The sequence below is a fragment of the Brassica napus genome, chromosome A8, assembly GCF_020379485.1.
Source record: "Brassica napus cultivar Da-Ae chromosome A8, Da-Ae, whole genome shotgun sequence".
Lineage (NCBI taxonomy): Eukaryota > Viridiplantae > Streptophyta > Magnoliopsida > Brassicales > Brassicaceae > Brassica > Brassica napus.
The window spans coordinates 8,278,852-8,334,125 of record NC_063441.1 but is presented as its reverse complement, the minus strand read 5'-3'; the positions used below and the strand labels follow the sequence as shown (position 1 = coordinate 8,334,125).

Here is a 55,274-nt window from a genome sequence, read left to right as displayed (position 1 = left end):
AATTAATAATTATTTAAGTATTTTTGGAATTTTGAGTATATTTTAATTATTTATGATATTTACGTTTGATTATTTGTATATATTTTCAAGCATTTAAGTGAACTTAAAAGTTTACATCATATATATAAGTATTTAAGCGAACTTAGAAGTTTACATCATTTAAGCTAGGAACTTAAAAGTTTACATCATATATTTAAGTATTTACGTTTGATTATTTGTATATATTTATATCATATATATTCTGGATATTTTTATATATATTAAATCTAAAAATAATTAATATATATAAGTATATAAATCTATTTTGGATACCCAAAATACTTCGGTTCGGATCGGATTAGATTTCAGTTCTTCAAATATCAAAATTTTGAATAATTCGGATATTTAATCAATTCCGGTTCAAATTTAGTACTACTTATTAGGATTGGGATCGGTTCAATTCTTCGAATTCGAGTTTTTTGACCAACCCTAAATAGTGACATAAAAATTAAATAGCATCATATTTTTTAAAAAAATAGACCCGCACGGGCGTGCGGGTCAAAATCTAGTATAAAGTTAAAACTGATGTCAAAAAAAAAAAATATATATATATATAAAGTTAAAACAACTTCTTTTTTCTTCTAAAAAGTATCATTCAAAATATAAACTAAAAAATAAGCCAGTCCTGTCATTTTAAGATTTTTTCAAAAAATAATAATACAATCATTTATTCTGAAATGTTACTGAATACACGAGTAATCATATGGAGTAACTTTTAATAAATTTAAAATATTACATTTTAAATATTAAAATATTACATTTCAAATTAAAAAAATATCATATATTTTTAAATGGAGGGAATAATTAACACATGGATGTTATTCATACTTACTCTATTTCAAATTACTTGGTTTTAAAGTTTCCACACAAAATAAATTGTTAACTTTTATTTATTTTTATTTTTTTTGTATCAACTAAAGCTAATTCAACCAATAGAAAATCATATAATATAATATAAATGGTCAAAAACATTAGATAACATTAACATTTTTATATAAAAATTGAAAACATCATTTATTTTTTTCTAAAAAAATTGTTAAACTAAATTGAAATAGAGGAGTATAACACATTTATACGAAATATATACAGTAATGATGGGCGACGAGTAATACCGTGTAGATCCACCAATCTCCAAAGATAACATATCTACCAAACTGTAATCATTATAGAGTAATTAAGGAGGCTTTTTTCCCTTCCAAAAGAAGATACATTAACATTAACAAAACAATCATTTGACTGTCGTTAGTTGTTGTTACGTGGTACAAATAGTCCAGAAAACCTTACTTTGCGACCAAATCAAGGCATACTTAGCACTGATTTGCTTTCTTGTTTGTTTTCATTATGACGTTACACTTACCAATCATTTACAACAATATTGAAACTTTTTTCTTTCAACATGAGACTCTAAAACGATTCGGTTATCTTAATCGGAGTGCTACATGAACAAAAAAATAACATGTGCATTCGAGTATTTCTTTCTACCTTCTCCTGCCTTCTGTTGTTCGTGCTTGAAATCTCTGAATCTTCTCAACGGAGGCAAGTCTAATGGTTCAAATGACATTTTAACGTTTTCGTAGAGTCGAGCACAAAAATTACTTTCTTTTTTTGTTGAAATGTGAAAATTATACATCAACAAAAAAAGAGTTTGGTTACAATGCTGGTTTAAGTTGGTACAATCCAACTAATAAACCAACAAAGCTGAGAAAAGTTGTTTTTTCTCTAAACTCTAACTCATAACCAGAGTACTGCATTTTAAGAGAAAACAGAGGACGGGTTTTAACTCAAGCATAAAGGTGAAAGGCTCAATACTGAAAACTAACTAAAATAATTTAAAATGTGAATTTGGAGAATATGGAACACTACTTTAAAATTTTCAATAGTTATTTTTTCCACCAAACGACAACACATAACCTAATGACTTATGGTTAAATTTATTATAGTTTACCGCATAAACTAATTGTATGAAATCTACATGAATGTTTTTCATATGCAGACTACTTCCTGTACAACGAACAACTCGCCATGGAAACATTTGACACAATTTTGCAGTACTCATACTTTGTATGTGGCGGGTTTTAACCAAGGTAAGGCAACATTGGGTTCAAACAGGGCGGGGTATGAATACAAGTAACTAAAACGTGTGCTTTACGACTAAACAAGATATACATATATATATACACTTACAGGACTAATAGTAACATGAATTTTATATAGTTCTACTGGTAAGGACATCATATGTAAAGCCCTTTCTCAAAAAAAAAAAAGACGTCATATGTAATTTTAGTCAGGCTTTCTGACTAAATACATGTATTTTTTTTAAAAAAACCGGGCCTTTATCTATTAAGAAATAGGGGGACAACAGATTGGGCCCGGGGGGGTCGCACCCCTCGCCCTCCTATCTAAGCCGGCCCTGCACATCAGTCTTGAGAGGAATGTATGTGACAGATTGTGGAGCTACCTCACACCACTCGATGTGCTTCTGGTTCTTGTTATTGCTATGTTCATCCTTCTGCTATCCCCTAGGAATCCCACTGCTCCTAGATTGTTCGATCGTATCTGTACCATGTTCACTTCACACAATAAGTACATTAGTAAATTTTCGGAGTAAAATTATTTCACAATCAAAATTGTGGTCAATACTACAATCTTATACCACAAAGCCTAGCAATGATCTCAGCAAAATTCAGCGTAAAACAGTCTTCTCAACTAGGGTACTTCGGATTTTTTTTAGGGGCCTCTAGATCAGCATAAAACAGTCTTCTCAACTAGTGCTACTTGGAACTCTTTGCGAGAGCGAGAAACTCCCAAATTTTGGTTCAAAGTAGTATGATTTAAGAACACTGTGCAAAACACTCTTTCACATTCTGGGTTGCTAATTATGATAGGCTACCAGTCAATACCATATTTGTTGGAGTAAGCTTGAAGAAAGCTTAGGAGACAAGGCATCCTAATCCTAAAAGAAGTTGGAGAATAAGAAGATAAGGGTTATCTTAGATTAAGAGTTATCTAAATATGTGTTTACTAATAGGATTAGGATAAATATAGAGATATAAAAGAAGAGATCATGAGGTGATCTAAAAGTGTGTGAGTTTATGAGATTTGAGAGCTTGTGGTTTTGAGAGAGTTTCCACAAGATTAATAAGAAGAGTTTTTGAGTTTATACTTTTCATACGTTTGAGAGTTTGATTTCTAGATTTGGTATCAGAGCCAAACAGAGAACATGAGTGACATAATTCCAGCGATCGGGAAAATAAAGGAAGGAGGGGGTTCTTCTTCAATCAAGTGTCCCATGCTTACCTCAACGAATTATACGGTGTGGGCATTACGGATGAAAGTAACGCTACGGGTACATAAGGCCTGGGAAGCAATAGAAGATGAAACCGCGAGTGTTGACAAAAACGATCTAGCTCTTTCTTTAGTGTTTCAATCAATACCTGAATCTCTTATATTGCAAGTAGGGGAACTTAATCAAGCTAAGCAGGTATGGGATGCCATTAAAGCCAGGTACGTGGGGGCTGAACGAGTAAGAGAAGCCAGATTGCAGACGTTAACGAATGAGTTTGATAGACTAAAGATGAAAGATACAGAGACCATCGATGATTTCGGAGGAAAACTGTCCGAGCTTGCCGCAAAATCATCTGCATTAGGCGTGACCATTGAAGATAACAAACTTGTGAAGAAATTTCTCTCGAGTCTACCTCGAAAGAAATACATTCATATGGTCGCCTCGCTTGAACAGATGTTGGATCTTAATACAACAAACTTTGAAGAGATCATTGGGCGGTTGAAAGCATATGAAGAAAGAATCCTTGATGAAGAGGAGGGTGAAGAAGATCAATCAAAACTCATGTATGTAAACGATGGACAAAATAACCAAGCAAACCGGACATCTCAAGATCAATCAAACCGTGGATCACAAGATAACCAATACTACTATGGAGACTCTTATAAAGGAAGAGGTAGAGGTGGACGATCTTTTTACAGAGGACGAGGACGCGGTAGGTTTAATGGAGGAAGAGGATATAACGGAGGAAGAGGTTTCAATGGAGGAAGAACCTATACTGAGAGAGATGCGTCTAAAATAACATGTTTTAGATGCGATAAGGTTGGTCACTTTGTGGCCCAATGTCCAGAGCTTCTTCTCAAGTTACAAGAGACTCATGAATCTGATAACACTGATACACAAGAAGCTGACGAGCTTATGATGCATGAAGTTGTGTTTCTAAACGAGAAGAACGTCCTACATGAGAAGTATGAAGCAAGCACCGAAGGAGAAAATGTATGGTATCTCGATAACGGCGCAAGCAACCATATGACTGGAGATCGACGATATTTCTCAAAGATTGACAATACTATCACCGGAAAGGTAAGGTTTGGAGATAACTCGAGGATAGATATTAAAGGCAAGGGAACAATTGCCTTCACAGATATGAATGGAGATGCGAGGAAGATGACGGACGTCTATTTTATTCCTGACCTTAAGAGTAATATTATAAGTCTAGGTCAAGCAACAGAGGCAGGTTGTGACATAAGGCTGAGAGGAGAAGAGTTAACAATGCATGATCAGCATGGGAAATTACTTGTGAAAGCAGAACGTTCAAGGAACAGATTATATAAAGTCTACATGGGCATAAGGAGTAATGCACGTCTGTATCTATCTACAAGCACCGAGACAAACCGCTGGCACTCTCGTCTAGGTCACATAAATCTTGAGTCTTTAAAGGGCATGATACAGAAGGAGCTGGTGCTTGGACTGCCTAATATAACTATCGAGAAAGAAGTATGCGGGTCATGTTTGCTTGGTAAGCAAGCAAGGCATTCTTTTCCGAAAGCCACCACATACAGAGCAGCAGAGGTCTTGGAATTACTTCATGGAGACTTATGTGGACCTATATCGCCAAGAACAGCCACTGGAAACAGATATATATTTGTGGTTATTGATGATAAAACAAGATACATGTGGACGATACTATTGAAAGAAAAAGGTGAAGCATTCGGAAAGTTTAAGAAACTCAAGGAAGTGATAGAGAAAGAAACAGGGAAGAAGATAGGAACTTTCAGAACCGACAGAGGAGGAGAATTTGTCTCTCAAGAGTTCAATAGTTTCTGTGATCTCTCAGGCATCAGACGGCATTTAACAGCACCGTATACACCGCAACAGAACGGAGTGGTAGAACGTAGAAACAGAACCATGATGGAGATGGCAAGAAGTATTTTGAAGCACATGCATATGCCAAATTATCTGTGGGGCGAAGCCATACGACACTCAACGTATCATCTGAACAGAGTAGCCACTCGAGCTTTAAAGGAAAAGACACCATACGAGGAGTTCAAAGGTAAAAATCCGAGTATTGATCATCTACGCGTGTTCGGAGATGCATAGCTTACGCAAAGATAGATGGGAAGCTTCTGAAAAAGCTAGATGATCGAGCACGTATGTTGGTACATCTAGGGACGGAGCCAGGTTCAAAGGCGTATCGACTACTTAATCCTTTCGGAAGATAGTAGTGAGCAGAGACGTTATTTTTGACGAGTCAAGAGGATGGAACTGGAGCGTAGACAATGTTGAAGAACAGAACACTGGAGAGTTTGTGGTGACAATTGGGAACTTCGGAAATCATGGAATTGATGATCATGTCGAGAAAACAGAACAGTTACGTCTGGAACAAGGCAGTAGCGAGGAGCCTTTGACACGACCACTCGATGATACAGTAGATGATGAAGAGTTGATAGAAGAAGATACACAAGTGTTAAGGAGATCGGAGAGACAACATACAAAGCCCAAATACCTCGACGACTACATACTACTTGCTGAAGAACTCGGAGAAGAAATATTGATGTATCTGAACAATGAGCCACGAAATTTCAGTGAAGCCAAGGATTCAAAGGAATGGAGACGAGCGTGTGAGGAAGAGATACATTCCATAGAAAAGAATAACACTTGGATCCTAGTAGACTTGCCATACGGAGCAAAACCAATCGGGTTAAAGTGGATCTTTAAGATCAAGCATAACTCAGATGGAAGCATTAACAAATACAAATCAAGGTTAGTTGCTAAAGGTTATGTTCAACGTCATGGAATTGATTTCGAAGAAGTTTTTGCACCTGTGGCACGACTTGAAACAATAAGACTCCTCATCAACTTAGCAGCAACAAACGGATGGGAAGTACACCACTTAGACGTTAAAACAGCATTCTTGCACGGAGAGCTTAAAGAAACCGTCTATGTCATGCAACCTGAGGGATACGAGAGGAAAGGAGAAGAAAGAAAGGTGTACAAGCTTAATAAAGCACTTTATGGGTTGAGGCAAGCGCCACGGGCATGGAACAACAAGTTGAACCAGATACTTTGCGAGTTACAGTTTAAGAAATGTGCCAAGGAACCGTCTGTCTATCGCAAGGAGGTAAATGGCGAGCTACTAATAGTCGCAGTCTACGTAGACGACCTGTTTGTGACCGGCACCAACTACATGATCATCAAAGAGTTCAAAGAGAATATGTCTACCAAGTTCGATATGAGTGACTTAGGCAAACTCACCTACTACCTTGGCATAGAAGTAAGTCAACATGAGAATGGAATTACATTGGTGCAAAGAAGCTATGCGAAAAAAATACTAGAAGAAGATGGGATGGATAAATGCAACTCTGTACAAACACCAATGGAGGTAGGTTTAAAGTTATCAAAAGCAGAGCATGAGAAAGAGATTGACGCAACAAGATACAGAAGAAACATAGGTTGTCTACGCTACCTCCTTCACACAAGACCTGATCTATTATATAGCGTGGGAGTCTTGTCACGATACATGCAGAGTCCGAGGGAATCACATGGGAATGCGATGAAACAAGCTTTGAGGTACTTGTGCGGAAGTGTCACTTATGGACTAACGTTTGAGCGATCAACACAGAAGGTTCCGAGACTCATAGGCTATAGTGACAGCAGCTTTGAGTCTGATCTAGATGATGGGAAGAGTACGACGGGCCACATTTTCTATCTTGGAGACAGTCCGATCACATGGTGCTCACAGAAACAGGACACCATCGCGTTATCATCCTGCGAGGCTGAATTCATGGCAGCAACAGAAGCCGCAAGACAAGCCATCTGGTTGCAAGACCTATTGAGTGAAATCATGAATCAGTCATGTGAAAGAGTTACCATTAGAATCGACAATCAATCCACAATCGCACTAACAAGAAATCCAGTCTTTCACGGGAGGAGTAAACATATACACAAGAGATACTATTTGATTCGAGAATGTATGGAAAATGAGCAAGTAGGAGTTGAGCATGTATCAGGAGAGAAACAGAAAGCAGACATCTTGACAAAGGCTTTAGGAAGAACCAAGTTCAAGGAGATGAGAGACTTCATTGGCATGAAAGATTTAGAGAGTGAGAGCTTCAAGCTTAGGAGGGAGAATGTTGGAGTAAGCTTGAAGAAAGCTTAGGAGACAAGGCATCCTAATCCTAAAAGAAGTTGGAGAATAAGAAGATAAGGGTTATCTTAGATTAAGAGTTATCTAAATATGTGTTTACTAATAGGATTAGGATAAATATAGAGATATAAAAGAAGAGATCATGAGGTGATCTAAAAGTGTGTGAGTTTATGAGATTTGAGAGCTTGTGGTTTTGAGAGAGTTTCCACAAGATTAATAAGAAGAGTTTTTGAGTTTATACTTTTCATACGTTTGAGAGTTTGATTTCTAGAATATTGGTTTATATATTGGGGTCCTTGTTCGGAAACTCGCTACGCGTAACGCGTGAGGCTGACCCGGGCCTAGCGATTTATTGAAAAATCGAAAAAAAATCGGGGAGTACTCGGGGCCTAGTTTTTAATAATTTAATATTAATAATATTTATATTTGTGATATATCAAATTAATATGGATCAAATTAATTAAAATAAATTTATGATCGGTTATATAAAATTGCAAATGTCAAGTAACAGAGAAAGTTATTTGGTCTAGTGGTTTAGATATCATGTTCTCGTGCAGCATTACGTCCCCACCCAGGTTCGAAGCTCCATTTTACCCAATATATCGACGTTTTTGTATTAGGTTTAATGAGTATCAAATTACGTTTCTGTCCTCATCTCCTTCCTATTTCTTCTGCAAATCTAAGCAGCCGCCTCTGATTTTTTTTTTCACCATTTTTGTCGATTTATCTTGTTTTCTTGTAGATTACAGATAGATTTGATCGTTTTATAACCCAAAATCAAGTTTTAGAATCTTATAGTTATAAAAACTGGATAAACTGGAGATTTTCAATTTTTAAACCTCATAACCGCATAAAAACATACGCTATAACACGGCCGAGTTTCTTAAACCACGGTCCACGCGGTCAATACGCGGCTGGCCGCATAATGTCACCGCACCGGTGCAATTCGCCACGGTGAGGGTCCGTGGAGCGTTTTTCCGGACGATTAAGCGGCAGTTCGCCCGCGTTTTTGAACAAGGATTGGGGTCTTCAGATTAACTCTTCTTGCACTCTCTGCTATCTACGTGATGAAACCATGGAACACATTTTCTTCCATTGCTCATTTGTGACAGAACTGTGGTCCTTGCTTTTATTAGCTGGCTTTTGGGTACTAACATGTTTACAAAAATAATTTACTCCGAAAATTCTTAGCTCATGCAACAGTTAATCTCATTTGGCGGAAAAAAAAAAAATAACAGGAAACATGAGGTTTCTCCTTCAAATGTGGCAACGGTTATGAAGGAAATTGATAGACTGATCAGGGACGAACCCCTTGCCTGAAGACATAACAAAGGACGTCAGCATCTTTTGTCTATTTGGTTCTCTAATAGCTAACATCTTTTGCTTGTAATAAAACATGGCTTCTCATTGTTGTTTTTTTGCCAAAAAAGCAAGTTTATGGGTGGCGTTCAGGTACCTATTCGAATTTGGTTCAGATCTATTCAGATTTCGGGTTTTAGGGTTTAGAGATTTCAGCCCCATTTTAGTATTTATAAGTTTCGGTTCAGGTTTAGTTTGGTTTCGGATAACCAATTTAATTTTTTTTTTAATTTAAATTCATACATACGTACCTTCAATTTCTCAATATATAAAATAAAATAATATATTACATATAAATTTCAATAATGTATGTCAAAATATCTAAACTTAACATATAAATTGGTTTGGACTAAATATTTGGATAGATAATCAATAGCAATTTTAAGTATTTTTGGTGTTTTGAGTATTTTTTAGCTATTTTAGATATTTACTTTTGATTATATGTATATATGTTCAAGTATTTTGGACAACTTCAAAATATTTTATATATTTTAGATATTTATTTTTATGCTAAATATAAAATTAATTAATGTATTTAAGAATATAAATATATATATATATTATTTCATTAAGGTTATAAAAAATTACTCTTGATTTTTATTCCTAAAAAGCTTTTAATAAAATATCATGCAAGATTCCAATCACATATTTTTGTGTTTTTTCGAAGAATTAGATATTTAATCATTCATCTCATATTTGTTTCTCACTAATACCATATCTAGCCATTATAATATTAAGAATGAGAAATTTGAACTATTATTATAAATTTTATGGCTTATCATTTAATAAATCAAACAATTTTTAATTTATACATAGTTTACATATACTAGAATGGTAAAGTATTATATATTTTTTATCAGTATACTCTTAAGTAACCAAACCTCAAAAGCTTAGGTTAATAAAATAATATTTTATTTGTTGTTGTTCTAGAATTAGATTATTTTTAGACCGAACTGATGAATACATTAAACATACATTTATATTTCGAGTCTGCACTTATATAACAACTTGATATATTAGATTTGAACACTATCCTGTGAATAAAGTTTGCCACTGGTTTTTTTTTCAAAAATTTGATTCTTCGATATATATCTCGAGTGAAACTAACTTTTACAGATGTCCATTTTTTTACATTGACACTTCTGTGATTCACTGAATTCACAGAAGAAATTAAAAAAAAAAAACAAAACTCATATTAGTGAAACAAAAATGAGAACGAAAACACAATTTTATAGAGGTAGAAAATGAAATCACTTATAGAGAGTCAATAGTAAAAAAATTGAGAACATAAAACCTAATCATTTTCGTCATTTTACAATTGATGATGACTATTTGGTTTTGGTGATTTGTGTCAGCCGCAAAGCTTAATTTTTTTGGTGCATATATATGAAGTCTTAAAAATAATTAAAACGAGTTGTAATACGTTGATTCTTCAACAACGATGATACATTTAAAAGACACACATTTGTATTCGTCATTTTACAATCGATAAAGTTTGTAGTGTTGCAAAATGTAAAAACTATTTAATGAACAAACATTAATTTTAAAAACTCACCCCGCGCATGTTCGCATATTATCATCTAGTACAATATTATAATTACTGTCGAGAAGTAAACCAAAACAATACAATATGTATTTATCTTTGATAAGAATAAGTTAATTAGTTGTCTGTAAATTACATGACTCTAAAAAGCCAAATGACATCCACAAAGAGGATCATATGAACCATCTCGTTTTAGCAAAACTGTGAAGTAAATGAAAGGAAAACCCAAATCAGTATCGACAATAATGGGACAAATGTTCCTTTAATCACCGAAGAAGCAGATTGTATGAGATTATCTGCTTCAACTGAGTAAGCAGCTCCTGACCCATCTTTCACTTTGATGCTTGACGAACCTAAGCAAACCCACACAAAAAAACATATTGGTTTCTTTGATCAGTCGTGCTTGTTCTCAGTGTGTTAGATACTTACAGTTGTGGTCTGCCCATCCAATGACCTCATTGTCAAGATCGTATACTACTAACTTGTTCGAGAGCACCAAATCTACATATGAAGAAACCGATTTTGAAGTCGGATACAATCAAGTGTAACACATGCATGGGGGACCATAAGTTAATAATCAATCTTTGCGTTGTTTGGTATGGTTTATATCTAATTTCTACCACCAAACATATGTAACTTTCGTTTTAGGACAAAACGAAAAACAAAAAAAACAAAAAATGATCGTATAAGGATGTCTCATGCTGGAGGAGAGGACATGTGAGTCTATATAGAGAAGCTTCAAGTGCATATGAGAAATATCCGAAAGTATGATAATTTACCTCCCAAAAGGATCACATCGGATCCGTCCTGAGTTGTCATTCCACCAGATTGCCAACCAAAGCAGTACATGTCTTCCTGTTCGGGAGAGCTCAATTTGTGGATGAGACAGACAAAAATGCTTACACAAAACACGAAGGTTCTGTTGGGATATAAACACATCAAAGTAGGAAGGAGTGTATTGACTTACACGAAGTGAGAAAAGATAGTCGTGCGGATAAACAGTCAGTTTGAGTGAGTCCTCGAAATGAAGATTGACTACCGGAAATGCTTTATCTGTGCTGCATGTACAAGGAAAAATATATTTTTAGCACATCCACTGAATAGTAATAATAATTATTTTTTAAACGAGAGGTAATAATCCAGATCTTTAAAGAGAAGCAGAAACAGGAAGCAAGTCATCTTACTTGGAAGTGAAACTGAAACACGCAAAAGTCTCCTGTACCATGTGAAGTTTGACCGGTGTCCGAGTAGTAATCTATATTATTTGCAGATAAATAACATGTCAGGGCTCTGTGGTTATAAACTAGAACAAAGATAGAGAGAAAACAAAGATTTTGGCACCTGTTTAAGTAGTGAATTGTAGAGATCCTGTGGTAAGTAGGCTAAAGTTGTACCACTGTCAATAATGGTTCCTCCATTCCCACCAAAACTAGCTATGCTTGGTGGGAGGTCAAGAGGCTCACCATCCACATCTATTGCCTTTAAAATGACGTTGTAGTGTACCCTAATAAATTGTTGGATCAAATTATTACAACAGAGAGTAGTTAGTTACTTCCTAGATCATAAACTTAGCTCTCTCTCTGTCTCTCTCACTTACTGATTAGGAACTAAAGGAGTTGTTTTGACAACTGGAGACTCCACTTCCCCAACAGCAAAAATTCCACCTCCATTCACATTGTCCAAGCAATGTGAGAAGATTCTCTTCACATTACCCGCGGCAGCTAGTTGAGAAATGACTGAGGTATTGGCTTGTCCAAATCCCATAATGCCATCAAGGGCTGAGTCAGTTTGCCCAAGTTGCCCAGACTGATTGCTTCCACACCCGAAAACCACTTGCTGCGAAAGGGGTGCAGTTCGGAGGTTTCCAGTGACTTGATCCAAGGTAATATTATCCTTGACAAAATCCCCATCACTTGTGCTTCCATCTCCATACACAACATGATAGCTACATGGCTTCGTCTTTGGCTCGCAAGTGTCTGATTGTGAAATGAAGGCACAGAAATCATCTTCACATCCAACTTTGTTCCAAGTCGAGGAAGCTTTTGAGTCGTACAACCTTAGAGGAATCTGCGTACCAATAAAAGGTTGAGAATATGAATGATCAGCGCCGGTCTTTGGCAAAACCGAATGAAACATTGGCTTTAGGCCTCAAATTTTTTGAAGAAAACTATATAAACATAATCCAAAATAAATTTAGGTCCCTAAATTTGTAAAAGAAAAAAATTAGTTGAAATGTTTAATAAATAGCATATGACCCCTTTCCAGAGAAGGATCTGTGAATGATACATCTAAAATTGACTCAAAGTTCAAAAAGAAGCAAGCATACACCAAGATCAGTTTTGACAGGACATTTGGAACATGGTGCACAATTGACCCAAAGTATATCACTTCCTGTATCAACTTGAACATGGTAATCTTTTGGCGGTGATCCAAGCTTGATTTTCGTGAAGTACAAACTGAAATACACACAACAAATCAAAAACAATAATGTAAGTTAGATCAAATATTCTATCTAGATCAGATAGCGCAAATTTGGATGTAGAAGAAGATAACCCAATTGAATCAGCGCGGCTATCCCCGCCAAGAGGGAGATCAATGTTCGCAAGCATTCTAGCGTGACGGAAGCTGTCGTGAGACTTGAGCTCCGACAGCTGCTTATCTTTTCCGGCAAACTTATGCGTCACGTTAAACACGAAATTCCCGCAAGCATATTGGATCAACACCATGAAAACTGCTGGCAATATGCGTAAAGTTAGACTTAGATCCATCGCCGTATGTTAGTGCAAACCAGAGATTATCTCCGCTTCCGAGAAAGAAAAATGAAAAACAGAAAATTTGAAGAATTGACTTTTTCTTTCTGTAAATTTTATTTTAGATTTGGTATCTAAATTTAATGTCAAAACATAAACGAAAGGAATCAAGAGAGGAAGGGAGGGAAGAGAGGGAGATGCAAGAGAAAGTGACGCGTTTTCAACGGTCAATTTTAAGCATATTTTAGGAAACTGTTTTATAAAAGCGTTTTCGCTTTCTTTGTCTCTCCCTCTCTCTTCATTTTTTTTTTGTTCAATGAATCTCTCACTTTCACATCTTCATGTTTTCCTCATTTTCCCAACAACAATATTCTGATGTCTTTTTAACATAATATTTTATTTATTTTTGACATGCTTACGATATATACTAGGTAATAATACTACTCCCTCCATTTCATATTAAAGTGTCGTTGTAGAAAAACTTTTTTGCTACAAAATAAATATCGTTTTCGATTTTCAATGCAAAATTTATTAATTTTATTTAACAATTTATTTTTCTATTGGTTGAAATATGGTTAAGTATATAGGTAATTGTGTTTTTATATAGAAAATATACAAAATATACAAAATTAATTATATTCTTAATCTGTTTGCACAAACTCAAAATGATACTTAAATTGAAATAGGGGGAGTATAATATTTCTGTATAAATAGATTTGATTATTTTATCATAATTATTTTATTACTTTTTAAAATATAAGTACAAAATTTACAATATTTTATTTGTTTTTTTATCAATAACCAAGTAGAAATAGTTAATATATGCTTTGATTTAATTACTTACAATCTGATTAAATTTATATGTTATATAGTGTTTAAAATTTTGATTTCCAAATGCCAATTTATCAATATCACATGATATTTACATATCTCAATAAATATATTTGCTAATTAAAAATGATATGTTTATGATAATGATTTCTAAAATTTCATTGGCTAATATGAACTGAAATAATTCACAATATGGATTATTTGATGTCTAACATGCAAGATTTTGATGTAAATAACCCAATAATTCCGACTAGTAGAGAGCTCAGAGACATTATGATCAACTGTTATTAAAAAAGCTCATATGATTATTCTTAAATTATAATTATAGGGTTTTTTAAGCTAACTCTACATGGTTATTATGAAAATTTAACATTTAGTGACATGTAGTATTAAAGTTAAGTTGCAGTATGATTTGTAATTCGATATAACTTGCAATAAAAACTATGTGGTATAAACTGTAACTTTATGTGGTAAGTTTAAGGTAAAATTAAGAGTTACTATTTTATTAAAACTTATGATTGGTAACTTTTTTTTATGTATAAGTTGCAGTATGAATTTTCAATAATAGAATTGAATATATAAACCTATAAATTGAGAAATATTTTCTAAAAACAAATAAACCATTAAGCTATTTTAAAATTAAATAAAAATAAAAAATAATTTTAAATAAGTATAAACATTTGAAAAGTAATTTTCAACATATATTATTTCTTAATATTATAGTCACTAATAATACTATTTATTATAATATCAATAATAAATTGAATTAAAATAATAGGATGCACTTTAAACTTTTTAAAAATGCTACCAAATTATTTTTATAAATTTTCATAAATAGTTTCAAACAAAAACAAACTTACACATTGCTATAATTTTGGAATTGTAACCATAAATAAAACTAAAATCTTACAAAGCAAAAATAAATAAATCTGCAAACGTAACTTGATCACGGGAGTTTGAAAACTCATTATTTTCATTTTTATTTTTAGACAGAAAATAATAAAATTTGTAACTTAACTTCTAAAACATGGAATTTTGATTGATGTTAGTTTAAGTTTTGAATTAACAAATTTACAAAGGGTCTAAGTCAAAACTGTAACTCAACTACAACACATCTTAAATTAAATTTAAAATTAAAAAATTGAATTTGAGTTATCAGTGATTCAGACTCTAACTCAAAGTAAATCAACAATACCATATGTTACCAATCAAAGCCTAGATAAATACTTGGTTTATTAACATCTTCGTCATCTAAAAATGAGAATTTTATTTATAGTTTCGAAATCCTATAAATAACAAAGTTTATTTCTCGTTTTTAATGTTGAGGATCTATAGAAATTATCCGCTAAATTTTATACTTTCTTCTCATTACTAAATTTTGGCGTATTTACTTTTCTAACATTTAAATGGTGCGGAACAATGTTCCAAAAATGATATATAACTTATAGTATAGACATTTACATAAAAGATGATTTTTATATTTACAATATATTTCCCCTATCAAAGATAAATTTAATTTTTTTTTTCCATTTTACTGCTTCTTATAAGTGGGAAATATTTACATCTTAAAACTTTACATTTAAATATAAAACGAGTATACATTTAATACTATTACATGTAAAATTTTAAATTAAATTATATTCTTTCATAAAACATAAATTTAATTATTTTCTATGATTTCCCTTTTAAATTTTTTTTAAACATATTATCAAATTATATCTATCGAATAAAATATTTTTGAATGATTAATAACTTTATTAATAATTTCTTGGGAAATTTACCAAAAATGACCAAAAAATTGATTTTAAATTCAAAAAATATATATCTCAAGTTTAATCAAATGCAAAAGGAACCCACAATCGTATTAAAATTACAATCATATTCTTATGAAAAAAAAACTATAATCAGTTTTGCAATTATAACCTTGGGAAGTCTTTTCAAGTTAGTGAAGTCTTCTATGAGAAGATTTCCATAGAAGTCTTTTCATTTATTTAATTTTAAAATAAATTTAATTTGTTTTAAAAAAATATTTTGTTGAAAAATAAATTGAAGTCATATAGTTATACAATTCTAAATAATTTAAATTTAGATTTACTAAAATTGAATTTTTTTTTCAACATATATGAGTGAATATATGTTGTAGTATTTTTTGTAGATTTAGGGTTAGATTGTAGAATCTTAATTATTTTTAATTAAATTTTACATATATTTTTTTCGTTTTGTATATATTAAACACTTTATAAGTTGATCTTCTCGTTAATGAAGTGTTCGTTGTTATTTAGTTAGGTATTTGATTTTAGGGTTTAGAATACTTCTTGGAAAGTTTTCTAACATATGATGCATTTGAAGTTCTTGGGAAGTCTTCTGGGAGAAATTGTAAATTTAGGGTTAATTAGATGACTTTTGGGAAGTTTTCAAGTGCTAATGTTAGAAGACTTTCCAAAAATTCTTTTGAACCGAAAATATTTAACCTAATTAGATTTTTTTTCTCTTTATATAAAGAAAATTACGCATTCAATCTATTCCTCTCAAATGGTTGAAACAAAAATGTAAAGTTTCCCACTTTAAAACTCTCCAAACTCTCTCTAATCTCTTTGAACTTGAAGACACCAAACTTTATCAACTTTTCATCTTTTTGTATCATGTATTTCTCGCTACTTTATTTTATTTTTGTAGGTTTTTCATTTCTTGGTAGATCTATAAATTTTGGATATGTATTTTTGTGTTATTTATATGTTAGATTCAAAAAGCTATAGATCAACCTAATGTGATAGTATTATTTATTATTTAAACATAAAAGGTTTTATTTCTAAAGTTTTTCTCTCTTTTGAATATATTTTAACGTTTTGGATATGCATACTTTTCTGATCTGAAGACAATATCAGACTTCGAACTTCATTAGGAGACTTCTGGAAAAATCTGCTCGCACAAGACTTCTAGAGAAGTCTACTATGCAAACTGCAAAATTTGTTAATAATTTTTTTCACCAATTTTGTTTAATAGTTTTTGTGTGTTAAATCCAAATAAAGTTATAGATACTACTTAATGTGATTATGTTGTTATTATTTAGCTTAAAATTGTATTTTTCATGGTTAGATTCAGACAAAATTATATATTAAACTTATTATAATTGTTTCTTCTTATTTAAGCTTAAAAGTATTATTATTATTATTTTTTAAACTCTCTGTTTGAAATCATTTTAACATTTTTAGATATACAGGGTTTCAGACTTCTCAAACAGATTTCTAGGGAGAGTTTTGAAGACTTCACTGCGAATTAAACAAGAAATTAAAATTTAAGAGATAAATAAAAAATTTAAATGAAATTTGACCATGAATTAGAAGATAAGTCTTCTAATGATAGTAGACTTCTCTTGAAATTTTCTAAAGCATGGTCAATTTCACTGAAAATTTTAGTTCCCTCTTAGGATTAGGAGACTCTTTGTCTAATGCTTTGTCATTTCTTCAAGTTATTGTAATTATAAACTATTTTTTTCATTGCAAATCATTTATTATGATTGTGGTTTTGCAACTTAAAGGAAATGCTTATATATTATCCCTATCAATTTTGTGTAATTTGGATGATAATGATGAAGTTATAGTTATTAGACACAGATTTGTAATAAAATAACACTTGACACAAGTTCAACATAACAAACAAGCATATCATACTTTTAACATCACATAAGATCAAACATTACATCAGTTCAGATATTTTACACAACAAATTTATACAACATATTCTTGACTTTATTCTCTTGTTCATAAACAACATAAACATTTTCAAAACAAATCCGATTTTAAGGAACACTGTAAATGGGCTACATAGATTCTAAATGTATGGAATAATCCAAGTAGAATGGTACAAAATAAAAATAAATTCAATATCATCTATCTTATTAAAACTCAAGTACAAAATTGGAGTGTTTGGAGACTTGAATAGGACTTTTAAAAATTTGGAGTGTTTGGTAACATGGATTGCAGTCTTTTAAAAAAAAATATTTTTGTTTGAAAACAAGGATAGTAGTATTAAGAAAAAAAAGTAATGGGCTTATGTTTTTTTAAAAAATTGAAAGTTATCTAGGTCACTTTTAAAATATACCAAAATGGGTCATTCTAATTCCCTAAAAAAAAATTTTCTAAACTAACCATAAAACAAAATTTAAACTTTATATACATATTTCAAATCAAAATAATAATTCAAATTTGATTTATATCAAAAATTGATTCAAAAATATACATATATTCAAAAATGGATTTTTACTAAACTATTTTTCAATAACCATTATAAAAAAATATTGTCAATATATATAAGAAAAATATAATACAAAGCCCAATTTGAAATACCAACTCAAATTATGGTTTTCATATTTCATATTAAGTTTTAAAAATATAATATATGTAATTATTTATATGATGGTATGTATAAAATACTATTAATTATATGATTACTTATATGATGGTACATATAAAATACGATTAATTATATGATGATAAAATACGATATATAATAATGACTAGGGATGGGCTTTTGGATACCCATACGGGTTTAGTTCTGATCGGTTTGTATTTTGAGTTTTCGGGGTCAAAGATTTCAGCCTTATTAAAATGTTTCTAAATTTTTGTTTGAGTTCGATTTGGATCTTTGCGGGTTTGGTTTGGGTTTGGATAACTAATTTAAATTATTTTTAAAGTCTTAAATCATTATATATTTTAAATTTCTCAAAATGTATAAATAAAATAATATATTACGTATAAATTTGAATAACATATGTCATAATATTTAAGCTTAACATATCAATTGGCTTGATTTAAAATTTTGGATACGAAATCAATAATTATTTTAAGTATTTTTGGAGATTTGAGTATACTTTAACTATTTCAGATATTTACTTTTGACTATCTATATATATTTTCAAGTATTTAAACCAATTTAAAAGTATCATTTTTGATGTTTTATATACGTTAAATCTAAAAATAATTAATATATATAAGTATATAAATCTATTTTTAGATAAATTCGGATACCCAAATACTTCGGTTCGGATCAGATTCGGTTCTCTAAATAACAAAATTTTGAATAATTAGAATATTTAATCAATTTATGTTTGAGTTTGGTACTATATCTTTGGATCGGTATCGGTTATGTTCCTCGGATTCATTTTTCCAAATCCTAATAATTACATGAAAAACAAATATCAACATATTTTTCAAAATATACACCCGCGCGCCTGCGCGGGTCAAAATCTAGTCAAACATTATTTTTGGTGTACCGGAAATCTTTTGTTCTCTCTGAAGGATGCAAGAGAGTGAAGAAAGAAAATATTTTATTCATTTCTAATATTTTCTGGTTAAACTCACGTAACGTCTCACGTATGCTATATACATAAGCAAGTAATAAACAAAACAAGTAGACCCTTTCCAAGACTTTCATTCTTAGATCCGCCACAGTCTCCCCGGTGGTTTGGCATCCGCCGAAGAGGCTCTTCTTCCTCTTTCTCTTCTGTATCATGGGGTGTCTTCTTTTCCTCTTCTTTCCTTGTGGCGTTAACGGTTTCGGTGATGCAGTTTCTAATGTTCTTCTAGGAGGTTAGAGCAGTTAAGGTGTCTTGGCTCATTTCCCTGTTTAGTCTCTAGTTGGCTCCAGCCTTATGAATGGTGGTTCTCGTTGGTACTTGGAGTCCATTGAGAGGTCTCTGGTTGTTTCCAATCTAGTTTTGTGTTTCTCTACAGTATTCAGGTTGTGTATTCTCTTGGTGATCCGTCATTCTCCCGTTTGATTCTGAATTTTGAGTTGGACTATTTTTTGGGTTGTTGGTGGTGGTCTCCGCCAACCATGGCTCTCTTCTGCGTTGTATTATTAAGAGCTCCTACAAAGCAATGGTAATATCTTTCTCTTTACAAGTTGGTCTCTGACCTTTGAAGTTTGGCCTTCAGTGTTCAGATAGTGACAATGGCGCTCCATGGGTCTGCCTTCGGATTTCCTTATGTGATGGTTTTGGTGGGGTTGTGGAACTATTTCACTGACCTTGCCGACTTATTTCTTTTGCAACATAAACATAATGACGTCCTTTTCTTGTGTGCCAGCTTAAGTTCTTTGTTGGCATTCATCGATGTTCAAGTCTTGTAGTTGAGTGATTAGGCCTTGCCACTTGTTTCATGATGGTAATCTATGCGTTTATTTGTTGTGTCATATGTTTTCAGACTTCTCCGTATTCAGAAGTTATATGAAGATCAATAGGTCTTAACTTTTGGGAATGTGAAGCCATGGTTTTTTGTGATGGAAGGGTTGTCTGTTTGGAGAGAGGTGGTCTTTCATCACAACGAGAGAGGTTTAAAAGCATCTATGTTGTTCTTGCTTTGAGAGTCTAACTCTATCTCTTTCACTCTCTCTCACGATCTCATGATATTTTTGTGTTTTAAAATTTACTTCTTACCCACATTTTTACGAGATTAGTCTATGGATGCTTACTAGTGTTTTTTTTTTGAGTTTGCTGGTTAGTTTGGTCCAGAATTGTAAGAATACTTTTGATTGAATACCAAACGTTTTTTTTTAAACTAAAAGTCTAAAACACACACAATGTATTTGGTCGGAGCATTACCATATAGTATAAAAGAAAAGAACATGACAAACAAACATATCACATGTGTAAACAAATAGCATAGCTGTATATATACCATACTTCAATTTTCCATCTACCATGCCAACACTAATCCATGATGGAGACACTATTCAAGCACGTCAATTCACAGATTCACTATATTGTATAACTTAACTAAGGTTAGTTAGAAAATTTTCAAATCCATTCTATCTAATCTATTAAAATAGAGTCCTATCTAAAATTGTTGTGGCATGTTTAAAATTTAGACCTATTAAACATGTTGTGACCAAATATAAAAAAAACATGTTACATATATTTCTAATGTCTTCATTATTGACATTTTCGCCATTTTACCACCCTTAACCTAATCATCTAATCAAATATTTGGCTGAAATCAGTCTGTCTACAACGTTAGTCGTCGTCTTTCAGAGATTCGTACAGTTTACAAGGGAAGCTCGAGAGATTCTGATGTCGGTTCCAATGGTGTTTAAGTCTTTTGATATACAATCAAACATAATATTATTTGATGTAACTAAATCTCATCTTCTTGGCAACGAACATAAGAGAAGTGAGTGATGGACACGAAGCAAAGAAGCAAGTGATGGAAAAGGAGACATTACGGTAATGGGTGTTAAATTCAGCTAACTACGTATACTCTGTTAATCATCGGGCAATGGAAAGCTCATAGGAGTTGTGTAGCACGAGGCGGAGTGATAAACCATGGGAGCTCCATAGATCTTACAGGAGTTATTCCCAATGTAATTTGATTAGTTTTTTCAGGTAATTTGCTCGCTTTGTGAGACAGAACAAGACATGAATATGACCTTTTGAATACAAATTTTATTTGTGTAAACATGTTTCTTGATGATGACCATTGTATGTGAAATTTTTCTGTATGTGAGAATTTTTTTTGTTTTTTTCTCTTTTAAAATGGCATAATCATTCTTGACTACAATGCAAAGTGACTTGAATGTGAATTTCCAAGTGGATACCAAGCAAGAATCATACCTCAGCGAAGTGGTGTCCTTAAAATGTAAGCTTTTGGAAGGAGCCTATGCTGAAAAGGCAGCCACAGAATCTAAAAAACCAGAAAATTGTAATGCAAATGATGGGATCTAGGAAGGAGAGCTCCCTAATGATGATGTTAGTTTGTAAACGCATTCTTACTTAGAATTTTATCCAATGCTAAAGAACCCTGGTATTAACAAAATGGTTTTAGTGGGTCTTTGGAGGGAAGCACGTTGAAAAGGTAATAGGTGCTGCAGTGGCTGATGGGACAGTTACTCCAACAGTTCAATCGTTGATCAAACAACTCCTCAAGTATCAGGATCAGCACACTTTCATGCTATTTATTTGATGAGAATTTGCTTGGTTCTTCTAAAGGTTATGATGAAAGTGAAAAGAAATTTGATAGTGTTGATTACATCTTTACTGTGAGTATTTCTGAGCTTGGATTTCTTTTCAGGTTTTGACAGTTGCCTTCTCTTAGTTTTATACGGTGCGCCAGCAAGATTGGGCACAATAACAGCCAGGAAATGAAATCATCTGAAATAAAGATATTGGCATGCATGAATAGTTGTCTTTGTTTCATATAGTTCATTTGGATAAACATTAAGAAGTTTATCTTTTCTTTTGACAAGTCTTTTTCTCTCTCGTGTGATTGATGACACTTTTTGTTGCCGCATGCGTTACTAAGGTTTTGATATTAGACAATGTAACTTCTCCATGGGTTTTGAACTTGCAAAGACGGTGTTGGCATACATTCAGAACCATTGGTAGGAAAAGAAAACCTGGATCAAACTACATACTCATGGTTTGTGAGGTACATATGTTTTGTAATCTATAAGACAAAAGCTTTAAAATCTACAATTTTTGCAACAACTGGTCAGCATATCTAGACAATCAATCTATCATATCTGTCAACACGTGTTGCTTGTAGGGAAAATGTATCTCACGCAGCAAGTCTTAAGGACTGCTAAAAATATTGAGGAGACGCTGCGGAAAAAGCAATAAAAGGACCGATATTAGGCCATCATTATCGCAAGGTTTTAAAGGGGGTTCTTAGGCTTCGAATGGTGACCATCGTCCCGTCCCGCTCCGCTGTTAACAGTAACAAAAATCTCTACATACATTATATATCTATACATTTTTATAACTATTAGAACCGCACCATAGTTGAACCGCTTATCCCGCACCGCTCAAACCGCATTCACCATTCGGAGCCTTAGTGCAATGAGAGGCCCCACCAAAATGTTAAGAATCGGTTTTAGAAAATCCAAAATAAGAATCAAATTTGTATGAGTTTTTGTACTGTTCGCGGATTCCCCCGACACGTGGCAGCCCGCAAATATTTTTTTTTTTAAGAAACTCTTTCACGGTTTCAGGGATAATGATGGCCTTAGTCACCTCACACTAAAAGACACGTCAAGGATAATGGCTTAATGTATTTTATTTAGAATTTAGGCTTCAAATCCAATTATAATTTCATGTCTAATTTTGCTTTTAATGAAATACTAGGTACTAGCCCGTGCGGAATGTGATTATTAGTTTTGTTACTTTTTAATAAAGAGAAATTAAATTTGTTTAAGCTGGATATTGGTTCGGTTTTAGGTTGTTTTTTTAATCTCCTAAAATATAACTATCATTCTAATCAATATTTATTCTGGTTTGTTATCTTAAAATGTTTGATGTTTTTAGTTTTTCCGGTGAACCAAAAATTACTATTATTTATTTGTTTTCATGTTATTTTAGATAGCTCTAATGTTGAACTAATGGTTTTATATTAGGGTTTCTAAACGGATAATAGTTAAAGAAAAGGAAAAGTAAATTATTAAGACAAATCATCACACCACAATTAATTGTTCGATAGTGAAAAGAAAAATTAAGAAAAAAATATTTTAACTTCAAAAAGAATTAGATATTTCAGTTGTTATGAATATTTAGTTAGAAGGTGCTCACATCAATGTGCTATGTATACGTAAAAGTCTATAAAGGTGGTTGATAAATATATAAAGATATTGTTAATTAATATTAAATGACATTTTTGTTCAAAATAACACATGAAAATAAAATTTTTAAAACAAATTTATTAAAAATAAAATAGGCCTATATGTTAGTAAATTCTTTTCATATAAAGAAAATCAAATTGTATCTGTAAATAGATGGGCACATATCAAATATATGGATCAAATATATGGATATTTGGAGGCATTCGTGTTGATTCGATCCTAGCCACCTACATATTCAATGTCTCAAGTATCCAAAAAAAATTAAATTAAATAAAAATTTAAAAATAAATGAAAATATAATAATAATATAAAATAATAATATTTTATTACAAAAATAAAACATTATTTAACTTTTAAAATTCGAATACATAATATAATAAATTTAATACATAAAAATATTGTAAAAATTACATAAACTATAATATATAACTTCTATATATAATTCTTTAATTATATGTATATATATGCATATAACGGATCAAATTGGATATATGTTCCTAAAAATATTGGTATTTGTGATTTACTTCTTTTTATTATGGATATTGCCTTTTAGTATTTGATTTGCTTCATATAGTTACGGATATCTGATTTTTTTGTTACAGTCAAAATGAATAACGAATCAAATCAAAATTTATGAATATTTTGTCCAGCTTTGTCTGTAAAAAATAAAAATAAAAATAATATATATATATATATATATTATTGTCTTTCAATTCGCTATTTGTTTTGATTCGAACTGAAACATCCGGATAATGTGAGTTTTATTAGAATTCTGCATGTGTTTTTTATATTAAAAAACGTAAAATACATAGTGTGAACACATTTATGTAGAGTTTGGCTGAGGATCTCTCTACACATTACAATATTTCTCGTTTAATATATAAGGGATACGAAAAAGTTTCCCACCGTTAGATTTCAGATATTGTTTTCGTGTGCCAACAAAAAACAATTTAAAAGCCAATTTTTTTAATCCATCTACAAATCATTATGGCATAGTAGCAACTTATTTTTAGTTTTAAAATTTACAATTTCTACGGGTGACCAGCAAAAGGAAATTGTAATGAATAGAAAATAATTAATTATGAAAAACAATAATTTTTGAGAAATAAAAAAATAACACCATGTACATCACACATAATATAAACCATTAAAATGAAATTTAACCGTGCATGACCAGAAAATGTAACCGAAAATATAACTATCTAAATCATAATCAAAATCAAGAATTTCATATTCCTATCCAGATCCACGAGTTCAAATTGAACTCGAAATTTTATCTGATTTCTAACATTGTTATTTAAACAAAACCAAAATAAACTAGAAATTTTATCGGATGTCTAACATTACTATTTGAACCAACCAAAAATAACAAAACTCAATCCAAATCCTAATTCATAAATAACCTAAATATTTATATACTTCATGAACTGACAACCAAAATTTACAATTGAACCGGAACCAAACCAAAAACAATAAATACAGTATTCATGTGAACTAGAGTGCATAAAATATTATCAATCATAAAACTGTAGTTTAAAACATAAATTATAAATAATCTCGCGCAACTGCGCAGGTTAGAATCTAGTTTTTAATTTAAAATAAAGTTTGGAGTAATCTTCTTCCAATCTATTTCACTTTCCATTTTATAAATAAATTAAAAAAAATTGTATATTTCAGTAACGGTTAAATAAAAAATTTATTTTATTTTATTTCTTTTTCTATTTATTATAAAATGAGTTGGAAGGAAACTCAACTTTAACATGTACTTATTCCATTTCAAAGAAACAACAAATCAAATAATACATTGGAAATGCTTTTAGACAATAAATGTACATAGACATATATAACATTTTATAGCCCAATGTTTGTGCTGATGTTATCGTTTATGTCATTATTCAAATTGACATAATATATACTATTGACTACAGAAAGAACTCTTATGATATATAACATTTTATAGCCCAATGTTTGTGCTGATGTTCTTTACTCGTTTAGGAGAAAAGATAAAAACAAAAAATTCTCACACATGATAAGACCTAAAACAAGACAAAACGATGATACAAATAGTATACACAGTATTAAAATTTAAAAAAAAAAATGAAAAGAGAAGAGAACCCACAAGGCCACGAGAAAGCAAACGGTGATGCGACCGTTCCCTTGGCCTGTCAAATATATCGTAACTATAACCCGACCCGGTTTCAGCTGTCTTCATCCAATCACTAACTACCGCGTAATCTACTTCCAGCACACGTAAGCAATCTCCGTCACCGTGTAGACAACATTGGGCCCTCGCTGCCGTCTCTTAACTAGACCAATTTTCATGTCACCGTTAAAAAACTCACGGTGTTTTCTTGTTTCTTTTATCTGTTAACGCCGTTAAAAACTTGTCTCTCCTCCACGTATAAATACCCAGAGATGCTCTTGTCTCCACTCTTGCTCTTGGTCATAATTTATAGTGAGAGTAGAGATCAAAATGTCGGAGCTCCGTTTCAGTTCTCGTTTGATTCATTAACCCGAATTCTCCGCCCGTTTTTGTTTGATATTGGAGGAGGCTGGAAGTGGTTTGGTTTGGAGTTTGTCTTGTTCAGTGTGAGTTCGTGAGAGCGGAGATTTGATTCGACTTCGCTGCGAAGAAGACATTTCAGGTCAGTAACAAGCTGTTCTGAGATATCATCATCTTTACTGTTTTTCTCGAGAAAAGAAAATCAAAGATTCTTTGCTTGTTTTATTTTTGAAATTTCTCTTCTGTAGAAGCGGTTAAGAAATAATCAGGGTTCAAAAAACAAAAGAAATAGAGATTTTTTTGCAACTGTTTTTAACGATCGATCTTTTCAAACTATTTTTTTGGTAAATAAAAAAAGGATTTTTGATGCCTTTACCTGCTGCATATTTTCTAAAAATTTCTCCAGTTTCAGATTTCTAGGCATCCATACAGATTTTTTTTTCTATAGCTTTCCAGGAAAATTTGTATATATGTTCTTCACTTAAAAAGTTTCGCGGGTATTAATTGTTCCCTAATAACTTTTTACTTGAAAGAAAAAAGAATACCGCCAATTTTTTTCTCTGCCATTGTTAAGCTAAATTCATCATCATCAATTGATTTTGTTTCTTTCACATTTACTACGATGAACTCTCTGGAACGCTACTACTCTTCTGCAGCTATCTATAGGCTTAGGCACAGAACACACCCCACTCGTGCCGGCTATCAAAATAAGACCAAATCTTAAAAGCGGAAACAAAAGCAGAGCTACTATAATCAAATTAAGATCCGATAACAAAGGTCAGTAAAACCCATATCCCCATTCAAAACAAATTTAATGCCTTTCGAAAAATCAAATTGAATGCCTGAAAAAAAAATCTTGTTTTAATTTTTTTTTTTAATTTGCTTTTGATGTCAAGAACACATTCTCATTGGAACGAAAAACTTTGTTAAAATGGAAAAAGTATTTTAAGTGTTTGAAGAGAAAGTGTTTTGTGTGAAGAAGAAACTTTTTATAACTTAGAAAATGATTTTTTATTACTTCGATCTTTTGTTACAAACTTGGATTTTTTTTTGATCATTCAAAATGAAAAGAGAGGGATGTATTTATAGCTTCCGAAGTACAAAAGATCTTATATATTTTCCTTAATTATCTAGAATTTTCTATAAAAATATCTAGACTTTAAACTTAAGGAGTAGAAGATTATTCTAGAATTTGGGTTAATATTGGACTAAACATGATTAGTGATTTGTTAGCCCAATAATGTGATCCAAATCAAGTTTACTTCTCAACATCCCTCAAACTTGATTTGGTTACTCAAAGTAAGCTTCTCATTTTGATGAAGTCTTCTCGCTTGAGTAGCTTGGTGAAAATATCATCTACTTGATCATATTTGTCTTCACATACTACAATTGTACATCCATCTTAGTAACACATTTTCGAATGTAGTGATAACGAGTGTTGATGTGCTTACTTCGATCAGGGATGACTGGATTTTTTGCCAATGTTATTACCGACTTGTTATCCACAAAGATCTTCATTGGCTCCTATTGTGGTAGGTTCAACTCTTTAGCAAGTTTCGTAGCCAAATAGCATGGCAAACACATGAAGTAGCTGCCACATACTCCATTTCACAAGTAGAAAGAGCGACAATTGGTTGCTTCTTTGACATCCATGTGAAATCGGTTTCTCTAATGAAAAACATAAAGCCACTTGTGCTTTTCCGGTCATCTACATCTCCACCTCAATAGCTATCGCTATATCCAACAAGCTTGTAATCTTCAAAGATAGAGTAGTACAAACCAAAGTTGATTGTACCTTTGATAGAGCGTAGGATCCTCTTAGTTGCCTTGAAGTGATTTGTTGTTCGATGCTCCATGTATCGACTTACTACTCCAATTGCGTGCATGATGTCAGGTCTTGTGCACGTTAGATATCTTAAGCTTCCAACCAAACTCTTAAAGAGCGTTAGATCAACACTCTCTCTTTCTTCTCCCTTTGATAACTTGACTCGACATTCCATTGGCATGCAAACTGAATTTGAGTCATCCATCTTGAACTTCTTAAGCACCTCTTTAGCATAACCTTCTTGAGTAATGAAAATTCCATTTTCTTCTTGCTTTACTTCAATGCCAAGGTAGTATGACATCAGTCCAATATATGTCATCTCGAACTCCTTTGTCATCTCAATCTTGAAATTTTCAAACATAATCAGATTGTTGCCGATGAATATCAAGTCATCCTTATACAAGTATGCAATCAGAATATCATTGTTTTGAGTTTTGATATAAAGTGCATGCTCATATGGACACTTGTTGAAGCCTTTCTCCTTGAAGTACTTATCAATCCTAGTGTTTCATGCTCTTGGTGTTTGCTTTAATCCATAAATCGCCTTCTTCAGCCTTAAGACTTTGTCTTCTTCTCCTTTGACTGTGTAGCTTTTTGGTTGCTCAATGTAGACTTCATCCTCAAGGTCTCCATTTAAGATGGTTGATTTGACATCCATTTGATGTATCCTCCAACTATTTTGGGCTGCCAATGAAATGATTAATCTAACCGTTTCTAAGAGAGGAACTGGAGCAAATACCTCATCATAGTCGATCCCGGCTCTTTGACTATAGCCTTTTGTCACCAATCTTGCCATGTATCTTTCAACTTCTCCTTTAGAGTTCTTCTGTGCCTTGTACACCCACTTCACACTGATTGCTTTATGCCCATTTGGAAGTGAAGTTAACTCCCATGTATCATTTTTTTTTATCGATTTGATTTCTTCATCCATTTCACTTCTCCATGACTTCTTTTCTTGAGCTTCTTCAAATTTCATAGGCTCGCAATCTGCAAATAGTCAAAATAAGGTAAGATTGTCTTGATTTTCGGTTACCTCGTAGATGTCTTGTAGACTTCTTAAACATGGAGTCTTTTCACTTGAACTTTCATCTCCTTGAGAACTTGTTGTTGGTTACTTGGTGGTGTAGCTGGCTCTTCTCTCGGTTGCTCCACATTCTCTTCTTCAAAGGATGGAAGGAAGTTGTAGTCTTCATTATTTGATCTCTAATCCCATTCTCCTTCTTCATCAAAGATGACATTCTGACTAATAATTGTCTTCTTTGTTTCAGGATTGTAGAGCTTGTAGCCTTTGGAGTTAGCATCATACCCAATGAAGATGTACTTCTCACTTTTATCATCTAGTTTGCTATGCTTCTCGTCTGGAACATGAGCGTGAACAATGCTTCCAAAGACTCTTAGGTGTGAGACTCCATGCTTCCTTCCGCTCCAAGATTCTTGTGGTGAATTTCTAGAATAATCTTTGTTGGAGAACGGTTTGATATATAAACCACACAAGAAACTGCTTCTGCCCACAACTCCTTTGGTAGCTTCTTACTTTTGAGCATGCTTCTTACCATCTCAAGTATTGTCCTATTCTTTTTTTCCGCTACTCCATTTTGTTGAGGGGTTTTCGGCACCGTAAGTTTTCTTCGGATGCCATTATTTTCACAATACTTCAGAAACTCCTTAGACATGAATTCACCTGCTCGATCCGACATCATGGATTTGATCTTAAGACCACTTTCCTTTTCAACATGGGCTTTAAACTTTTTGAAATTTTCAAACACTTTTGATTTTTGTTTCAAAAAGTAAACCCATGTTTTTCTTGAAAAGTCATCAATAAAGAGAAGGAAGTAGTTACTCTTACCAAGTAAACTTGGTTAGACGGTCCACATACATCTGTATGTATGAGTTCTAGTGAATTTCTTGCTTTTGTCTCCGACTCCTTTGGAAAACTCATCTTGAATTGCTTTCCAAGTAAGCAATCTTCACACACTTGATTTGGATGATTGATGCAAGGTAATCCTTTCACCATTTCTTTCTTGGAAAGTAGTTCTAAACTTCCAAAGTTGAGATGCTCAAATCGAAGATGCCAAAGCCAAGACTCTTCCTTGTAGCACATCTTCAGACACCTTGCGATGTCATGTTGAATGTTTAGGAAAAGCATTCTATTACTTGACATCGGCACCTTTGTGATGAGATTATTTTCTTTATCTCTTAAAGAAAGACTATTATCCTTTAGTCGAATGTCATAACCTTTCTCTAAGAGTTGTCCTAGGCTCAAGATGTTGGTCTTCATGCTTGGAATGTAGTAAACGTTGAAAATGAATTGATGATCTCCATTCTTCAAGTGGATGAAAATATTTCTTTTACATGTCACTTCCATCTTCAATTCATCTCCCAAAGCCACATTGGTTTTCACCGATTCATCAAGCTCCACAAACATGCTCTTATTCCCACACATGTGATTTCCTGCGCCACTATCAAGGTACCACTTGTGAACCTCATTTGGTTCATTCTTCTTGTAAGCCATCAATAGCATATCTTTTTTCTTTACTCCTTTCTTCAACATAGTTCGACTTCTCTTCAACTCTATTGTTGTTTGGAGTCTTGCATTCAGAAGCATAATGTCCAAACTTCCCGCAACTATAGTATTTGATGCTTGATTTATCGTACCTTGATTTTGTATTTCCTCTTCCACGATCTCTTGATGAATTATCTCCTCTTTGGTTCAATTTTTCTTCACATGGTCTCCAACCTCGTCCATTTGCACCACGACCTCGTCCTCGAAAATGACTACCACCACGTCTCGGACGATTTTGGCCACTTTCTTCCTTTTGATCAATTCTCATTTTGAGAATTTGCTCCACACTATCTTATTTCTTCTTCTTCTTCTTTTTTCTTCATAAGATTGCAGTGATCCAAGAACTTGTTCCATCGTCATAGTCTCCAAGTCCTTTGTCTCTTCAATCACGGCGACAATATGCTCAAATTTTGAATCCAACGATCTAAGAATTTTCTCCATGATTCTCACCTCATCTAACTTTTCACCATTTTTCTTTAGATTATTAGTAACCGTCAAGACTCTTGAAAAGTAATCTGAGATGAGTACTCCTTTCTTCATTTGTTATGCTTCAAATTCTCCTCTTAGAGTTTGAAGTCGTAACTTCTTAACTTGTTATGCTCCCTTGTAAGATGTCTGAAGCTTCTCCCATACTTCCTTGGACGTTCTTACACCAGCAACCTTCTCAAATGTATCTTCATCTACTCCTTGATAGATTAGACAGAGAGCATTCTTGTCTCTCTTCTTTGAATCTCTCAAACCATTATTTTGTGTTTGAGATAAGCCACCATCATTCTCCGGTTCAACGAAGCCTTTCTCGACTATTTTCACACATCATGTGTTCTTAGGATAGCCATCATCCTAAGATAAACAGTTGCTCTTTGTGAGCAATGGAACTTGAAAAGGAATACCACTATCTGCCATCTTTAAAAGGAACTTGTATTTCTGATACTATTTGTTGGAATGAAAAACTTTGTTACAATGGAGAAATTTTTTAAAGTGTTTGAAGAGAAAGTATTTTGTGTGAAGAAGAAATTTTTTTATAACTTTGAAAAAGATTACTTGGATTCTTTCTTGATCATTTAAAATGAGAAAAAAGGATAGGTATTTATAGCCTCCAAAATAAAAAATATCTTCTACTTAAATATCTAAGATTATTTTTCCTTACTTATCTAGAATTTTTTATGAAAATATCTAGATTTTTAATTTAAGGAAGTGGAAGATTATTCTAGAATTTGGGTTAAGATTTGACTAAACATGATTAGTGATTTGTTAATCCAATAATTGACCCAAATCAAGTTTTCTTCTCAACAATTCTTCCTAATTCGTGATTGCTGAAAAAAAAAATTCTGAGTATGGTAGAATACAGTCATTATCTGTAGCTTTCATCTCTCGACACGCTTTAGATTGGTCCCTCAACACACAAAGGAACCCTAAATATAGAAACTAAACTCTTTTTCTTTTTGTTTTTTTTCTTTTTCTTTTTCCATACACGTGACTGTCAAGATTCCGTTTTCTTGATTATTTTCTTTTCCAGTGGTTCCAATGGTGTTCATATTTTTTTTTTTTGTTTTCTTGTCTTGAATGGTGCTAAACACGAGGAGAATCTGAACCATATTATTTGATTCTATTCTCTCGAATAATATAATCTTATTTTAAAATGTGATCATTTTCAGGCCGGCTACTGCAAAAATGCTTTATTCTACCAACTTTTGATATGTTTGCAGCGATGGGCTCTTTGCTGCAAACACAAGCATTTCTTTCAAACCATTTTTAATTAAAAAAAGAATACACGAAAAATCTTAAACCCCCCCCCCCCCCCCCCCCCCCCCCCCCCCCCCCCCCCCCCCCTCCCCCCCAAAAAAAAAGCAAAAAAAAAAGCATTTGATCTGAACCATATTATTTGATTCTATTCTCTCGAATAATATATCTAACATTTTTGGTGCTTCGACTTGCAAAATTTTGTTGACAAAAAAAGGACTTGCAAAATTTTAAAGTTATTTTTCAGGGTTAACAAAAAAAATCACAATTAAAAAATTATTCCCTCACTGGGGTCCTATCCTCTGATCCCCAAGTTCTCTCTCTTTTCTAGTTCCAACATCTTTCTTTAAAAAAGGGAAAACTGATTAATTTGTAGTTTTAACTATATTTCAACACTTTTGTCTCAATCAAGATCACTCCATAGCTTTTTTTTTTTATTCCTGTGAGGTAACACTCACGTCCAACCATGGTGGAATGTTTTTTCCATTTTTATTTCTTAAATGCATTCTGTCAAGTCTCTGTTTTCTTTGGAGTAGTTGTTTTCTAACCAGAAGAGAGATGCGTCACAACTTTGTCCTTTTGTCTTGTGCTGTTCGTTAGAGAAAAACGACAATTGGCATCCAAATTCCACTTCTATGTTCTAACTTCTAACTAATGTTTTACATTTGTGTGCTACTATTCATTTTCTAGGACCATTTATCTTTTTTAATTACATTCTATAAGAAACCTTAACTTTTAACAAAAATAAATGTCTACTATGATTACATAATCTATATATCTACCGTGTTATATGTCGGATTGTGGGTCCCTTTATTGCTTAGCTCTCTAATTTAAACAACTTGTAATTTATTTTGGTTTGTTGTACTATTCATTGAGGTTTGGTTGCGTGATGTTTATTTTTAAGTAGACTCTGTTTTATACAAAATCTTATAGGGCTGTAAAGGCAAAGAGAACACATAGGAAAAAAGAGGCAAAGATGTTTACTTGCATAGCTTGTACGAAAGCAGACGGTGGTGAAGAACTCGGAGCGCGTGGAGGCACCACTCCCAATACTAAAGAATCCGTCAAAAGCCTAACCACACAGGTCTCTCTTCTTTCTTAGTTTATCCTTCGATTTTTTCTTCACTTTTTTGTTGCTTTTCCCTAATTGCCTTTCCAGTGAAACTAACCGAAGACACAGATGGGGGTCCAATTAACTTATCTCACTGAAGATTAAAAAATTAATCTTTTAATCTATAAGGAGACGTACGTTCCATAGATTTTACTGATATTGGTTTGTTTATCTTTGAGAATTTGTTGTGAAATACCTATAGATATAGTTTGGTCACTGTTGTTTAGACAGAAATGCAACCTCACTTGCTTGGAATCTTTCACCAATCTCTCTTTTAATAGGTTATGTCAGTGTTTGTTTCCCATCTATCTGACTAGACATGAAAGTCAAACAGCTACTGAAACAATTCAATCCCAGATTCAAAAAACTTTAGTTTATGTATCTAGTTCAATATTTGTTAGGAGTATATTGGCTGATTAAAGCTTATGAGTATTGCTAATGAAGACTGATCAAATTATACTTTTCTCAAATAGGCTTTACTGAATTCTTACCTAGATAAGAAAAAAAAGTAAAGGGAATTCTTTAGTAAATCAAATAAGAAAAAATAAAAGGAAGAGATGGCCGTTCTGATTTTTTTTTTATATCCATCCTTTTAATTATGTTAGACTAACTAGATGTTAGATCTCATATCTTTATTGATGTTTTTTAAGAATTTTCACAGTATACCTCCTTTTAATTCCTTTGGGACTAAAAATAAACTTCTCTTGATGCTTAAAGCCCTGAGAGTTTTTCCTACAAGGTTAGTGAAATGTTTGTATTCAACATGATTGCGTTATAAAATGCGTTTTTGGGCACCAATGTTATGCAGATTAAAGATATGGCTATGAAATTCTCTGGTGCTTATAAACAATGCAAGCCATGCACTGGTTCCCCTCGCAGCCCCATGAAGAAAGGACATAGACCGTTCTCGGATTTTGACAATGCTTCTGAAGGTGTTCCCTACCCTTACATGGGTGGAAGTGCCGGTTCAACACCTGCTTGGGACTTCATAAACTCCTCTCACCATCCAGCAGGGGCAAAGTTCACTTCAATCTATGGAAACGACCGGGAATCTGTCTCTGCTCAGTCTTGTGATGTGGTACTAGATGATGAAGGGCCTAAAGAGTGGATGGCTCAAGTAGAACCAGGCGTGCATATCACATTTGCTTCTCTCCCCAGTGGAGGCAATGATCTTAAACGGATCCGCTTTAGGTACTCATACCCCTCTGTGTGATCTTTGAGTTTTCTAGAAGAGAGCCCGCATGTTGTGTTTCGATATGTATGATGGTTTGGTTGCAGACTTGGAGTACTCTGCTAGATTTGATGTCCCAAAGTGATTCAGATGTTTTCACTACAAGACATTGGAAGCTAAAACAAACCATTAATTGTGTCTTGTTTTTGACAGCCGGGAGACATTCGACAAGTGGCAGGCTCAACGGTGGTGGGGTGAAAACTATGAAAAAATCGTTGAGCTTTACAACGTACAGAGATTTAATCGCCAAGCTCTTCAAACCCCGGCAAAATCCGATGACCAGGTAATTAAAAAAACACATATTGATATGCAATGTTACTTTGGTCTTCTTCAGACAAGAACGTTTAGTGAATCTTTGTCTTGATTGGTTTTTTTTTTTTCAGTCAGAGAAAGATTCAACTTACTCCAAGATAGAATCAGCGAGAGAGAGCAAAGACTGGACTCCAAGACACAACTTCAGACCTCCAGGAGTTAATGTCCCTCATCACTTCTATGGTCGCTCTAGCAACTATGATCATCATGGAGGACCTACAATGGATGCAGCACAAACAACCACCTCTTCAAGAGATGAACCACCGTCAGTGAGCAACGCTAGTGAAATGCAGGCCGAGTGGATCGAAGAGGATGAGACTGGCGTTTACATTACCATCAGACAACTAGCAGACGGGACTAGAGAGCTACGTCGGGTCAGATTCAGGTATAACAAACATCGAAAAGACTTTACAGTTGGGGTGAATCGTTTAGTGCTTAAAGCCTCTGATTACTCTGGTTACCGGTTTAGGATACCGGTTTAAAATGTCGGTTAACAAAGAGATGACGTGATACATCTTGTAACTCAACATCAGACCGTAACTAACCCGATTTTTATTGTTTAATCAACAGCCGGGAACGGTTTGGGGAAGTGCATGCAAAGACGTGGTGGGAGCAGAACAGGGAGAGAATACAAACTCAATACCTCTAGCAATATAGAAATACGAGTCTCTTCAAAATCTTTAGTTAATTAACCTGTTCAACACATCAACTCATATATATACACATTTTGCTAATGTTAACGGTTGATGATGGTTAATATGTAATCAGCTTAATCATCGACGATGAATCAAAGCACTTCGATTTATGTATAGATCTTAAGCTACAGAAAATTTCTTTTTTGAACATTAGTTAAGTGCTCTTAAAAACATTGGTTGCTTAAGCGATTCCCAATCAGATCATCATCAAGTGCAATCCAAATAAACATTTCTTCCAAGTATATGGTTGATATGATCAAATGAGCCTGAGACAGGGTCAGCCCAAACCAAATCAAAGCTCTATTTAAATTAGAAAAAATGTGTCTTTTTCTTACTAACAAAATTTTAGATTTTTTTCCCTAAGCCATTTGGGCCCTAAGCCATTGTTCACCTTGCTTGTAGTATGGACCGGACCTGGCCTAAGATAGACCACTTGAAAAAGAAGTGCATGACTCGAATATAACAGAATAAAAATAGAATATAACAACCAACGAAAAACACATATATGTGAAACACACATATAATGTTTGCTAGAGAATCTGCACTCCACTTTTGCATTCGAGGAGTAGACAATTAGGTAGTGACCGCGCTTTGTGCAGAGTGAAACAATTGATCAGATTATTTATTTTACGTTGTACTAAGGGCTTCGTCGTATAGATTTTTCTAGGGATTGACATTCAGATATCCATTCGGATTCAGTTGATCTATTCGAATTTTGGTTTTTTAGAGTTAGAAATTTAAATCTAATTAGGATATTTACAAATTTCGGATTGATTTTTTTTTGGATTTGGTTTGAATCATTGCGGGTACGGTTCGGATTCAAGTTTGGGTACCCATTTTAATTATGTAATTTTTTTAACCAAAAATGAAAATATGTGTAAGTCCTCAAAATCCGAAAATAAAAATAATATAAAACATAAAAATTTGAATAATGTAAGGCTAAATACTTAAATTTACATAAAAATTTGTTCAAATTAAATATTTGGATGGAGAACAAGTATATATTTTCAGTATTTTGAATATATTTTTTTAGATATTTACTTGTGACTACTTTGATAAGTTTTAGATATTTTCATATTTCTAAATATCTAATAGACATATATAAAATTAAAAATAATTTATATATATTCAAGTATATAATTGTGATTTAAATATTTTTGGTAACCAAATATTTCAGTTTGGATCAAATATTAATTTTTTAGATCCATATGAGTACTTAATCAATTTTAAGTTGTCTTTAGTATTACTTCGAAATCAAGTTTTGTTCTTTTCTTCGGATCTAGATATTTTTCCTAGACTTAATTTCTTATATTAATATAAAGCAAAATAAAATAAATGTAAAGCAGATATTTTGGGCTTATTTTACATATATAATTATTGGACCATACATTAAGAATACCAATAAAAATGGTTGGACGTCGTGTCAATATTGTTGGCATGTTGCAAAATTGACGTAGTCTATAACCAATAACATGCACTTTCTTATAAAAAATCTTGGTAAATATAATAAAACATGATACAATCGAGTGAAAAGAGGGTTAGGGTTTGCATCGAAAATAATGTGATCTATTCACCCAACACTTGAATTGTATTTTTCAATCGATTTCACGAATGTTCTTTTCTTTTAAAGCTTTTATGATTCTGATTTTTTCTAGCAATTTGATTATATTTCTAATTCTTGGTATGGTATGAAAATTTTGTAAATAAAATTAAATTTGGCTAAGCTAAAGATCTGACTTTGTGTGTGGTGTTTTTCACCTCAGTTTCCTTAATTCATAACCAATCACAATTATTTGATGCCTTCGTGTAAAAAAAAGCCTCAACAATGGCCAAGTACAACAAGGTACAAAACGTTCAATTTATAAAAACATTCTTATTCCATCATTTTAGTTGATACGAAACTTTGATTATTTTGTAATTTTTTTCTTCAACAATGATATTATTCAATAGTAGCACGAAGATAAATTCAATTCACTGATACAAATGTTAAAAATGCACAAACTTAAAATGAGTTGATTAAAAAAAATAATGTGTGATTACATTAAACTGTATCAACTAGAGTTAAGAAAATTAGTGTGTGAACACATTATTTTTTAAAATAATTGTGAGGTTGTCATGTTAGCATTCATTTTTTTTTAATGATTGTGAAGCTGTCATGTGTCAATTAGTTTGTAAACACATTTATTACAAATGCTTATCTTTTAATATATAAAGAATACAAAAAATTTGAAATCTTTATTTTATTATATCTAACTCCTTCAATTCCTTTAAAAAGGTTGGCCATGATGTTGGTTCTTGGATCATTGAAATCATGTCTTTGCAATTCTTTCAGAAAATGATGACATATTGAGTATTGTAAGATTATTTCTATACCCTAAGAAAGTGTTTCCAACTCCGTATGTAGATATGACAAGGCCTCCTTTGATTCCTTATTTTCAAAAGTTGGTCATATTCTGAAGAATCTTTCCAAACACATTCACATTCACTGAATTGTGATTCAAGAGTCCCCATCCACCAAACAAATGTTCATCAAGATTAAGGTTTGAGTTGTCATTGGATTATGTAGTGATCACATCTCTGCTATGTCCTTTACATTTGCTTACCACACTTGACATTCACCCTCCACCAGAGGCGGACCCACGTTGACCAATAGTGGGTCAGCTGCACCAGGTTAAATATAAGTTTTAGCTGTTTTGGTATGTTGTCAATAGGTTTTCATAGTTCATTCGGTTAACAATCTCCTCTTCTGACCCACATAACCCAGGCTCGATTCCATGTTGCACCTGCTTTATACCAATTTTTTCTTAAAATTATTTTCGTTCTGGGCCAAAGCCCAATCTTTGACACCCCTTAAATTTAGGGCTGGGTCCGCCATGCCCTCCACGTGGCTTACTAGCTCTAGAGGATTTCTTGTGATTCTTCTAAATATTGTATCGAGCTTTATGTAGATACTAGATTACCCATGAATAAGGATACAATTCCGGTTATTCAATATCGCATTTCTGCCATAACAGATAGTCCAAGTTGGTGTAAACGCTAGAAATCAGAAAAAATAGATGTGCAAGAAGGCTTAGATGATTATGCCCAAGTTTCCAAAGCTGGGAGACACTCAAAAATCACATGATTACATATTCATCTATACCTCCACACCGAGAACAATTATTATCACATCGCATATAACGACATGTCAGATCCTCCGTTACCATTAAATTTCATGTTATGATCTACCATATAAGATGACATATCTTCTTAGAAGCACTACTTTTTCAAGAAAAGTTTGAATAGTGATGCTAGGTTCAGTTACCATGACCTCAGGTTTGTGGTTTAGAATATTCCTATCCACCCAATATCCCGATTTTACAGTATAATGACTACTCTTTGTATAACTCCGACAAACCTTATCATCTTATGTGGATTGATTGACTTACAGCCAAACTTCGGATAAGTGGTATATCTTCCGGTAAAACTAGACTCTCCAAGTTCTACATCCCACTATTTAGGCTCATTATGAATAAAGTCACTCATTTCTAGCCTTGGATGAACAACTGAATATTGGTCCCAAGTAGCCTCGCAGGAATTGATAGAATCCATAGATCTTCCCATGCTCTAATCTCAAAACCAAAATGCACTTTCTGTCTGATCCCTAGAGCCAATAATTGTCTAATTGGTGATAAACTTGTCTATACATAAGAATAACAATGATCTCAATTAAAATATAAACTATGTTATTATTAAATATATAATTAGGATATTTTTATTTATCCAAATATTATATTTTTTTATAAATTAAGTGTTTGAATGTTGAAAATAATTAAAATAAGATGGAGAACAAAATTAATAACTAAATGATTATGTCAAGAAATATCATTAGCCAAAAAAGAAGAAAACATTCACTTGTCTAAAAATCATGGGTTCAATTTTTTCCAGCAAAGATTACTTGGTCAATATAACCTATATAACGTTATACAAAATTTTCTTTTCAAAAGACAAGTACATTTTTTTTTTAATCATATGGTTGATTGACCCCCATCTCCTCAACCTGTCTCCGCCAGTGCACCTGCCATACCTCCTCCCCATCAAGGCCCGCGGCCTCTATAATGATACTCTTTAATAATGCTGGTCACTACTTTCTTCTATTTTTTTCTTTCTCATTTCTTCTATTCAAGTGTTATTAACTATCAAAATTTAGCTGCATTCTAAAAAGAATTGTCAACAAGCGCTATATAATACTATAATATATAGAGTCAACTTTCTATTTGCTTATAAACGAGTACAAACTAGGGTTGACTATTTGAGTTTTCAGATGAGCAAACTATAAACATTTTTGGAGAAAGAGCTTTCATTTATGGCTGAGATCTCTGATACTACTCCACAAACACAAACTGTCACCTTCGATATCGAAGACGGTGGATCAGGAGGTGATTCCCGATCACCGGGTATTTCCCGTCCCCTTGTATCCGTATCTTTCGTTCAAAAGGTAATGATATTAGTTTTTTTTTTGATAAAAAAGGGTAATGATATTAGTTGCATTTTTATCGTAATAGATGTTTTCCTAACGTAATAGAGACATATTGATAGTAATTATTATAGTTTGATTGAAGATTAGCATATGCCTATTCAGTTTCGACGTTGGTTTGAGTTTTTGGCCTAAGTTTTTCAAATTTATGAAGTATAATAACCAAACCGAATTATATTTATAATGGATCGGTCTGGTATAGTTTTGTTTCTATAACAAAACAAAACGTAGTTTAAAATATTAGTTAAGATTTTTTAAGGTAGTTATGTTGATTATTTTATTCAAAAAAAAAGATTATGACGTCGGAGCTAAGAAAAAGATCCGTGTGAATCTTTTTCCTTTTATTTTTTTTTGAAAAAGATTTAAAATCTTTTTCCTTTAATTGATCGGAATATGTAGATTAATTAAAAGTTAGAATTAATTTCTTATTTATATATATATATTATATATATATATATATATATTAATAACATAGCTTCAGCTGAAATCGTATTGTTGTCAACTATATATTCTAGTTGATTGGCGAGTTCGTGGGGACATTTTCTCTCATATTTGCTGGCTGCGCGGCTATCGTGGTAAATGATACGTACGGTAAAGCGGTGACACTTCCTGGTATAGCTTTGGTATGGGGATTAACCGTAATGGTTATGATCTACTCAATTGGTCATGTCTCTGGTGCACATTTCAACCCTGCTGTTTCCATTGCATTTGCCTCTTCTAGAAAGTTCCCGTTTAAACAGGTAAACACATATACTAATATCAACTAATTAAAAAAATATCAACTAATTTAGTTATTATTTCTTACTGTTACAGTTGTACCCATTCACCAAATAGTATAGACTTTTGTATGACATGCCGATCACGGAATGCAAGATATATTTCGTGATTTACATCATACATTGTGCATGATCACATTTTTATCCACCCAATTGATGATCTTTGCAATATCAAAAATTAAAATCCAAAGGAAGTTTATAATCAAATCAAACAGTATCTCATATAGTCATATTCCACCCCGCAATTTTCTCTTTCATTTTCATGAATATCGTAATACCAACCTAAGCCATAAACTCTATGTATAATAAGTTTTGATTGGTCTCTTTATATAGGTTCCGGGCTATATAGCCGCACAACTTCTCGGCTCAACTTTAGCTGCTGAGGCTCTACGACTTGTGTTCCATCTGGACGACAACGTTTGTAGCCTCAAAGGCGATATTTATGTGGGAACATACCCGTCAAGTTCCAACACGGCGACGTTTGTAATGGAGTTCATCACTACTTTCAACTTGATGTTCGTTATCTCGGCTGTAGCTACTGATAAACGAGCCAATGGATCATTCGCAGGCATTGCTATTGGCGCAACAGTTGTACTCGACATCCTGTTCTGCGGGTAGTTAATCCAAGCCATTAAAATATTGTTTACAAAGTTATTATTTTTGTTTTATAAAAATATGCAGTAAATAATTTCTATATTTTGACAAATTGATTAGGCCAATCTCCGGAGCATCAATGAACCCAGCAAGAAGCTTAGGGCCTGCACTTATATGGGGATGCTATAAGGATTTATGGTTGTACATTGTTTCACCGGTTATTGGAGCATTAACAGGTGCATGGACTTATGATATGTTACGGTCTACAAAAAAATCGTATGGTGAGATAATACGTCCAAATTGCAATAAAATTTCTTCGAGAGATCGCCAAGAAGCATCTCAAGACGAGATTTGTGTTCTTCAAGTGGTCAACCAGGCTAACCGGAAAGAATTCATATGTTCATCGCCCACTGATATCAACGACAAAAGAAATGTCACATGCAAGTTGCCATAAAATATCTATGTACTATTCACAACATGAATCTATCGTGCTTTATACTTTCAAAATTTAGTTCACAGATGCGCGTACAAAAACAAAGCTTTGTTGAAAAAAAGTTTCAAAGTCTGTTAAATATTTTCTATGATATACAAATGTGTAAAATAAAAACTGTACTTTGTAAAGTATTTATTTCGAAATTTAAATGTATCAATCAAACAATCTTGTTAAATGTGTGTATTGTTTTGACTTTTTTTAAGTTAACAATATATTTTGTGTTTTGACCTAATAGCTTGAATATATTCTTAACATTAAGAAGGTGGTATTGGATTAAAGAATTTAACTGTTTCTAAAAGAATTCAACTAAAGATATAAATAATAAATTTTAAAGAATTTGATAAATATTTTAAATGCATCTTTCTAATTATGTTGTTTTATATTTTAAAAGAATTCGCATAAATGTAATACAAATCAATTCCTTTAAACTTTGGGAACTAATCATTTTACATGAAGGAAAAATTGAATAAAAATTTGATTAATGAAAAATAAATGTTGAAGAAATTCACAAGCACTAATTATGTGTTGTATATATTTTGTTTATGCTTGATTAGCCATTTAGACAAACTTGTAGAACAATGTAAAAATTAAAAAAATAATACTAATCGAACTAATTATGTACCACTATATGAATATATAGCCATGTAGGGATAACACAGTTTCATAAAGAAACACATAAATTACGATAAATGATATATTTTTTTTCATTTCAAAATGATAATGCATTTTAAATTTATAATGAAATTTTTATTTTTATTATAAGGTTCTAAGCTATATATCTGATAAATAAATAAATAAAAATAATCTTGTATTCCTTTAAATTCATTTCAAATATAATTACCACAAAATCCACCAAAATTAAATAATACAAGAGTTTAGTGGAAACTCCGACTCCTTCAAATTCAACTTCTAAATTCAATACACCCACCTAACATTAGTAGCCACAAAAAAACTGAGTATATATGACACTGAACCGTTTTACAAATATTAAGCCTTAGCTTACCGAGACAAAGCCCAATAATTAGTCTATGTTATTACTCAAAGCTAGTCTGACAATATTAGAATAGTGAACCTCATTTTAAAACGCTAAGATTAAAAATTAGAAAAACCATTCCGAATCGAGTTTGACATCTATAAACTGATGTGAAATTACTATTATCAATTCCCTTCTATTTCTTTATGTGATTTATTTTGACATATTAAAGTATATCTATAAATAAATTGAACATAATAAATTATAACTTTTTGTTGTCAACATTTTAAGATCCATTTTAGTATATGTTAGAAATTTGAATATTAACAACATATCATGACAAATCTTTTTTTTTTGTAGATTAAGTGTTTATGGACAAATAAAACGTGGATATATATATTTTGGATAGTGAAAAAAGATGACCACAGACATAATAAATGTATAAAAAACAATTCAGTATAGAAAATGGTCTTTTAAGCTATTAGATGTGCAACTTAAACTAGATTGTAGGATTATAATTTTTTAAATTTTCTTATATTACTATATATTATCAATTTTCCTATATTTCTTTATGTGATTATTTTAACATATTAAAGTATATAAATAAGTAGATTAAATATAATAAATTATAACTTTTTCTTCTACATTTTAAAATCCGTTTTAATATATTTTAAAATTTTGAATATAAAAAATCATATCCACAAAAAAATTGTCCATTAAATGTTTGTGAACAAATAAAATGTGGACGTATATATTGTGGATACAAAAAATCATAAGGTTGGACATATATATTGTCCATTTTGTTGAAACTAGATCATAGGGTTGGATTTATTTGATTTTTTTGAAATTACTATTATAAATTACCCTCTCTTTCTTTATGTGATTTATTTTGACATATTAAAGTATATCAATAAATAAATTAGACATAATAAATTATAACTTTTTGTTGTCAACATTTTAATATCCATTTTAGTATATTTTAGAAATTTGGATATGAAAAACTTATCATGACAAAATATTTTTTGTAGATTAATTGTTTGTGGACAAAGAAAATATGGATATATAAAATGTGGACATATATGTCGTGGACATAAAACTCAGCAATGAAAGAAGAAGAAGATCCCAACCAAGATAAAAAGTTTTAGCATATTCAGAACACACTTGAACACATCGATCATAACCTTCAGCTAACAAACTCAAACTCTCAGGACGAACAATATCTTGGGGTTTCTTCACATCAAGTTGAGGAGAAGTAGGTGTAAGCTGTGGACATGGACACAATTAATGTCTATAAGAAAATGTGGACAAGGATTAATGTTGATTTGAGAAATGTGGTTTCACATTACCAAGTAGATTGTAGTCTTTAGGTCCTTCACTTGCGTATAATCGAGCTCCTGCAAGATATTGAAACAACTAAACTGTGAATAGAGCCACTAGTAACCAAACACAAAGGAGTATTGACACGACATACAAACAATCAATTAAAATGCTAAACAAGTAATACTAGATCAAAAATGTCAGTCTTGTTAACTAATGTATGTCTAACTGAATCATTTTCCCAAAAAAAAAAAAGATCGCTGGCTTCAAAAAAGAGCCAAAATAAATAAAAATCTCTCAGCTTTGAGCAGAGTTACACAAACATAATCCCTCAGCTTCAACTTCAATTAAAATTACAGAAACAAAATTGATGCATCGAAGAACCAACCTTTTGGATATGATAGAGAACAGAGTCTGCGATGAACATCTTCAACAGCTTTTACTGGACGGAGAGTGGTTTGAGGAGCTTCAAATCGAAAGTTAACAGAGACTATAGCTTGATTCTGACAGTTATAAGCACTTTCGATCATTACTGCCAAAAATTTCCGGGGTTTCGATCATAACTGATAATTGGTTTCTGGGTTAGATTTGGTGAAGAAGGTGAAGATGAAGGAGATAATCGAGGGGGAGTGGAATAGCTACTGTAAGGTTTGTCAATTGTGGTAATCATAAAAGACGATAGGATAATGTTTAATGAACATATATTTTGTTCGAAATTCGAAATTCAAACCATTAAATAATATTCAATAAATAAATCAAAATACTTTTAACCTTAGTTAGGATGTACAGTTAGTTCATCTAGTTAGTTGTAGATAAGGTTGAGGGTATCTATGACATTGTACATGAAGAATGTGTGCCTCCAGCAAGAAGTGTCTTAATGTGTAATTCCAAAGACAAAATGTGTCCTAGAAGGTAAAAAATTCTTAAAACTTATGGATTAAAAAGCATTAGAAATCGAGTAATTTTCATGAAATACACATCATGAAACAACTGCTAAATATAGAATGTATTAAGTACCATTTTTGAACTTAAACAACTTAATTAGATTAGCCTTCTCTTGAAATACTAAACTCTATGTATTAGAATGATAAAGACTAACTTCTGTTGTATTTCAGATTCTAAACATGCAATAAAATTAAGTTTGATAAGTTCAAAAAACTATAATAATCAACTCATGTTGGCTAATATTATCTGGCTCATCTTACATGCGTTTAAACGTTAATTTTAAACTAGATTATCACCCGTGCTTAAAACACACAGAAATATTTTTTAACAAAATTTAATTTACAATATCAATAGATTTTAAATTTTTTGATAAGTAGTGTTTAAAATTTTTTATTTTAGTGTATCTGAAATTAATAGATAATTATATTATTTTATATCTCTCCTATTAAAATATTACTTATTTTTTATTATTATTTCAACCCGTTTCATTACGAACTAATAAATTATTTCTAATTTTCTTATTAAATTTGTGATATATGGCATGCTCATCTGATAAATTTTTAATTATAAACTTATTTGATGTTAATTTATTCAATAACATTTTATTTGAATAAAACCATTTGATGTCAATATAAACCATGCATAATATTGCATATGTAAGAATAAATTAAGAATAAGAATCTAATATTTATTAAGTTTAAAAGAATTCAATTTTTTATTTATGAAAATACAAACAAAATAATTTATTAACTTAATTAATTTCATATTAAATGATTTTTTGTAGTATCTAAACCTGCAAAAATAGTTATACCTATTTTCAACTTTATATAAATTATCTGAGTGGTTTTAAATCAAATAATTTAAAAGAAGACAAAGAAAAAGTTATTAGAAATGTAGTACCTAATATTTTATATTGTTTGGACACAAGATTAGTTATTATGCTGTTTGGAAAAACATTTAGTAGTATAATGTTGTTTTCCATAATTAGAAGATTGAATTTTAACTATATAACTAAGTGATTCTCTCGTACTCATGCACGGGTATATATCTTTATAAAGTTAATATATTATAATTAATTGATGTTTAATTTTGGTTTTAAATAAAACTTTAATTTATATGTATAATTGATATTGTTTTAATTATACATATGATTTTAGATAAGTTATATCTAGTCGGTTTGGTTAGTTTTTAGGTCAACAATCGATTTGTTTATCTCTTGGGTATATTGAATTGTGAATTGCAGCCATTTTTCTGAATTCAACTATAATATTTTATTTTAATATATTTAATTGGTTAATTTCTTAGATATGTAAATATATTACTGTAAGATTATGTAGAACGTAATATATATTGTGTTTAGAACTAAATAAAAAATAAACTGAAGTGTTTGATTCAAATTACATAAATGAAAATAATGACAATATTTCAAAGTCTCATGCGTATGTATAAAACTATATTGTAACAATTAGTTAATACTTTATTTTTATTTATTAATATGTTTTGAGTCTTCATATAATTTATATAAAATAAATAGATTCTTTTTATAAATATTTTTTTTTTATTGTAGTTTGATCTTTGATTTTGGATATAAGTTGGATTAGTCGAGTCATTAATGTTGTGAGTATATTGAGTTACATATAAATTCTTTCAAATTCAAACACAAGTATAATTAAGTCAAATCAAATTAGTTTTATTTCTCACATAACTGTGCATTTATTTTCATAATATTTATCAAAATTTTATGTTGATTTTTAAAAGATATTAGAAAATAAAGAGATAATCAGTAGGAAATTACATATATAAGTGTAGCTGATAAAATTTGGTAAGCTCATGAACGAATATCAATATTTACAATAATTAAAATATTTTATAACTTCTAAACAATTGTATGCCTTAGATTTATTGAAAGGTAAACTGAAATTATTTTTAAATAATCTTAAAATTAGAATTTAGATTTGCTTGGTATTTTGATTATGGATATATTAAGTTCAACATACATAAAGAAAACATAAAATTAAAAAGAAAAAATATTAAGAAAAAATATTTTTTTAATAATGATAAAGTATAATATATATCTCAATTAAAGTATGTGGGAACCAAAATTCACACCGTCGATTTCCGTAATTGGAGGAAAGTCAGAAAATCCTAACTTTCCCTGAGGTTTCGGATTTTCTGCGAGAGCCAACGACAAGTGACCAAATAAATGCGGAAAATATGAAAAGATAACAAAACAAATTTATAGAAAAGGTAGATCTTATTTCGAATCCGCGTAAGAGCGTTGCGATCATTACAAGAGATTATAAAAGCTTCGGCCGCAAGAGCTGTCAGCGAATTACCTAGTTCTAGCAACCTAAAACTTTAAACCTAGTTGAGTCGCAGCTCGATAACAGAACACGAAAAAGATATGAAAATAGTTTTGATTGATTTCGGACTGAACCTTATGAAAGGATGCCTACGTACTTCTTTCGAGGATCAAGCCGAACGTAGTTCAAGAGTGAACCAAGAGATCGAACTGCTTATGCGCGTTCGTCTGGTAATCGGGTGCTAGTCATAGAAACAGAGTATGTCAAGAATAATGCCTCAAAGTTTCTAAGTGTCGAGAGTCCTCCTCTTTTTTGTTTGCCTTTCGCCTAGGACTCCTTATATACTCCTCCAAGTTTGGTTTTAGCCTTTCTCTTCCTGCCCTTAAGCCGTCTTAAGTGAAAAATAGAGATATTCCATTTTTTCCGATCTTCTTGTTTATCTGTGGAAACTTAACATTTTTTCTGCGGAATTTATTTTTATATTTGTTTTTATAAAAACATAAACCGTCATAGTATCTACGAGCTCATTCTTAAAAAATCGTAAGTGGGCTTGTACTCGCGTTTTAGACTTTGTTGGCTGTCTTTCGACATGAAACGTTTGTTACAATTTTCTTTTCGACAAAAACAAGTTCTCGCGGTTTTTATCGTAAAGTTTCTACGGTAACTTTGATCGGAATGATGTGAGAAATGATATGGCTACGGTACATGGAAGCTAGCATTTAGGAACAGATGAGAATGCACGGATTTGGGTCGTACCCGTTGATCAATGTCCGAGACAGTTTGGTCTCTCTACGTAACGACCTGGTCCGCGCTGGTTCGGTCGCTACGTAGCGACCGAACAAAAAGTTTGGTCGGTCGCTATGTACCGAGTGGGTTGGTCGGTCGCTACGTAGCAATTTTTTGAAATTTTTTATAAAATTCTACAACATTGAAATCTAAAGCAAAATGTCTACAAATTTTTTTCTACACCAAATTTTTTAAAACTAGAGCTATTACCAATTGAACTCTCTATATCTAAAAGAAGCTAAAATGTCTGTGAATACATTTTTGTGGTAAGTTCCTATTTTACCCTCGTCGCTATATTGGTAAACCCATAAATAATTAAATATCTCTTAGGCCCCCACTTTCTTTCTTCTTCCCTGAGTCCAATCTCGATCGACCCTTGCTTGTCCCGCCGGTCATTTACCGATCACATCCGGCGATCTCGATCCCAGACAGAGATTTTTGGTAAGTGTCTCGCCAACAAATTGTTCATGATTACAAAAGCAATCCAACGAGTTCTAGGTATTCTCAATCGATACAATAAACATGCATTGGAGTTCTCTTGTTGTTGTTGTTGTTGTTGTACGTAGACACTTTGAATCTGCGGTTGCGATTTGATTTTATCTAATTGGAAGTGCAACTTGTTCGATCGTAGGTGAGAGATCAGCGATCACTCTTTGGAAATGGCTGTGTAAGTGCTTTCCCTTGAGATTTTCTTTTGATTTTGAATTGGATTTGTTCGTGTTGGTTGTATCGATTTAACTCTATTAAGACGATTTGATGCAGTGTTGCTTCTGCTCCTGGGAAGGTGTTGATGACTGGAGGCTACCTCATACTCGAGAGGCCAAACACAGGTCTTGTGTTGAGTACAAACGCGCGTTTCTATGCGATTGTGAAGCCCATCAATGATGAAGTCAAGCCTGAGAGTTGGGCCTGGGTATGCTTGCACTTCCTCCATCTTCTTCTCATTCGTGTGAGAAGAAGGCTGATTCAAAAATTGTTATTTTTACAGAAATGGACAGATGTCAAATTAACATCACCACAGCTCTCAAGAGAAAGCATGTATAAACTCTCACTTAACCATTTGACGCTTCAGTGTGTGTCTGCAAGGCAAGATCCCAAGCATGTTCTTATTTTTTTTCCAATATCATCAGTTTTACTGCGGATACTTCATTTTTTGTCGAATATAGGTGGTAGAGAACTTACACTTTTTTCTGGAAATAAAATTTTTAGTGATTCAAGAAACCCCTTTGTAGAGCATGCTATACAGTATGCCATAGCTGCTGCTCATTTGGCAAGCGACAAGGACAAAGAAGCCTTGCACAAACTCTTCTTGCAAGGCAATCTTCAAGTCTCTGCTTTTTCATCATTTTATTTCTCAAGTAGTAGAGGCTGAATGTGGTTACTATTTCTTTCAATCGATTTTGCAGGTCTTGATATCACAATACTAGGCTCCAATGACTTTTACTCATACCGGAATCAGGTATTCCTTTGCTGAAGACTGCCTAAATTACACTTTCATTTGTTCATTTATTCTTCCTCTTGAGATACTTGCACAAAATGTTGATAGTCTTGTTTGTTCTGATAGATAGAATCGCTTGGGCTTCCATTGACACCAGAATCGCTGGGTACACTTGCACCTTTTGCATCAATCACATTCAACTCAGGCGAGTCAAATGGCGCTAACTGCAAGCCTGAAGTAGCAAAAACTGGCTTAGGTTCTTCTGCAGCAATGACAACAGCTGTGGTTGCAGCTCTGTTGCATTATCTCGGAGTGGTTGACCTCTCCGATCCATGTAAAGAAGGAAAGTTTGGTTGTTCTGATCTAGATGTTATCCATATGATAGCACAAGCATCTCACTGTCTTGCACAAGGGAAGGTCGGAAGTGGGTTTGATGTCAGCTGTGCGGTCTACGGGAGTCAGCGTTATGTTCGCTTCTCTCCAGAAGTCTTGTCATTTGCTAAGGTCTGTAATGAGAAGTTTATTATGTAAATTTTCTAAAAAGGTTGGGAATATACTGACTACTACCATATTTTGCAGGTTGCAGTAACAGGTTTGCCATTACATGAAGTTATTGGCGGAATCTTGAAGGGAAAATGGGACCATGAAAGAACCGAGTTCTGTTTACCCCCACTGATGAATCTTGTAAGCAAACAATCAGACCTAGTGTCTAACCTGAAAGAAATGTTGTCCATCTCACGTACTTCTTATTCCCTTGACTTCTGTGTACTAAAAATGATTGTATCTTATATAGTTCCTTGGAGAACCTGGAAGTGGTGGATCCTCTACACCATCGATGGTAGGTGCTGTAAAGAAGTGGCAAATGTCTGATCCAGAGAAGGCACGAGAAAACTGGCAAAAGTTGTCAGATGCAAATTTGGAGCTGGAAACTAAGCTAAACAGTCTGAGCAAATTAGCCAAAGAGCACTGGGATGTTTATCTAGGAGTCATCAAGTCTTGTAGTGTGCTTACTTCTGAAAAGGTATATATTCCATTTACTGAGTATTGCTTTCATTAGATATTTTTTATCAAGGAGCAGCTTGGTTCACTTGCCTCTTGTATATAATGTTTAGTGGGTGCTACACGCTACTGAACCAATCAACGAAGCGATTATTCGAGAACTCTTAGGAGCAAGAGAAGCTATGTTGAGGATTAGGATTCTTATGCGGCAGATGGGTGAGGCTGCTGGTGTTCCGGTAAGTTATTGTTTTATCCTGCTTCATATCTTAATTGACCATTTGCGAATGATAAACTTTGTGCTGAAGCATAAAATACTCTGCATACAACATATAAGGGTTCTACAAATAACGCATTCTGCTTCATGTTTTGCATCTTTATTGACCTTGAGTTACCATGGAATTGCAGATAGAACCTGAGTCTCAAACTCAACTTTTGGATTCTACAATGAATGCTGAAGGGGTTCTAGTTGCTGGTGTTCCTGGGGCTGGTGGGTTTGATGCCATATTTGCAATTACCCTAGGGGATTCTGGAAGCAAACTGACCCAGGCATGGAGTTCACACAATGTTCTGGCGTTGTTGGTGAAAGAAGATCCACACGGCGTTTGCCTAGAAAGTGGTGATCCACGCACCACAGGTATTACTTCAGGCGTTTCATCAATTCATATTGAGTAAGCAACATTGTTTGGCCGTGTCCAATGAATTAGGCTCATCACTAAAGCTGGTTGAGTATACTATTTTGCATATAGACTTGGGTGCTAAGTGCATTTTTTTCACCCACTTGTAAGTCTTTGACTCTTTGGAAAAACTCGCAGGAAAAAACAAACAAAACAAGGTCTGATTTAGAATGTTCGTATCTGTGTTTGTTTCATTTCACTGCTTCCGATGTTGGTATCTCAATGCTTGAAAGATTAGGATCCAAATCTACAATAATCTTTACAATAACAAGTTCCACTTTTAAATAGCTGAAACCTGTTCCTATTTCTTACAACAATCTCTCTTTCATAGATCATGGATATTTTCTTTGTATATGTGTGACATTTTATTTGTCGAACATTTAGATTATGGTGTGTTTGGTACGAGAAAAATCCTTAAATAAAGTAATTATGTGTTTTTTTTTGTTTGATAACTAATTGTAATTATTTAGTAATGAATAATTATACAAAATCTGTCAATAATGAATAAAAGATAATCAACCGTGTTTCAACTTTACACAGACGGAAAAAAAACTTAGGAGGTCTAGGCGAGAATTAGGCGGTCTTACGTGGATCAACGTCTAGCTACACCGATTTAGGCGTATTCGCTGCTGTCAACCTCCAAACAATGCCTAGGCGGCTGCATTTTTGACCAGGGTGTCCATCCTTTATATATTAAAAGAGAAGCATTACAATATTTAAGGTAGTCATGAGTGATCACCACAATAATTCTTATAATCTTTAGAGAAATAGTTTGGTCCATCTAAATATATAATAAAAATATATTACACCAACCATAAATTAATTATTAATGTTCTTCATTTTTGGATAAAGTATATACGACAATTAATGATTTTAAATAAAAATATTTGATAAAAAATATTGTATCATTTATCACTTTTAATTTTAACTTATTAAACTAAATTAAACAATCATATTTACCGTATAATAAAAATTTAGATTTTTCATGTATATTTTATTTTAAATTTTTGAAAATAGCTTAAATTACTAAAATTGTTAAAAATCTCACATTGAAATATTTGTGATCCATGCTTTAAATTATTTTTAATGAAAATATACAAATGATTACAAATTCATATAAGTAGGAAGACTCATTTAATAAATATTAAGATTAAAAGATATATATATATATATATATTAATATCGTTGAAATTAAACTATATACCATATAAAATATTTTAATATTTTTAATTTTAAAATTTACTTTGAATAATGTTTTTTTGATAAAAGCTTTGAACAAATATTAAAAACTTAATATTTAAATGGGCAATTGTCAATAATAGCACCTTTTGAAGTTTATGTCTCAAAAATAGCACTAGAAGGAAAAAAATCACGAAAATGACATTCATTAAAGGGTAAAATATCTCTAATACCCTTGGTTTAAAATTAAATAAACAAACAAAAATAAATAAAAATAAAAAAAATAAAAATAAAAAAAATGGAAAAAAACAAAATTTTTTATAGTTTCAGATTATATGTTTTCAGATTCGAAACTTTTATAAAAAAAATTTGAAATTTTTTTTTGAATTTTTTTTTATTTTTTTTCAAATTTTCTTTTTATAATTTAAAAATACTTTTTGAAACTGTTTTAAAAATTTTTATTTTTTATTTTAGTATTTCTTTTTATAAAATTTTAAACCCTAATTCCAAAATCCCACCCATTAACTCTAAACCCTAAGGTTTTGATTAATTAACCCAAAGGGTATAAGTGTATATTTACCTCTTTAATGAAACCTATTTTTGTGACTTTGAGCATTGAGTGCTACTTTGGAAACAAAAACTTGGTTTGGTGCTATCCTAGTCTTTTTCTCTATTTAAATTTTAAACTTTACATTGAGTATTTTTTAAATTAAAAATCACTAAAACTATTAAACATCCGACAATGAAAATTTTGTTATCAATAATTTAAAGTTTTGTTATAAGAAAATATATAAATGTCTAAAAAAGTATGAGTAGAAAATATTATTTAATAGAAAATCAATACTACAAAAATATTATTTCATATGTTAATATCATTTAAATTTTATTATATACCATATAAATATAAGTGTTTGATTAGATTAATAAAATTTATTTATTCGCACCACTTTAATTATATATGTAATAGTTACTGAATTTTTAATTATTCAATTCATATTTATTATTTCATAATATTTAAAAGAATATATAATACATAAAAGTAATTTATATATAATTTTCATCCCGTTCAAAGCGCTAGTTTTAACCCCTGTTCAGAAACTCGGTAGGCCCAACGCGTGCGGTTGGATAGGAGCCTAGCGCCGAATCAATAAATCGGATAGTGTACGTGGATTAATCGGCGAGGAGTTTTAGGTTAAATATATTATTTATGTAATATTTCAGCAGGAATGGTCCATAGTCTAGTGGTTTCTGGCTTCCTATATTCTTCTCAGCACCCGGGTTCGAGTTGCTTAGGAAGCATTTTTGTCATTTTTTCAAATTTTAGATAAATTAATAGGAAAATGACAAAAACAACCTTGTCTTCAACGTAGACCTGTGCTTTCTCTCCCAAAGTTACAGCCGCCATTATTTTTTTTTTCGATTCAACTGTTTCTTTCTGCTATTCTTGTAGGTTTTAACTATAATTTAACAATTATAACAGATATGTATGTGATTTGGAACACAAAACGTTCGAAAACGATGATTTAAAAAAATGTCCGATTAATTGACCGTATTGCACCAAATCGGGACGGTGCTATAGCGCAACGCGAGTTTCCGGCGAGTTTCCGGCCGCCGACACCGCGTTTTCGAACAGGGGTTTTAACCTAGTATATTGTATTACTATATACAAAGCAATACTCAAATGGGTTAACATAATTTCGTCCGGCATAAAAAGCGGGTTTGATTGGTTGGTCAAATATGTTAAAGCAGAATCGGATTGAAACCCTCGGATACCTAAATGGTTCTTATCTTTCTATATCTAAATAACCAAACCGAGAATCAAACAAATACCCAAATATATAAAAATACTAACATATGCATAAAATATAACCAACTATATATTTATAATTTTAAAATCTAATAAAAGTAGAGAAAAAGACCAAAATAGCACTAAATCAAGTTTTTGTTCCCAAACTAGCATTCAAAGCCAAAAGTCACAAAAATAGCACTCAAGGGGTGGGGTTTAGGGTTTAGAATTTAGGGTTTAGGGTTTAGAGTTTAGGTTTTAGGGTTTAGAGTTGAGAAGTGAGGTTTTGGGGATAAGATTTCAAATTTTGAAAAATAAAAAAATTTAAATTTTTCAAAAGATAAAATATTATTTTGGTCATTTTAGTTTTTGAGTGTTATTTTTGTGATATAAACTTAGAAATGTGCTATTTTGGAGATTTGCCCATAAAAGTATCCAAAAATGTTTACAGAAAATTAAATTATTATAAAGTATCCGGATATTTTTATCCAAAATATTCAAGATTCATATCCAAATCATCCTAATTACTTGATATTTTATCTAAAATATCCAATATTTAATCTGCATTACCCAAAATCACCTACTCGAGACCAAATGAGAACCAAATTTTTCTGGATATTTTCCTGTTCCTAGTTTTACCATCTAAACCAAACTCAAAACTATTCGAGAACCGAAAATGAACCGGAAATAGATGAAGTAGTTTAGCACAAATGGTTAATAGGCGGATTTCACATCAACAAAGGGCAAATATCAATGATACACAATAATTTAACACAAATCACTATTGGGCCTAACAAATACAAAGAGTTTAAATTTGCCACATCTACAAGCACATGGATCTAAAATAACAAAAGAAAAAAACACACGTGCATCTCTTAATGCATGATTTGTGCTGCAGAAGCATCTTCGTCCACCGTCTCGATTTAGGGCATCTCCAACCTTACTCCATTTTCA

At 32.2% G+C, this 55,274-nt stretch overlaps 4 protein-coding genes across 7 annotated transcripts; 3 read left to right on the top strand and 1 right to left on the bottom strand.

Moving 5' to 3' along the window:
* Positions 1-10,439: 10,439 nt before the first annotated feature.
* Positions 10,440-13,319, bottom strand: LOC111199707 (aspartic proteinase 36-like). Its single transcript, XM_022689863.2, has 9 exons — positions 12,925-13,319; positions 12,698-12,827; positions 11,969-12,438; positions 11,713-11,875; positions 11,556-11,626; positions 11,339-11,429; positions 11,151-11,226; positions 10,801-10,872; positions 10,440-10,724 (listed from the first exon to the last, which is right to left on the bottom strand). The coding sequence occupies exons 1-9, from the start codon at positions 13,137-13,139 to the stop codon at positions 10,564-10,566; spliced, it is 1,449 nt and encodes a 482-aa protein (XP_022545584.2). The 5' UTR covers positions 13,140-13,319; the 3' UTR covers positions 10,440-10,563.
* A 12,576-nt stretch (positions 13,320-25,895) lies between these two features.
* On the top strand, positions 25,896-35,694 carry LOC106418765 (protein BREVIS RADIX). 2 transcript variants are annotated; one of them, XM_048738564.1, is made up of 7 exons: positions 25,897-26,206; positions 26,721-26,841; positions 33,126-33,276; positions 34,112-34,494; positions 34,688-34,817; positions 34,918-35,231; positions 35,417-35,694. In XM_048738564.1, the coding sequence occupies exons 3-7, from the start codon at positions 33,169-33,171 to the stop codon at positions 35,493-35,495; spliced, it is 1,014 nt and encodes a 337-aa protein (XP_048594521.1). In that variant the 5' UTR covers positions 25,897-26,206; positions 26,721-26,841; positions 33,126-33,168; the 3' UTR covers positions 35,496-35,694. The 2 variants fall into 2 exon arrangements, with proteins under 2 accessions (XP_048594522.1, XP_048594521.1); XM_048738565.1 differs by lacking the exon at positions 26,721-26,841 and having other exon boundaries at positions 25,896-26,206.
* A 1,002-nt stretch (positions 35,695-36,696) lies between these two features.
* Positions 36,697-41,938, top strand: LOC106418891 (aquaporin NIP3-1). 2 transcript variants are annotated; one of them, XM_013859626.3, is made up of 4 exons: positions 36,719-40,018; positions 40,573-40,797; positions 41,167-41,447; positions 41,548-41,938. In XM_013859626.3, the coding sequence occupies exons 1-4, from the start codon at positions 39,887-39,889 to the stop codon at positions 41,879-41,881; spliced, it is 972 nt and encodes a 323-aa protein (XP_013715080.1). In that variant the 5' UTR covers positions 36,719-39,886; the 3' UTR covers positions 41,882-41,938. The 2 variants fall into 2 exon arrangements, with proteins under 2 accessions (XP_022546447.1, XP_013715080.1); XM_022690726.2 differs by lacking the exon at positions 41,167-41,447 and having other exon boundaries at positions 36,697-40,018; positions 41,548-41,839.
* A 6,624-nt stretch (positions 41,939-48,562) lies between these two features.
* On the top strand, positions 48,563-51,530 carry LOC106418955 (phosphomevalonate kinase, peroxisomal). 2 transcript variants are annotated; one of them, XM_013859688.3, is made up of 11 exons: positions 48,563-48,685; positions 48,876-48,911; positions 49,007-49,157; positions 49,233-49,330; positions 49,454-49,560; positions 49,651-49,703; positions 49,809-50,186; positions 50,262-50,366; positions 50,476-50,703; positions 50,795-50,917; positions 51,087-51,530. In XM_013859688.3, the coding sequence occupies exons 2-11, from the start codon at positions 48,904-48,906 to the stop codon at positions 51,351-51,353; spliced, it is 1,518 nt and encodes a 505-aa protein (XP_013715142.2). In that variant the 5' UTR covers positions 48,563-48,685; positions 48,876-48,903; the 3' UTR covers positions 51,354-51,530. The 2 variants fall into 2 exon arrangements, with proteins under 2 accessions (XP_013715142.2, XP_022545583.2); XM_022689862.2 differs by having other exon boundaries at positions 48,576-48,685; positions 48,811-48,911.
* Positions 51,531-55,274: the final 3,744 nt, after the last annotated feature.

What these genes read in the sequence shown, in the direction of transcription:
- LOC111199707 (XM_022689863.2), bottom strand. Translation starts at nt 13,139, where the DNA reads ATGGATCTAAGTCTAACTTTACGCATATTGCCAGCAGTTTTCATGGTG. An exon ending in CTGTCAAAACTGATCTTGGT is followed by an intron (nt 12,439 to 12,697) that starts GTATGCTTGCTT and finishes ATTGGTACGCAG; the next exon opens with ATTCCTCTAAGGTTGTACGA. An exon ending in ACAATTCACTACTTAAACAG is followed by an intron (nt 11,627 to 11,712) that starts GTGCCAAAATCT and finishes CAAATAATATAG; the next exon opens with ATTACTACTCGGACACCGGT.
- LOC106418765 (XM_048738565.1), top strand. Translation starts at nt 33,169, where the DNA reads ATGTTTACTTGCATAGCTTGTACGAAAGCAGACGGTGGTGAAGAACTC. An exon ending in TCAAAAGCCTAACCACACAG is followed by an intron (nt 33,277 to 34,111) that starts GTCTCTCTTCTT and finishes AATGTTATGCAG; the next exon opens with ATTAAAGATATGGCTATGAA. An exon ending in CGGCAAAATCCGATGACCAG is followed by an intron (nt 34,818 to 34,917) that starts GTAATTAAAAAA and finishes TTTTTTTTTCAG; the next exon opens with TCAGAGAAAGATTCAACTTA.
- LOC106418891 (XM_013859626.3), top strand. Translation starts at nt 39,887, where the DNA reads ATGGCTGAGATCTCTGATACTACTCCACAAACACAAACTGTCACCTTC. An exon ending in CCGTATCTTTCGTTCAAAAG is followed by an intron (nt 40,019 to 40,572) that starts GTAATGATATTA and finishes TATATATTCTAG; the next exon opens with TTGATTGGCGAGTTCGTGGG. An exon ending in GAAAGTTCCCGTTTAAACAG is followed by an intron (nt 40,798 to 41,166) that starts GTAAACACATAT and finishes CTCTTTATATAG; the next exon opens with GTTCCGGGCTATATAGCCGC.
- LOC106418955 (XM_013859688.3), top strand. An exon ending in AGCCTGAGAGTTGGGCCTGG is followed by an intron (nt 49,158 to 49,232) that starts GTATGCTTGCAC and finishes TTATTTTTACAG; the next exon opens with AAATGGACAGATGTCAAATT. An exon ending in GTGTGCTTACTTCTGAAAAG is followed by an intron (nt 50,704 to 50,794) that starts GTATATATTCCA and finishes TATAATGTTTAG; the next exon opens with TGGGTGCTACACGCTACTGA.